Below are 72,089 nucleotides of genomic sequence, written 5' to 3'. Positions count from 1 at the left end.
ACCCACTTATTACTTATGCGATGGCCCTCACATGATGCGAGATTGCCCACAAAAAAAGGCCCTTAAAGCCATGGCTTTCAAGGAGGACAAGGCCGAGGAGAGTAACGATGCAAGGATGGGATGCATCCGTCTACTGAATGCCATCCAAACAACCCTCCCACAGCCTAAGGCTCAAGTTGAGGGATGATCATTGTTCGTTGACGTCAAGACTGGTGACAAGACAACGCGTGTGTTGGTGGACACGGGAGCAACCCACAACTTCATGACGTCGGAGGAAGCCACAAGGCTTGGCCTCCGAGTCACAAAGGAGCCCGGTAGCGTGAAGACGGTAAATTCCGCTGCCACCCCCATTGTCGGAATTGCACGCAATGTACAAGTAGACATTGGCGCATGGAAGGGAAAAATCGACTTCACCATAGTCAAGATGGACGACTATGGCGTAGTCATTGGGTTAGAGTTCATGGACAAGGTACGAGCCTTTCCCATTCCCTTCTACAATATTTTCTGTATCTTGGACGACGGAAGACAACCTTGCCTGGTGCCATTGGAGAGGCAAGCCAAGAAGTGTACCCAGCACTTGTCGGCAATTCAATTTGCCAAGTCCTGGAAGAAAGGCGAGGCCACATTTCTTGCAACCCTAATGTTGAATGAAGGGGAGGAGAAGTACGGGCCTTTGCCGAAACAAGTGGAAGCCGTCCTTATGGAGTTTGCGGACGTTATGCCTAAGGAACTGCCAAAGAAGTTGCCACCAAGGAGAGAGGTCGACCATGCGATTGAGTTGAAGCCTGGTGCTAAGCCTTTCTCCAAATCACCTTATAGGATGTCGCCACCCGAGTTGGAGGAAATGAGGAAGCAACTCAACGAGCTACTTGATGCTGGCTACATCCAACCCTCCAAGTCCCCATATGGTGCACCCGTCTTGTTCCAACGCAAGAAAGAAGGTAGCCTAAGGTTGTGCATCGACTATAGAGCATTGAACAAGATTACCATCAAGAACAAGTACCCACTTCCGTTGATCGCCGACTTATTCGATCAACTTGGTGAAGCAAGGTACTTCACAAAGTTAGATCTTCGATCGGGATACTACCAAGTGAGGATAGCCCCTGGAGACGAATCGAAGACGGCGATGGTGACCAGATATGGATCGTTCGAGTATAAAGTCATGCCATTTGGTCTAACCAATGCCCCTGCAACATTCTGCACATTGATGAACAAGGTATTCCATTCTTATCTTGACAAGTTTGTCGTGGTTTTCATTGATGATATCGTTATCTATAGCAAGACATTGGAGGAGCACGTCAAGCACTTGCACATAGTGTTCAAGACCCTTCGGGAGCATGAACTCTATGTCAAGAAGGAGAAATGCTCCTTTGCCACAAAAGAAGTAGAATTTCTTGGCCACAAGATAAAGGAGGGGAAACTTATGATGGAAAAGGGCAAGATCAAGGCCATTCAAGAGTGGGAACCGCTGACCAAGGTACCAACACTACGATCCTTTATGGGGCTAGCCAACTACTATCGGAGATTCATTAAAGGGTATTCAGCCATAGCGGCACCCTTAACAGACCTTCTTAAGAAGAACAAGGCATGGGAATAGACGGACCGGTGTCAAGAGGCCTTTGAGAGGTTGAAGAAGGCCCTAATAGAGGAGCCTGTACTAAGGTTGCCCGACCTTAGTAAGCCATTCGAGTTGCACACTGATGCTTCCGACTTTGCCATAGGAGGAGTGTTGATGCAAGAGGGACATCCGATAGCCTATGAAAGTCGCAAGCTAAACAATGCCGAGAAGAGGTACACGACCCATGAAAAGGAGATGACCGCCATCGTCCACTGCCTTAGAGTTTGGAGGCATTACTTGCTTGGTATTCCCTTCATCATCAAGACGGACAACGTTGCCACTAGCTACTTTCAAACCCAACAAAAGCTCACACCTAAGCAAGCAAGGTGGCAAGAGTTCTTAGCGGAGTTTGATTACAAGCTAGAGTACAAGCAAGGGAAGGAGAACGTGGTGGCCGATGCTCTAAGTAGACGAGTAGAGTTAATGGCTACGGTACTCAAGCCGCAAAGCCATCTCTTGGGCCGTGTCCGAGAAGGTTTATCACATGACGTCCAAGCCAAGAACATTATGGAGTTTGTCAAGGATGGGAAGACAAGAAGGTTTTGGCTTGAGGATGGCTTGCTATACACCAAGGGCAAGCGGATCTACGTCCCAAAGTGGGGAAACTTAAGGAAAGAAATCCTGAAGGAGTGCCATGACTCAATGTGGGCAGGACATCCTGGCACTCACCGCACATTGGCTTTGGTGAGCGATGCTTATTATTGGCCACAAATGCAGGATGATATAGATTCATACGTGAAGACTTGTCTTGTGTGCCAACAAGACAAAGTGGAACAAAGGCAACCGGGAGGACTGTTAGAACCACTTCCCACCCCATCAAGACCATGGGAGTGTTTAACCATGGATTTCATCGCACATTTGCCCAAGTCTGATGGATGTGGATCTATCTTCGTCGTGGTCGATAGATTCACCAAGTATGCCACTTTCATACCCGCACCTGTGGAGTGCACAGCCGAAGTAGCTGCACGCTTGTTTCTAAAGCACGTGGTGAAGTATTGGGGTGTTCCGAGGAGCATAGTCAGTGATCGAGATGCTCGCTTCACGGATAGATTTTGGAAGGAGCTCTTCAAGCTACTTGGCTCAAAATTAGACTTTTCCACCGCTTTTCATCCCCAAACTGATGGACAAACTGAGCGGGTTAATGCATTGTTAGAGACTTATTTGCAGCACTATGTTAGTGCCAATCAACGAGATTGGGCTAAGTTACTTGATGTTGCCCAATTCTCTTATAACTTGCAACGTTTGGAGTCGACGGGGAAAAGTCCGTTCGAGTTGGCTATAGGGCAACAACCCTTGACCCCGAACACGGTCGTGACTGGCTACACGGGGAATAGTCCAGCCGCTTTCAAAACCGCTAAGGAGTGGCAATTAGCCCACGAACTTGCTCGAGCTCATTTGGAGAAGGCTTCAAAGAAGATGAAGAAATGGGCGGATCGTAAGCGAAGGAATATGGAGTTCCAAACCGGCGACCAAGTCTTTGTGAAGCTTAATGCGTCTCAGCACAAGAGTACTCGTGGCTTGCACAAGAGCTTGTTGCGGAAATATGAGGGACCATTCCCTATTATCAAGAAGGTTGGCAAAACCGCTTATGTCGTGGAACTCCCACCCCGTCTCAAGTTTCACCCGGTGTTCCATGTGAGCAACTTGAAGCCTTATCATGCAGACAATGAGGAACCAAGCCGAGGTGAGTCTCATCGAGCACCCCCTTTGATGACGAAGGCATTTGACAAAGAAGTGGAGAGCATCGAAGCCAAGCGTGTCGTGGTGCGACCAAGACAACCAAAACATGTGGAGTACTTTGTCAAATGGAAAGGGCTACCATCTTCCGAAGCAACATGGGAGAAGGAGACGTCCTTATGGCACTATAAGGACCTGATTAATACATTCGACAGGCAAGAGTCAACGAGGACGTCGACGGCTTAAGTAGGGGAGGATGTCACGGGCCATATGTTACAAACAAAAGAAAACGCCCAAGACATCATATATCTAAGCCCATAAAGCCTTGTCTTCATAGAAGCTTCTGGAACCTCCCGGAAAAATCAAGAACATGGCGGAGTGTTCAAGATAATCTAGGGCATTCCAGAATAATCCACACAAGTGTACAAATTCAAGCCTCACCTAGAACAATCTAGACTAGGCAAGTTGTATCTAGAACTATACTAGATATTTTTGGATGTAAGTAGGGAATTCTAGAACCCTCCATTGAGGAGGTTACTTAGGCCTATAAATAGGAGGCAAGGCTATTTGGTCAAGGCATCCAAGAATTGTAAGCAATTGTAAAGTTCTCCTAAGTTTCAATACAAAGCTTCCTTTCTCCCATCTTCTAAGTGATTTTAGCATTCTCCAAGCTATCTTAGCTTTCTTTGTGATTCAATCCGGGGAAGCGAGGCTTCGAAGGCTTACTTAGCTTGTTCATCGAGGTATTCAAGTCTAAGTGCCGCACGGGTGGAAGGCTTAAAGAGTCATCCCGTGACACCAAGAACTTGGGAGAATTGGGGATGCCTATAATCACGGTTGCCAATGCACGGCACGACAATGGTAACCTGTCTCCAGGGTCGGCCCTAGCCTAATCTGGTCCCAGCGACCGTTTGGAGCCCAAAAAAATTGGAGGTACCAAAATTATTAGGGTGGTATATTCATATATGTTTTTATAAGTGAATAAATTTATAAAATTTTGTTAAACGACCAAGAAGTTTAACTAGAATTGATGCTTTTTGTTGTTTAAAATTAACAAGGGTGCTATGGGTTCAAAACCGTTTATTTACTTTACAATTTTTATGAATTTCTTTTTAGAATCGTATAAATTTATAAAATTTGGTAGAATGATTGAGAAGTTCAATTAGAAGGGGTGGTTTATATTGTTTAAAATTAACAAAGACGTCCTCGGTTCAAAATCCTATCTACATTTATTTACTTTACAATTTTTACGAATTTCTTTTCGTAAGTATAAATTTATAATATTTGGTAAATAGCCAAGAAGTTAATCAAAAGTGGGGTTGTATATTGTTTAAAATTAACGAGGAGGTCCTTGGTTCAAAACCCTATGTGCATTTATTTACTTTGCAATTTTTACGAATTTCTTTTCATAAGTATAAATTTATAAAATTTGGTAAATAGTCAAGAAGTTAATCAAAAGTGGTGGTTTATGAAGTTTAAAGTTGAAGAGGATGTTCCGAGTTTGAAATACTATGTGTGTTTTTTATTACTTTTCAATTAAAGAGTGGTCCTGAGTTTGCAATGTTATGTGCATTTTTATTGTTTCAAATTTTTACAACTTTATGTTTGGTTGTAAATTTATTTTTAGTTACTAATGAGTGGTCCTTAAGTAATAGATCTGACACACCCCGACCCAGAATGTCCACAAGGACTCCGAATCGAGCTGTGCTGGCTGACACTTGGAAGGTGAAGAAGCCATAAAGTATAGTGATGTGGAAAATGTGAATAAATTTTGACCTAATAATGTCTAAAGACAAGAATGCATTGTAAGCGGGAATGAACCCATTTCATATGCGACGTCAGAGCATAAGTAAAGTACAGTAGTGTGGGTAAGGATCATACCCTCAGAGGTAGCCACCTATACTGAGATTCGCCAAGAATCCTCATCGATACAAACTTTCAGCAGCTAAAACCTGGAGGGGCGCAAAAACAAAAAGCGTGAGTGGGTAAAAACAAAGCTTTTGAAAACACATTTCTCTTTCTAAACATATTAACCCCTCACCGTAAAACCCGTATAATTTTCCCAGAAAATAGCAATGCATACGTATTTAAAAATCTTGTTAAAAAACAGTGTAAATCAAAGTATATGCCATGCCAAGTATCTCAACGGTAAATATGTAAGTTAGGTGTTATAAATCAATGTAAAAATGATATGCCAGTCGGGGTCACCTAATGTGACGTGTACGGCTAAACCTATTGCTCATCAATCCAACCAGAGTCACCTAATGTGACCTGTACGGCTCTAAACCTGCACACGAGTCGGAACCACCTAATGTGGTCTGTATGACAGGCTGGGTGTAAATAAGTACGCTCAAGTGCTACAATCATGTAAAGGTTGTGCGACGAATCGCAGGTTACCTACGAGTCGAAACCACGTAATATGGTCTGTACGATAGCCTGGCATCTGTCTTGGATCCAAGGTAAGCGTGCGGTGTGGAAGGTGAACGATCACGTGAAGGTTAGGCCCTGGCCTCGGGAAGACTCATAACCAACTACATGCAACCATACCATTAATATGTACTCACCTGAACTTACCTGGGCCTTCGCAGCATCATGCAATATTATGGAAAACTATACTAATGCATATGCTAAAACATAAAGCAAATATGACTTGGCATTTTAAATGAAATTCCATTTAAAACAGTTTCTGGGAAAAGTATATATATATATATATATATATATATATATATAGAAAACCAAAAGCCCACTCACCTAGAGGTCCGCGCTACACTCCCTAGCACGAATATCGAGATGTCCCGAATGATCATCACCTAGAATAATTATCAAACTACATCTCAGAATTCTTATCGATAGAATACATAATTTACTTAAAACACATCACTTCGTAAATTGATCCGGAAAGTCTACATCACGGATTTCTGATCCTTTACTTCCAAAGGTCCACATTATACTTCTAGAACAACATCCTAAAGTTTCATTACGATCCAACGGTTGGATCTTCGCCACTTGCTAAAACCAAGTGGCGGTTAATGTTTTATTTTACAAACATACAAATCCAATTTGAGAAGATCTGCACGTCGGATTCCCGATCCGTAAGTTCTTATTGTCTCCTAATATTACGTACTATAATATGTTAAAGTTTGGTGATGAACGAACGGCATGCAATTATCATAATTGAACTCAAGGCATCTAATCCATCCTAAAAATGGCATCGAAGGCCCCCTGGCCACGTGCCGCCGCACGCGTTACCGTCGGTGGTAGTCGGTTGTCCCGACTCGTCGGAAAATTCAACTATTTCTTAAAAATCTCAAACTTCATAGAAATGAAGATCTCAGTGAGTGGAGCAACTTTCATACCTGTGATTAAGGCCAATTTTTCCAGTAAAAGCCTCAATTTCTCTAAAACCCGTCGGAACCCTAGAATTTTAGTGTTATTGATTCGTCCTCAAATCAACTTCGACGCTCCAAGCACTGATTGGGCTTTAATCCTGACCTCTTGAGGAGTGTTTTGGTGGTGGTAATTGAAGGAAAACGTTTCAAGATTACTGGATCTCAGGAAATGGCTTCCGCGACACCCACGGGTATTTCTTCGTGAATCTCAACCAATCCGTGTCGATTCTAGCTAGAAATGGATGTTGGGGGGGGGGTGTGGTGATGAGGTTTGGTGGTGGTGAATGGGTGAAAATTGCTTCAAAATTGGATGAGTATCGCGGGAAAATTCTACCGGTTCGAAACCGGGTTGTCATGGGTGTACGAGTCGAATTGGTTGGGTGCTCTGCACCTCCTTCATTTCCCCTCCTTTCTTTCTTCTCTAATTGGTCACCCTTTCATCTCTCATTTTCTGATTACTCTAGTTCCTCTCTCCTTTCTCTCCTTTATACTCTATCTCTATCGCCCATCCTTTCTGTCTTTAAATCTGGGCCACACATGTGGCTTTCCAGATTAAGCTAAAAAAATATGGAGCTTTCTAGAAATAATTAATTTACTAAAATGCCCCCGACTTTAAACGTTAATATCTCCTTCATTATAACTCCAAATTGCGTTCCGTTTGCGCCTACGCGTCCGTAGCAACGAGTACTACGAGGATACGCAAGAAAAAAAAAACCTTACATGACGTGACAAGACAGTCAACAAAGTCAACGTCTTTGCCTGGAAGGGCATTTTCGTAAATTCACATTTAAAAATTATAAAAATCATAATTTTTGGGGACGGGTCGTTACAGTTCAATCATCAACAATTATATCATATGAAAATTTGGTTTAAAAACTTGGCTTAATTTGGCGCACATTCATTGCTTTTACATTTGCCTTCAAGGAATTAATGTATATATGTCTTTACAAATACTAGGTTTAATTTGGCGCTCATTCATTGCTTTTACATATCAATTAAAGACTCGAAAATATGATTATTTTTTGAGTCATTTTGGATCCGGTCCCAAGTCAACCTAATTGTTAAAATGAAACCTTATTTGTTTAAATAATATTGGTAGAAATTATAAAAAAAAGGTAAAAGTTATAAATAGAAATATATGAAAAAAATACTAAAAAGATATATTTGGAAATGATTAATACGTTTTCATTTTTAAATAGACATATGATGACTTGTACTAATTTTAATATTCAAATAATGACATGAAGATTAGTCAAGGGATCTTGATGAAAAATGAAAAAGAAGGTTTTAATTAATGAGAAAGAAAAATGAGGGATGGGAACCTAATTTTAGTCACATATTGACAAGGTTAGTAAATAATAAAAAACATCTCCTGATTTACATAAAACACATTAAAATTTTAGATAGAAGTAAACAAAATTATCATCTATTTACTTGTAAGCCCGGGGTTTTTTGGTTCCCTTCTCTCAAGATAAAATAAATTAGTTTTACCGTGTTTATAAATTATTGAGTTTGAAGTGCTTTTATAAGTATAATTTTATTAAAGTCTTATGGGTGAAACATATAATTTTATATAAAGTTAGGGCACATTTTCCCTAACCTAAAAAATTTTAGGACCGGCCCTACCTGCCTCAAATGTCATCTGCCTGCCAAAGCAAGGGAATGTTGAGAGTTGTCAAATGGGACTTTAGAGGAGTCCAGATTCTCTTTGTGAGGATCTTGGGGATCCATGAATCGTGTCGGTTCATTGTGCATTGTGCAGTCAGAAATCATTTTAAATATTTTTATTTTAAAATATGCATAAAGAGTTCTTGACAAAAACTAACCGCACGATGTACGATGAACGGACACGATTTACAGATTCTCACCAAATGGATCCAGAGAAGATCCTGTTGAACTGTAGAGGACCTTTGGATCAGCATAGTTGAGTGCAACTCAACATTGTGGGTGTCGTAGAGTTTATATGTATCCCGCAGGAATTAGTAGTTTTGGATAAGGAAAACTTAAGAGCGTGTCTTTTTTATATTTTCTTCATTATAAGAAACTTGGTAGTTCATCTGATTTTCGGATGCCGATTGGGATGAACATAGGTGTCTGGACTTCATATGCTTATCTCGTATGTTGTGACATTGTTTCAAAGTTCGTGTGTTTGATTATCGCGACCCATATTAGTGCTCCTTCAAATGATAATAAAATGGAAGGGGAACTAAAAGTTAGATTTCATGTTTCATTCGTCAAAAATAACAATTATTTTTTAAAGTGTTTGTGCTTTTAGTGGTTAGAGTTTTGTTATACAATAGAGAATGAGAGTGAGTGTGAGAGCTTGAAGAAAAAAACAAAATTTAGGATGATTTGGGTTGTATTCAGAAAATATACATTAAAAAAAAAACCTTATGAAGTGTAAATAGTAATTTCATATTAGGGTATAAAAATAATCTAATAATATATTTTTATGTGGAGTATATTCAACAATATGTGGGGTGCTTTTAAAAAGACCTTAATTTTTTTATATATACAAAAATATATTTACATCGAGGGGTTGGAGAAATAAATTGGTTTCGAACTCTCCATCCGCGAAATATGAACCTAACACCTTTTACTTACGGTGAAAAGATCATAGTATTAAGTGGCTACTAAGTAGTTTTTTATTTTTATTTTATTTTACACATACGATATTATCTACACTATGGAGTGAGAGAGTTGGTTAAGCCTCACATTGGACTAGCCATAATAATTTGGTTCAAATTCACCTTTAGCGATAATCGAACCTAAGACCTCTCACTTACAAGTAAAGAGAAATACCACTAGACTATAATATTAAGTGGCAGCTACTAGGTAGTTAACTAAGAGAAAATGATATAATGAAAGCTTGGTAAAATATATATTTTTTTTAGTAGTGTACACTCACCATCTACTTGTATCATTTATCTAATAGAAGAAGTAGGGGCCACCAATACATGTAAATCCTATCTGTATTAAAGAGATGATACAAATAGCATTTTGTTTTGTATGGGGTTCTACGTCTAGGCTACATAAGGTAAATTTGTTTGAGGTTCAATGGTAAGCTTCTCAAGGTAAATCGATATTTGTATACATTGGGTTTAGCCACACTGATTAGGAGCAATGTTCTTTATTATTTGCACTCAAATTCAATATTTTTTCGCTTTATTTTATAAGAATTTAGTGCAATTATCATGAGTTTGTGTTGAACAAAAAAGGTAAACTCCGATATTTGTCTTTGGAAGCATTCGCTGTATGAGTACAATACGTATTTTTCTTTGATTCCTAACTTCAGTAATTTTCTTTTTTCACCCAATTATGTGTCTATAAAGTTGTTTTGGATTATGTATAAAATAAGCAGGATTAAGTACTTAAAACCTTCTAATTTTTTAGTGCCATTTTAAACTGGTCTTAATTCTTTTCTTTTTTTAACTTTTCAAACAAACACCCAATCTATTAAAACCAACACATCCATAAGTAGTTAAAAATCTGTTAAATTCACTCAGGGTTATTTTTTTTTTCCCCAAAATCAATGGAAGGTAATGGAAGCATAGTCTCCACCAACTAACGGTCACCACCACTCCCATTGTGCCATCATCTCCAAACTCAATGCAAAACCACCAACTCCATACTACAACTCAAGCCACCAACCTCAAGAAGAATGTCATGGAGGTTGATGAAATGGTATGTGTGGATGCAATTTTTTGTCTTCTTCTTCTTAGACAAAATTGCACGTACAAAACAAATAACACCTTAGGTCAAGGCCAAGAGCCTTACGCGCCCACGATGAATTTTGGGGGGGGCTTTGGCCGAAGAATCTCCGATGCCTAAGTTAGAATTTTGAGGGAAAAATGTTTGGAGAAGTTAGAGAATTTTACAAGAGAATTGGACTTGAGTTTTGGAGAAAATGAGGTGGGTTTTTAGGGGTATGGCCGGCCCATTTGGGAGGATGGGGACTGGCCACTTGGATGGTTTTTTGGGTGTGATAATTAATTGAGTAATAAATCAATTAATTAGCTAATTAATATAATTTGAAAGGAATGATTTGGGGGTTACCTTGTGGAAAAGATTTGATGAGGATGGATGAAATAGGTTTTGAATAATTACCTATTTTGAGAACTTTTGACCTTGATCGAGTCATGATTGTCCGCTGCTCACACGTAGGAGTTTCGGTATTCCTCAAGGGTAATTTTGTCCTTTTTACCCTAGAATCCACGTGTGGCCTCCATATTTTTCTCGATTATTTTTGGCTCCACAAATGCCCCCACACCTGTTGGGTTGCTCGCAGGAAAGGGCAGCAGGTGTAGAGATCTTCTTGCTTTAGGAAACGTAGGATTGTTTCCTATTTTGATGTAGATTCCCTTCTAAAGTCTATTTAAATCTACCTTAAGTAGATGATTAAATCAACTTTAGAGAGTAATTTATTCTACCCTACAAGAGAGAGAAAGCTAGATGATATTTGTTCCTCCTCCCCTAGCAATCTTCTACACTTGCTCATACAAATGACTGTTTTTCATTGCTTTCTTTGTCTTCTCCGCACAACACCGAGGCAAGAAAAATTTAATTTTCCTTGTCTTCTTCTTGGATAGTGCTGTGGCGGGGCACCGTCGGGGTGTTGTGACATGTTGGCTGGCAGGGGCCAGGAGTCGACTCGACATGGGCTGATGAGGTGTTGTGGCAGAGATCACTACTTGGGCTGCTCGACTTGGCTAGAGCAAAAGGCAACTTGTGCAGGTGGGGTATAATTATGATGGAGAAAATGCCAATTCAAATTGAATGAATTCAAAAGTATTTTCATATTGGAATTAGAAATTCTTTCGTTTTCATCCATTAAATAATATTGAAATACTTGAGAAGTCTGTTTTAAATTTGCGAGTGGCAAATATTTAGTTAACGAAATCTGATTATGAGTTATTGAATGGTAAAATGAATAAAAATTATCAATTTGAGAAGCTGTTCCGAAAGGGCCGCGGATTGAGGCACTGGGGCGTAGTGTTAGACGAGCCGCATGGCTCATGTCTTTTGGGTTCTTGGACCTGACGCGAGCCAGGCCAGCGATTGAGAGAAATGAGGAGGCTGCGAGCCTCATGGGCTGCTAGAATGTTGGGTATGCAGGCCTCCTACTTACTGGTCCGAGAGAAAAAATGAGGCAAAAATCAGTATGGGTTGAGCTCCCCTACTGAGTACCATGAATAGTGTTGGCTGTTTAGTCATCTTCACCAGGAGAAAGGTAAGTTGTTCCCGAGAGATAAGGTAAAGAGGATCAAGGCAGATGCATTGGCTTGTCTAATCGCTGTCGTGGAGCCCACTATGAATGAAGGTGGAAAGAAGAGATCTTCCCCGTTTGCTCAAGAGATACCGGTTAAGAAAAAACTGAAGACTTCCTTTGTTGCTTGTGAGGGTTCGCCTGCTGCTGAGAAGCCTGTGATTGACATGACTTATTCCAATAGGAAGAAAAATGAGGCTACTAAATCTGAGCCTGTGGCGCCTGCTATGTCGAGAATGGCTAGTACAATTGCTAATAGGATTGCTCAGTGTAGAGGTCCTGTCATGCCCCCAATGCCGAAGTTTGTACTAAGACGTCCGTTGGGAGCTAAGTTTGGTTCACCTTTGGAGAGACTTGCTATTATGAAAAGCGACAAGGTGGACTTTGTTACTAAAGTGACGTCAAGGCTCACTCCTTCTACTGCTGAGACTGATTCGCCTGCAAGGAAGGAGGAGACTGCTTGCGTGGGCAGCTATGAGAAATCCATTAAGCCTGCTTCTAGGAAGGCTACTGAGATCTGTGCACTTTGAAACCAGATCTGCTTGAAGACATGGATGTTTATGCCAAGTTTGTTGATGGCGTTAGAGAGGTTGTTTGCCCAAGTTCATTTGCGAAGTATACGACCGAGTATAGGAAGACTGCTATATTTGCCATGATGCAGAAGATGGCTATTCTGGCAGCCGAGTCTATGCTCTTTGACCAAAATGATACCAGGTTGCTAAGGAGGTGGCAAAGGTTGTAGTAGCCGAAGCTTATTCTTCTCAAATTCAAGATCTTGAGCGTGCCACTTCTAAGCTTCGTTCCGCTACTTATGCAAATGATGAAGTGTTGATTGCTGCTTATAACTAAGTGATCCACTTCAAGAAGGTCGTTGATAGGTTTGAATCCCAAGTGTTGGAACTCCAAGGTATGTTGAAGATCAACAAAAGTTTGAAGAAATAAGTGGATGAGCTACAATGCGTCCGTGTTGGTCTGCCCAAGGAGAACGAGCAGCTGAAGGGTGAAAAGGCTGGGCTCGAGGCTTCACTTGTTTAGAGTCATGCTGATTTCTACAAGCTGGGTTATGTAGATCATCTCTTTAGTAGGCCGTCTGACTTCGAGTTTGCTGGAAAGACTTTGAAACCTTCTTTATTTCTGGAAAACTTGCTTGCCTTTACTTTTGAGGCTTCCATTGGTGAAGTAGTCGAAGAAGTTGGTGCCTTGGTTGGGGCAGCTGAGGATGAAAAGCTGGATGGTGCCGCTGCTAAGGGTGACGAGGCTGCTGAAGGTGTTGCGACCGAGTAGTTGTGGAGCGTCCAAGCTGCTAAGGAGTAGTTTTCTATGCAGTTTTTAGGATTTTCTTTGTTTTCTTATTGCTTTTTCTTTTCTTGAACTCCTTCGACCTTTGCTAGTCGTTTATAAATTTTGCTAGAAAATTTAATAAACTTGATTCCTTCACTTTTCACCATCTTCGTTTTTTTTGTTCATGCCCTAACCTTTAGACTTTATAGACTAGTGGTAGATGTGTTACTTTTCTATAAGCAGACAGGCTGCATAGCCTATGCAGCTGCAGGTGTTGGTGTAGAACTTTGCAAAGGTGTTAGCCATAGGGTCGACAACCGGATGCCTTACTTACAGAAGTAGACAAGTTCATGTGACCACTAGGCTGTTAACCTTGGCTTACTCCAATTTTGTAGGTTGTGTAGCAAGTATCATAACACTTTAGCACTTGGTTCAGGTCGTTCTGCGCTTGGCAGGGGTGAAGCTTATTGACTATGTAGCATGTCGGCATTGGATAAAGCTTCGTATATGCATGCTAGCATGTTTAACCTTCACAAGAATGTGCTGTTATATAAGTCTAGTGCAGCTTTACTGCTCGAAGGGCAAGCCATAGGCAGTCTTTCGAAAATCGTAGGCTACCTTAGTGCACTCGGTAGCAGCTTTAGGGTTCCAGGGTAACCATCCAAAGGGCGTATTGCGTAATGTGCCTCCTCCTTCTTGGAGGCCCGGTTCCCCACGGATTAGGTCAAAAGACCCAAAATCCTTCAATTAGCTAAGCCTTGAAAAAGACCATTGTGGTTACTTCTAGGAATCTCGATACAAGCCATCGTGCACCTAGTTATACTACAGCAGCCTGGCTCATTCATGTCTGGATATTCGGAGTGTAAGTTTATCCTTCTGCCTTAGAAAGCAGACCCATGTGGGTGTAGAGGAATTGGTTTACCCTCTCGCACTAGAGAGCAATTAGTTTATCCTCTTGCACTGAAGAGTATACCAGATAGGTGTTGGGTAATTGGTTTACCCTCTCGCACTGAAGAGCATACCCAGATGGTTGGTCCATCGGGGGGGGGGGGGTGCAATTTTTGTGATAAGTCCCTAAGAAGGGTGCGGTCTTCATTTGAAGTGCAGGAGCGATCAGTTGTTGTAAGCATGCAGTCGAGCCAAGTTGTAGATTACATCTGAATTCCTTAATGAAAAATGAGTGAAATGAACGGAAACTTAGCTGTAAGGTAGGAACTGCATAACAACTGGATAGCCCTCGACTTGTGAAGTGGTGCCCGTGAACCTGCTTAAGTATTCGAGCTTTGATGTAGTGGGAGGTCACACATGGTACTTCCTCATATTGTAGGCGTTCCACTGCTTTTCAATCTCTTTGTTCTTTATGGTGGTGAGGGTGTAACTACTGCTGCCGCCTACTTTGCTGATCTTATACAGACCTTTCCAAATGAGATCTATATTTTTAGAGCCTTCTCTGCGGGCAGTGATGAAGGCTTTTATTAGGACTAGATCTTTGGGTTGGAGCTGCCGGGTCTTGGCCCTTTTGTTGTAGTTGGAGAGGAGCTATTGCTAGTAGGCTATGAAGCGGGTGATGGTTTGCTTACACTTTTCCTCTGCCAGATCTAAGCCTGTAGCCATTTCCTTACCGTTCTGTTCAATGCTTAGCAGTAGAGTGCTGATACTTGGCACGATGACATTTGGGAGGAATGATTGCTTTTGAACAAATGCTAAAGAGAAAGGAGTATCACCAGTGGCTCGTCATTTGGTCGTGCGATACGCCCATAGACATCCGGGGAGTTCGTCTGGCCATTTTCCTTTCTTGTCGGAAAGGGATTTCTTGAGGTATGCGAGAATCATCTTGTTGGATGTTTTGGCCTACCCATTGCCTTAAGGATATCTTGGTGTGGACATGTGCTACTTAATGCCATACTTTTGGAAGAATCTTGCCAAATCTTTTCCCACAAATTACGGGTTGTTGTCGGTGATGATGGATTGGGGATGCCAAATTGGTAAATAATGTTCGTCCATATGAAGTGTCTTATGTCTGCCTGAGTCATGGTTGTCATGGGCTCTGCTTCTACCCATTTGGTAAAGAAATCGGTTGCCACGATCATCATGTATTTGCCCCCAGTAGCGAGTGTTATTGGCCCTACTAAGTCAATTGCCCACTGCATGAACGGCCAAGGACTTATTTGTGGGTGTAGCTTGTTGGCAGCAATGCTGGTACTGGCTTGTAGACTAGTAGTAGCCTGCGTTAAGAGCCGTCTGTGCTAAAGATTGGCCTGTGGAGTGATTTCTACAAATGCCTTCGTGGATTGAGCTTAGAACCTCTAGGTCATCTGAAGGCGTTAGGCAGCAGAGATGTGGTCCAGTATAGGATCTTTAGGCGAGAATGCTGTTCCACATGTAAGTGTGCTACCTTTATTTGGAGCTTTCTAGACTCCAACCTTTCCATGGAGAGTATGTCATTGACCAAGTAGTCTATAATAGAATTTTCCCAGTTTGGAGTTATACTAACCTGTGACATTTTGGCTGCCAGCTCTGCTTCTATGCTTGGCTTCTCTAGATATTCCACCGAGATAGAGCGTTTGAGTTGGTGGTCGAGGGCGAAGCCTAAGTCGACTAATGCATCCACGTGGGCGTTGTCTACCCGTGAAACTTGAGTGAGGATGTAAGTCTGAAATGCCTCAAGTTGCTTGCGTACTTTCTCTAAGTATTACGCCATCCTTGGATGTTTTGTCGTGTACTTCCCAATAGTCTGGCTGGCTATTAGTTGGGAATCGGAATGAATTGCAAGCTTTTTCACCGCCAAGTCTTTTGCCCTTCTGAGGCCTGCTAGTAGGGCTTCGTACTTTGCTTAGGCCATTCCGAGGCCTGATTGAGCATCAAACTATCTGGGGTGACAAGAACCATGCCTATTTCCGAGCTTTTGAAGTTGAATGTGCTGTCGATGTGCAAATGCCAGAAGTCTCCATCGGGCAAAGCAGGAGTAGGTAGGGCGTGCTCGGCTGCCTCCGAATAGTCGTTGATTCACTCTGTTGCATTGCCTAGGCTAGGCCTGAAGGTGTCGTAGGGAGCCGTGGAGCTGGGGCCATGTTACACATAGCAGAAGATGTTCAACTGCTGGTATTGAGCCGCTTTAGAGCTAAATTATGGAGTAAGGGTTGGCTGGGGCCGTGTGATGCTCAGTAGGAGGTGGTGCTCAACTTGCCGGTACATGTTGCTCCTATGTAGAATCATCTGGGGCGACAAGGACAAAACTTGATTTCGAGTGTCCTTCTAGAATTCATTTGCCCTTGGTGTGCCTTTTGAGCTGAGTTGTTGCGTTTGTCAAAAAACGTTGCACTGCCAGTGTTTGCGCTTTTATCGTCGCGCGTCTAAATTAGGTGAAATAATGTATCATGAGGATGACTACTTACGTCTGAAAGTATAACTTGAGCTTCCGGGTTGCAATAACTGTCACCAAAGTTAGCTTTTGAATTTCTAGTTGCTAGTTTCTGCATCGATGAGAGCTTTTGAACTGTGGAATAAGGCAGTTGGGCCCCCCAACTCTTCTCGTATGAGGGTAGAGCTTATTGTTGCTTCAGATGTGGTTGCTTGTCCAGTCAGACCTTGAATCTCTTTCAGCGTAGTGGGGGACTTCATATTCAAGATCACTCGGATTTGCCTTGAATGTGCATCGACGAACCTCATCCCAAAGTGCATGCTTATTTGTTGGAGAGAAAGAGTCTGCCAGAGTTAGATCTTCTTTCATGATCAATTCTTGGAACAGCGGGTTGTTTGCTGGGAGTCCTTTTTAAAAGGTTGCTTTAGCCATCAAGTCGTTGCATCCGACTATCTTTGCCTTCTCTACTTTGAACATCTTCACATAGTTGCAAAATGACTCCTTTAGGTTCTTCTTGGCATTGAAAAAATGGTAAGACTTTTTCTTGATCGAGCGATATGATGAATATTCTTTGGTGAAAACCAAAGAAAATTCGTCGAACTCTGGATGAATTGTGGCGGCAATGTGTAGAACCAATCTTGCGCCTCACCTTGTAGAGTGGTGGCGAATATCTTGCACATGAGATCGTCGTTGTTTTGATAAAGGATCATTGTGCTTCGGCAGTGCTGCAAGTGTTTCTCCGGGTTTCCATCTCCTTTGAAGGATGTGAAATATGGCATGCTAAACTTGCACGGAGGCTTTACCCGTTCGATCTCGTCCGTGAAAGGTGACCTGCTTATGTTGGTCATGTTCTGTCATAATGCCTCGTCGGTGACCTCATTACGTTAGAAATCACACAATCGTTCGGTCAAGAATCTCTCTACTTCTTCCATGTGTTCGACTCGTCTATACTGCGGCTGCAGTGCATGTAGTACGTTCCTAGTGGGCGAGCGAGCTCTTCGCAGGCTGCTGGTTGAACTTGAGATTAAGTAACTGCTTCTCTTCGTTCGTCGTGCTGCCTACTCCGATGTGAGGTAAGTGATGCTTTTTGTTGGCCTAGCCACGAATGAACATTTCGCCTGGAAGGTTGCTCATGTTGATTATTGGAGTGTGACCCCAACAGTGACTGTATGCTCGTCCGTGGGCCTAACAGAGAACGCATACTCATCTGTGTGCTAAGACGAGAGTATACGCTATCTCGGGGCCCAGTCAGGAGTGTATACCGCCAGAAAGCTTATTTCGTGGCTGGTCGAGTGGCTGCTTGCCAGGACGCTGCTGGAGAGGTTCTTCGTCTGCCCTTGTCCTACTTCGGGACACCTCGTCAGGGGCTTGTTGCATCGCGGTGCGCTGCAATAGCTGATTCACCAAGGTCGTCAGTTATGTGAGGGCACTCATCAACTCTATAACTTGTTGGGACAAGTGTTGTTCTCCATTTAGGTTGGAAGAGCTTGGAAGGAATGCGTCTTCTTGAGTAATGGAAGTGTGGTAGACTTCGGGCGCGAGATTTGAGTTGGGAAATGTTAAATCCGCAAATAAATGGGATGAAAATGCCCCTGGTTCAATTGTTAGCCTAGAAATTTAGAGTTGGGACGGTTGAACTAATCTTGAATCGATTTGGGCTGCTTAGAAGGCCACGGGAGTGGACTGCTCGGCGTATGGTGCACGTAGGTGTGAGGCTAGGGCTCGGCTTGGCAACGCGTTAGGTTCACGTCGAGCTTGAATGGCTCGGGCCGTCTCACCTTGGGCTTGGGCCTGTGTGGGCTTGAATGGCATGGCTTGGGCCATGGTTGTGGCGCCATGAGTCTTGTCGAGGGTGGCTGCCATGGTGCCTCATGGGGTGGTGCCGCTCCATTCATCGTTGTGTTGAGCCTCGCAGATCGTTGCCGTCCTAATCCTTGAACGTTGGAATTTATGTTCATTGAGGTTTCCGAATCTCTTGCCATTGTACTTTTCTTTTACGTTTTAGAAGAATTTTAAAAAATAAAAATTCCATGAATAAGAATGTACGGAAAATCTACAAGCGAACAAGAAAATGAAAATCCGTGAATGTGAGAGTCTTCTACGAGTGTTTGATCAAGGCTCTCAATGAAAGCACCAATTTGTGGATGCAAATTTCTGACTTCTTCTTCTTAGACAAAATTGCACCTACAAAACAAATAACACTTTAGGTCAAGGCCAAGAGCCTCATGCGTCCACGATGAATTTGGGGGGGTGGTAGGGGTGGGGGTTGGCCAAAGAACCTCCGATGCCAAAGTTAGAATTTTGAGGGAAAAGTGTTTAGAGAATTTTGCAAGAGAATTGGACTTGAGTGTTGGAGAAAATGAAGTGGTATTTATAGGGGTATGGCTGGCCCCTTTGGGAGGATGGGGACTGGCCACTTGGATGCTTTTTTGGGTGTGATTCATAATTTGTTAGCTAATTAATAAATTAATTGAGTAATAAATCAATTAATTAGCTAATTAATATAATTTGAAAGGAATGATTTGGGGGTTACCTTGTGGAGAATATTTGATGAGGATGGATGAAATAGATTTTGAATAATTACCTATTTTGAGAATTTTTTACCTTAATTGAGTCATGATTGTCCACTGCTCGCGTGTAGGAGTTCCGGTATTCCTCGAGGGTAATTTTGTCCTTTTCACCCTAGAATCCACGTGTGGCCACCATATTTTTCTTGATTATTTTTGGCTCAACAGTATGGACTGCCATGATATGTGGCCACCACCATCTTCACCCCCACAAAGAAGAACTATAAGCTTTACATGTCGAGAATCGGCATATGAGGAAAACACATGAGCAAGAGCAAGCTTCTTGAAATGCCATCTAAATTCTTAACCCTCTCCTTTGTAGAAGATTGTCCCTTTGATGTAGTTCAATTTGTTCCATTTTTTATTCAATTCAATGCTTGTTTGATCATTCGGTTCCATAGTATATATTCTATTTTTGAAATTTAGATTTTAAGGCAACTAATATTAATGACAATTATATACCTAGTTGGTGGGTTTTGAATACAATTTATGCTTGAAAATTTAATTGAGGCTTAATATATTTGACATTTTCAATAGGTTAGGTACTTGTTTAGAATGTTTAAAAAGGTTGATACTAATTTGGAATGACACTAAAAGGTTGGAAGGCTTTAGTTACTTAATTCAAATAATTATTTTAGGGAATAATACCACAAATTAAGCTAATGTGTTGGCTTCAGCCCTTTGGTCGATAATGTTTGGATTTTTTTTTATCATACCTCCTCCATTGTACCAATTAATATTTTAAAGAAAAGACCGGCAAATTAAGAAAATAAAGAGTACTAAGTAATTAGAGATACTGCAAAATCTTTCTCTAGATCAGTTTTACTACTAGCTGTCAAGAGGTACATATTTAAGATGCAAAAACAATGTTTACATCTCATTTACGAACTTGGAAGATGTAAATGTACATATTACTACAAATTCAAGTTCGGGACCTTTTTCCGCGTCGAGCTCACCTCCTAAAGATGTAACTTTACATTATGTACATTTCCGGCTAATTTGGGTAGTTACATCCTCTTCAAATCTTTTCATTGAACTTCCGGTCAATAAAAAAATAAAATAAAATGCACATTTCAAGGTGTTTTGCATCTTGAAGATGCTAAGGAGGTTATTACTTATAAAGTTGTAGTTACAAATAGCTAGTTCATGCGTACAGTGGTATGTGAAGATATGTAAAAGGCATTTTGGAGGTTTTATTGACAATTATTACTATGTAGAGACAAATTACCTGAGACGGACCTAAGTATAACTTCAATCTTACAACGTGAGGGTTATTAACTAGACCAAGTTGAAACCAAGTTTATTTTTATTTTTATTTATAAATGTACTACAGAATCTCAATATAAAGAGATTTTAGTGTACTCAAGTCAAAGCACAACTTGCTAAACCAAAACGTTGAGTTGGCTTTAATTAAAACCCCACGTTCTAGAGGCTATCCAAAACATAGAAAAAAAACGCACACACCAATCCTATGTCAGTTAGGTTCTTGGGGTAGATAAGATTCCAACAAAAACCATGTATGTATGGGATTAAAAAAAATGGCAACCTCATCTGTATTAGGTGGATTAAGGATTTCAGTAAGAAGAACGTCTCTAACTACTAACTTATGCCTCCGAATGCTAGTAGTAGCCTCCAACAGCCTAATCCATGCATGCTCTCCTTAGTTACTGGATATAATATAAAATCAACTTGAAAACAAAACCCCAATTTAAATTGTACGATGATGTTGCATCAAACCTAGATAATTATGCGCACATGGTACTAGGCGAAGTTTGTCTTGGTGCATATGCTAGCCGTAGGTAGCTTGGGGGGTGCGGCGTTAGACTTGACAAATTAAAAAGAAAAAGACAAAAGGCCAGTGGGGTGGTGGAGTTAATTAATTGGGCGGTGGCGAAAGGATGAAGGCATGCATGCATAGCAATTTGTATGCCACTGGGGACTCGTTGGAATTGATTCCTTCCAATACGACTCTCTGTTAGGAAAGAATTACCTTATTGGATTCTCTTTCCACTTAATTAGGTTTTGATTCTGTAATTATCTTTCTGATTGAGTATTTATATTGTTTGTGTCACAAGGGAATACTACTTGTACTCTGAGTCAATCATTTGTATATAATGTATTCTATTCATATCACTAAAGTATCAAGTTGGAATTTTCTATATGGTATCAATCGTTTAGATTTATTTCCTAACCTAATATTTTTTTTGAAAGTTTTAACGAAACACTCACTGTGCTGTTTACTTTTAACACGAAAAATCACATTTTTACCTTTCCTTGGTACTATTCACTACATATCTTCATTTGTCATTTTTCATTAGAACTAAAAGTTCTTTTGAACTTTTCGTTCGTTTTCCTAATTTTTTTTTCCCGGTCCATCTTCCCTACTGCCGTCTCCCTATACAATTTCATAACCCAATCCTTCCCACTATCTTGCCGACCTTCAGTGGTATGGATTTGGACATATATTCGAATAGAGGGCAGGAATGTATGATCATGTGCGATCGACTAAAAGGAAAGACCAAGGATATACTGTATATTGCACGTGAAAAAGGGTACTCACATTCTCCATGATTTATTACTTGTATGTGTTCATGTTCATCTGCGGTTTAAGTGACGTATTGACATTATTTTGTGTGAATAACTTAAATTTTAAAAACAGCACGTTAAATATGATTAATGTAAGGTGAACGTATTCCTCTTCGTCATGATTTGATTATAAGCGTAATTTTTGCATTTGGTTGGTAACCAACATTTTTGTGCCACATTTGAATATTGCGATGTAACAAGATCCATTATGTAGTATCAAAATGTTGTGCAAAAGTATTATCTTCTCTACTGTTATAGGTAAATATTAAAGAAAATTCGTGTCACATCCCGGCCCGAACGGGACCACTTCCCGGGCTCAACTCCACCATAGCACGATATTGTCCGCTTTGGGCTTACCATTCCCTCACGGTTTTGTTTTTGGGAACTCACGAGCAACTTCCCAGTCGGTCACCCATCATGGGATTGCTCTAATCCCCTTCTCGCTTAACTTCGGAGTTCTGATAGAATCCGAAGCCAGTGAGCTCCCAAAAAGCCTCGTGCTAGGTAGGGATGGAAATATACATATAAGGATCACTCCCCTGGACGATGTGGGATCTTACAATCCACCCCGTTAGGGGCCCAACGTCCTCGTTGAGACACCACGGCCAGGGTTAGGCTCTGATACCAAATTGTCACATCCCGGCCCGGCCCCCCACCACATCCTAGGCTCAACTTCACCGTAGCACGATATTGTTCGCTTTGGGCCCCGACCACGTTCTCACGATTTTATTTTTGGGAACTCATACGAGAACTTCCCGATGGGTCACCCATTCTGAGAATGCTCTTGCGCGCTACTCGCTGAACTTCGGAGTTCCTACGGAACCTGAAGCTAGTGAGCTCCCAATAGACCTCGTGCTAGGTAAGGATCACTCCCCTGGACGATGTGGGATCTTACAACTCGGGACTAAACTTTTGAATTGATTAATTATGTCATAAAAAAAAAGTTATTATATGTTGAAGCAAGCTACTAAACAAATTTTAGAATTTATTATGGAGTGCTAGCTAAAATATTAGAGGAGCAAAATAATAATTGGCTTCGTCTGTGTTGTGCTTTTATTTTTAATGGTATTGATACTCTTTGTTTCTTCAATTAATCGATATTACTTTGCATTTATGATTCTGTAATGCGAGGTGTTCAAACATAATCGCTTTATTAACAGTGTAATAGATAGTCCACGGTGTGAAAATAAACTTGTTTTAGTAATAACAATGTCATTATGTATTATGTAATGTTATACAAAGATGTTTGTATAATAATTCTTTTAATCCTTTTTGTCTTTTTAAAGATGGATAATAAAGCATGGTTAATTTGTGTATGGTACTCTATTCTGTATCCAGTTGCTGTCAAGGCTGGTGGAGACAAAGAGGTTTTGTACGGGCTCCCACGACTCAAATTTCATACAAAGACCATCTTAATCCTGTAATCACATGCAAAGAAAAATCTAATGGTCCATTTCACATTGATCCAAAAAAAATAATTTCTTGCTTTCTGAGATGACAGGGAAAGTACTAATTAGGCCGAACTTGACAACTTATACTTGTTCAAAGTATACATAGATACCCAACAGGGCAATTAGAATCATCGAGGCCATTACATATGCCGGCAGACAATTATTCGCAGCTATATGATTCTAATGAATACTAATCGATAATGATTTTCTAGAACGTAATTGCAATCCTGGGGATACCTGGGTGGGTTTTTTGGACTTTTACCTGATATTTATATTCAGTCTAGTCAACAGTCCGTAATCTAAAGAAACATTTGTTTAGAAAATTAAGAGAAGTCTCTGAATTTTGAGTGACGATTATGGCACATAAACTATCACTTAGCACTTCAGCAGGTTCGTTACCATCTGATACCTCGATTTGACAATTATGAAAGATTTAACTTTCAATCTTTTTTCAAGGGATTTTTTCTTGCCAAATGTATGGTTAAAGGGTGGTATTATCTAGACCTGCCAATTTCGTACATGACCCGTTAACACGACACGAAAATAACAGGTTTCAGGTCAACACAATAACTAATCGGGTCATTATCGGGTCACACCATAATAACCCGTTAATAACTGGTTTACATGAGAGTGACAAGCGAGTAACCTGTTTCGACACGATAAGAAAAAAGTTATTTTGATGATTTTAATTTTTTTAAACTACTAAACAAACTTACTATAAAATACAATAGATATAATGAATATTTATATTTTTTTATTAATTATTATTTTATATAAATTTTAAAATTTAAATTTTATTTATTTATGTATTTTTATAGTATATTATAGGCAAAGACTGAGATTAAAAATCATACAACGCATTAAAAATAAAAATAACAAGTAATTTAAAAATACCAAACACATTAAAAAAATTATAATAATTAATTTACATGTGCGACAAATATGAAAAAAAAATGCAAATGCTCGTAGTCGCATCCTCTATGTTTTGAGGATGCGTATATGATCGTTTGAATTTTTAAAAGCATACAAACTCTCATGAATAATATTTTTAAGGGAGTTCAAAATAAACAAAATTCATAATCATTAATGTATAAGTCTAAAAGATGTGAAAGCATAATAAACGTTCATAATTGCATCCTCAATGCTTAGATGACGGTTGTCACATCCCGACCCTTCAACTCCGAAGATATTGTCCGCTTTGGCATTCCCCGCCCGAAAGGGGGCTACCGCACGGCTTTGCTTCTGTGGGCCGGTACTTGGGCCGTAGCCCAGCGCCTGCCACACCCCTACTGGGCGCCCACAAAAGGCCTCTTCGAAGTTAAGGAGCCAGGCATGGACATATAAGGCCAGGACACGACCCTCGTGTGGCCGATGTGGGATGTAACATCCTCCCCCCGTAGGGGTGCCCGACGTCCTCGTCGGCACATCGAACCAGCACGAGTCCGGCTCTGATACCAAATTGTCACATCCCGACCCTTCAACTCCGAAGATATTGTCCGCTTTGGCATTCCCCGCCCGAAAGGGGGCTACCGCACGGCTTTGCTTCTGTGGGCCGGTACTTGGGCCGTAGCCCAGCGCCTACCACACCCCTACTGGGCGCCCACAAAAGGCCTCTTCGAAGTTAAGGAGCCAGGCATGGACATATAAGGCCAGGACACGACCCTCGTGTCGCCGATGTGGGATGTAACAACGGTTACATAGCCATTTAGATTTTTAAAACCCTCCAAATCTCATGACCAATGTTTTTTTATTTGAGTGCAAAATTAATAAAATTAATAATAATTATTGTAGAAGTGTGAAAAATGTAATCACTCGTAATGAAAAGTTTTACAACTTTCATGAAGGGGTCAACTCTGAAATTTAGTATATATATACTAATTTAGTATTATGTTTTACATTTTTTTGGGTCAAATTATGTTTTTCATTTTCATTTTTATTGGTTTAAAATATATTTTTCTTAACGGGTAATGGGTCGGGTCATATTATCTGTGATATTAACGGGTTGATTTCGGGTCAGGTCATATTACCCGTTTACTTTAATGGGTATTACACGACATGACCCGTTAAGTTATCAGGCATGACACGAACACAAGAAATATGACACAAATGCTAGGTCTAGTATTATCTAGAGACCAAAATAAAAAAGACTCTAATACTATATGTGAGTTCCACATGATACAATGATAAAAGTTCATCTCTATTAGAGAGTGGACAAACATATCAGTATATATATATATATATTTTTTTTTTTTTTTTTTGTTAAAAGTTAGAATTTACTTCGAGACCTAAATGAAAAACAAGAAATTCGGGACTCAAAGGATAAACATGTCAATTTTGGTAGTAATGAAATTAAAGGTTCTATAGAGTGCGATGTGGCATGAGATTAGATTGGCAGTTATGTTAAGGTTGTCAGCTAGATTTAGGGTTTAGACTTCTAAAGTATATTTATATCTTCTTCTTAGGGTTTAGACTTTTGAAGTATATTTATATCTTCTTCTTCTTCTTGGTTTGGATTTACATGCTTACAGTGATCATGGACGGAGCCAATGAAGGCTCACTAGGGACAGATGTCCCCATTCAAGTTATTCATTTGTTATCGATTTTACTTTGATTATGAATAAAAAGCATCTATTTGTCTTGAATACGTATTCTTTCTTTGTTTTTCTGGTGGTGCAGGGAGTGCCCTACTTGTTCAAAAATAGAGCCAAACTTTGAAAACTTCGTACAAATGCAAGTGTAAAAATGTTTAAAGTTACACTATCAAAGGAGCCTCCTTTAGCCCAGTCTGTCTAGAACGGTTAACAGATTAGGAGACTCGAATCATAATAAGCGCGATAACGATTGGTGGGATATTGGCACGGGCATATAGTGCATTTAGCAATGCATCATGTGGCCTCCGGAAAGTTTATACAACTAGCAAGGTTATGGGTTCTGACATTCAAACCCAAGTTTTACACAATTCAAGGGAATAGTCAAAAGAGCGATCCAAAACTTATCAAAGGGTGGCTCTGAACTCTTACCCCAAGTACGACTACTTCTATCTCAAACTAGCATGCTAAATTAAGTATGTTATGTGACATCTTATGTCAACAGGTTTGAAATAGGGCATATATCGTAGGCAATCCCCAAAAGAATTTTTTTTTCCAATGGAGCACCTATACGCAGAAGTGCCTTGGTCAAACTAGCTAGGGTAGTCCGATCGGAAACACTTTAGGCCTAACAAAAGGATTCAAAAAGTGCTTCTGACCCATAAGTTGATGACCATGTTTCCAAAGAACTTTTGCTTAAGTTCACTAGAAATGAACAAGCAATCCGGACTTAGGGAAACTCTTTCTGGCACCACGTTGCAAGTATTGAAGTCATTGCCCAAGAAGTGGGGCAAAGCGCGAAGAAACCAACTTCCACTTGTACGATGTTATTAGGTACGATTTAGAACTCTTATGTCCGATGAATGTGTTTCAATAAGTGCAAGAGCTATAGTTTTCTTATGGGTTTAATGTATAATTCTTGGTACTAGAGTAAGCTAGTATTTCGGGTATTGCGATATGAATACTTTATGAATATTAAGTTTGGAAGGCAACGTTTTCCCAAACCAACATTGCCAAAAAGGACTAATGAGCTCTGTCCGGGGCCCACAAACTAACTTATATTCTGCTCTGCCACTTATTTCTTAGATAAAGTTCATTTACTTTAGAGAAATTTATCGGATTAAGATTTCCCCCGAGCAAAGAAAGAATGATAGAAAAAGCTTGGTATTATGACAAAAGTTTGCGAAAAGGGACAGGCTTCCTTCCTAGCTAGAAGTAAGTGCAAATTAGTCATCTTTTCGGAAAGGCCATCTACAGGCACTTGCAACAGAGGAGCAGAAGTTGAGTTTCAGGCAACATAAGGAGTAATAACTTCACTCAATATGGGCGGAAAACTTGATGAAGAAACCAAAGAAGGAAAGTGGGGTTCCGGCTCTAACGATTGGGGTAGTACCATAGGTAAGGGCAGAGGAGACGAAGTGGGCAGCTCATCTGTTGTGGATAATGGGGTAGGTTTACTAAAAGTTGATGGTGGTAAAACTGTAACTTGCCTCTTTCTTTGAATAGGGTTCCTCTTCTTCCCCGAGACTTTCAAATTGAGTGTTCTTAATTAATAGTTGAGGCTAAAGGGTGGCACCATATGAATAAGAATGAGAATTATCACAGTGTTTTTTCTTATTTTGAATAGACGATAGGGTTGCTACTAATTTGAAGGAATGAGTCTTTCTATGGGCATTATGTGCATTAACCCATCCCGCCTCCTTTATAGAGAATCTCAAATAGTGGAAGATGTTTATGTCTTTCCCATGGTTGCTGAAGCGCTTTAGGGAAATGAGCTACTTCCAGTTGTGGTAAACAGTCGGAATCTGCATTGCCCATCGAATTAAGTCTGGACGACATACGCCAAGGTTAGGCAAATCATCTTTCAAATCTAGGTCAGTTGGAGGACAGGACCAGATTCAGAGTTCGCTAATGTCTCATTCCCAACAACTAGTATATCGTTCTACCAATCTTTATCGTGGTAAATAATGTCCTGGATGTATGTTTCCCAAGCGAGACTAGCTATGGCCGCAAAATAGTAATGGTTATCCCAACTCGTCTGATGTTGAGCAACATTCTAAACTCAGGATATCTAACTTAGCCCCGAACCACTAATTCAGTAACTTCAAGCAAGTAAGAAGCCTAAAGGCGAAAAAGGAAAGGTTGCAAATGGTTATGTCATAGCACATCAAAATGCATTTTATAAAAGAAGAGAGAGAAAAACGAAGGCCCAGGTCTATTAAGTAAAGGTAAAATCTAGTATATGGACGACAGAGATCTGATGATGGCTGTAAATCAACGCAAATGTCATGGTTAGGTTCCTACTAGACGTTGCAATCATTCAAAATGTCACAATGCTCTTCAATGAAATATTCACTTTCTTCTTGACTATGAACTCTCGTCAAAGGAATGTTATAGGGAGAAACCCTAATCGATTTGAATTTCTTGCTCGAATGCACCATGAGAAAAGATTTAAAGGGAAGAAAGGGTTTTGAAATGGGTATGGATAAAAGCTTGGTGCCTTTTTTCGATAATGAGTGACCTAGAAATTTGTGCTAAAGTGAAGAAGTATGATCTAAGAATACGTAAATGTCATTTGATGGAATCTTCAAACTATCAAATTCAAATCGACTTACCTTGAGATCAATCGATCTGACGGCTAGGATAAACAAAGAATATTAGAGAATATTTCTCGTTTGTCATCTATAAGCATCAGACACAACACTTTATCATTATGAACTTTATGGCACGCTACACGAAGGTACACATCCGAATCCAAAATGCTTCCACCTCACATTTATGAAGACTAAACAATATGTATTCCAGCTTACTCTAAAAGGCATGGTCCTTGGATAACAATCCATCCTCAATGAGAATAGATTGCCTCTTAGACGGATAGTTAGAGGCAATTGTGGAACCATGATTTTGCAGGGTCAGAGTAAGGCTGATCCAAATGCTGTACCTTAGAAGTATGGCCATGAACTCACTAACTCTGAGTGAAGCTGTATCAGACGGAGTAGTGTGTCACCATCACTCTACTCCAGGGTATTAGGCAGAGTCCTAGCAACTCCGTTGGATGGCTATGCTTGTTATGCAAGACATCGATCTAATTCTGATATGGACAGAATCAGATCTTATAAGTCTTGGAATCCCAACAACCTAGGGATAGGCGCGCGCCACAAGTATACATAACTCCTAAAAGGATGCAATATTTGCTTACACCCTCTAGGATTTCCTAGTTTAGAACGAGGATTCTATCCTAAAAATGTCTCTCTCCACACAACATAAATACACCCATCTAGGGTTTATTTACGATACTGTAATCTATACACTTGAATTCTCTTGCCTACTGCTTGAGTCTAAAATCATTCACTAACTCAATCATTGGAAAGCCTTTGGTTGGCACACACACCCCCTACCCAGTTCTAGGCTTGCTCCCGATTGTTTACTGTTTTGCATGTTGCTTAAGTTTACTTAGATTTGTGCTCAACCACTGCTCAAGGAAGTGTGCGAATTTGGTTCTAACATAGGTATTCTACTGAAGCTGAATAAATGGCTATTTCTTCCACAGCAGTTCAAATTGATTAGATTAGGCAATTACTTGCATTTATGTACATTAATGTTCATGTTCCAACAATCATGTTTGTGACAATTTGTCTGCAATTTCCCTCACATGTAATCTTGCCATGCATCAGAAGAAAAAACACATAGAAATTGATGTTCACTTTGTCCGAGAAAGGGTTGCTAAGCAACTTATGTATATATGCAACTTGTGTCTTCCAATGAACAATTGACTGATATATTGACTAAAGAACTATCATTGCCAATGTTTCATACACACTGTTGCAATCTCAGGCTTAGATATTCCTCTCCTGAGCTTGAGGGGGGATGATAATAGTATAAATGTAATGAAATCAATTGTTCTATAGAGTGCCATGTGGCATGAGATTAGATAGGAAGTTATGTTAAGGTTGCTAGCTAGCTAGCTTAGTTGTTAAGCAATTGTAAGAGATATATATCTCATGTAATAACACTGTCTTTGTAAGTTTCCAATACAAAAAATATACACAAGAATTCTTTCTTCGTCTTCAAGCTTTCTCTCTCTCTGTCTCTCTCTCTCTCTTAGAATGTTCTTCTTCTTCCACTATCTGTAAATATATGCAACGATCTCGATCTATTGCTTTACAAATTTTACGTCTACAAATAATTTTATTGTTAGTTAAACGCCTTAAGTGGTTAAGGCCACTAACTAATTTGATACTATGTCTACATTTGAACTACTACAATACTACCAATCAACAATAATATTATCTCCAACTTGCCTAAACAACCATATACAAAGGATAACAGACATTTTATTTTTAGATATTTGCATGAGACTTTTTTCATTCTTCAACATCATCTTAACAAAAAAAAAATAATCATAGATCTTCAACTGCACATAACATGAAAGTTCCTTGTTTATAATAAGAAGAGTGGAATAACCAATTATTTCATTGCTCATCAATGGCCCAAGTGACCATTTGAAGAATAAATTAAACTCAATAATTGAAGTGACAATTACGCTTTAATCTAGTAAGCAATCAATATTATTCCACAAGTTAAACCATTTTACAAAAAGAAAAAAAAATTGCAAAAACGAAATCCAATAATATTAGACTAAATAAAAATTTAAAATAAAAAAAAAAACTGAAAAGAGAAAGCCGAGTAAAAGTATAGACATTATGTCCTTCCTTGCCCATAGCAATGGCTTCGTCTTGAAGGACATACTTCTTCCAAAACGGGTGCTTCTGCCAAATAGTATGCATTTCTTCAATTAGAGCGCCTTTAGTTTTTGGCAAAAACTTGTAGATGAAGATATTCAAGATTACAACCCAGACTGCAAAGAAGAAGAACAAGCCGAAATTAAAGTGACAAAGCATTATGGTGAAAACTTGAGCTACAACAAAGGTAAAGATCATGTTGGTAGCGACGTTGATGAATTGTGCAACTGACTTTACTTCAAGAGGGAAAAGTTCACTCGGCACCGACCATCTTAGAGGTCCCCTAGACAAAGCAAATCTAGCAACATATATACAAATGCAGGCCACCAAACCATCAGCAAATCCCTTGGACAATACACCAGGGTTGCCACTAACTCCAAATTTAAGAGCCATTACAATCCAATAATCATCTATAAATTCCAAAAAGTATAACAATAATCAGACACGAAGTATAACACAATAATAAGACACAAAGCATAATAATAATAATAGTAATAACAACAACGAGGTTAAATTGAGGTTTTTGTTTATGAAAATTAAGAAGCAACAATGAAAAACCAAAAGAAAAATTGAGAAGAAAAAGGAATTTAATTTATAGTATACACTTGAGCAAGGAACATTTGAGCACCACCCATTAAGAAAAGGGCCCTCCTTCTAACCCTATCAACAGTGAAAATCGAAACCAGGGTTGCTAGGGCATGAACAACGTTGGTGGTCATGGACAACACAAGACAAGAGCATAAAATCTGATCGCATTCATACCAGTGAGTTGTTGAAAGGCGAGAATTGCAAGTGCAAAAACAAGGAGGCCTGTATTTCTTGGACAACAAGCTTGCCTAGTGGGGTTTGACCAACTTGGATGCATCATTGGCCGCGACTAGGTCATCAAACTCTTTGTCAACATTGGCAAAACCTCTAACTCTGAGGAGTTGAGGTTTATCTTCTTCATTATTTCCGCGATCAACCAAAGTGTTTGGAGTTTCCGGTAAAATTAACGCGCCGATTATGATCATAATTATAGGGACTACAACACCACCCAAACTCAAACGCTATCCCCAGCCTCCTTTGATCTTAGCAAACAAATAGTTTATAACACCAACAACAAGTATTCCAAGAGTTATTGACAATTAGAACATCATGTTTAGAGGGCCACTGTATTTGTATAGGCCAGAGACATAAATTGGCACAGACTGCATACAAAAATTGAAAATTTTAAATAAAGCATAAGACAAAATTAACCTCAACCAAATTTAAGATTAAAAAAATTAATATTGAGTATAGACCACATTTAGGAACTATATCATATTGACGAATCTACGAAAATCCAGCAATATATTGTCGAATTATGATATTAATTTCACCTTCAATAATAATAATACTAAATGTTGATGAAAAAAATAGTAAACTTAAAATAAGTAAAGTATTTATAATTCATAATTGTGTAATGTACGGTATGTACCTAGTTGGTGACACACCCCGACCTAGAATGTCCACTAAGACCACGAATCGAGTCATGCTGGCCAACACCAGGAAAGTGACGAAACCATAAAGTGTGAAAATGTATAAAATGTGAATAAATTAAAATCTAAAAGTGCCTAAGCACACGAGTGCGCGATGAGCAGGTCTGGACCCATTTCACGCGTGATACAGAGAATAGGTATAGTACAGTAAGGTAAGATAATGATTATACTATCATAAGAAGACATCTGTACTGAAAAGTGCCACAAATCCTCGTCGATATGGAACTCTGCTACTAGAACCTGGAGGGGTGCAAAAATAGAAAGTTTGAGTGGGTGAAACAAAACTTTTCAAACCAATTTCAATTACCAAAGGCAATAACCCCCTCATCGTAACACCTGTATAATTTCCTAGAAAATAACAGGCGTGACAATAATTCAAACCATAACCAAAATAACAATCTCACAGTTATGTCGTGTCAAATACCTCAGCAAGAATAAGTAACCCAGATGAAATAAATCAATATGAAATAGTATATCAGCCGGATCCACCTATTGTGGCCTGTACGACTGAATCAATAGCTCATCAACATACTAGCCGGAGTCACCTCACGTGACCTATATGACTTATCCATATCTCATCAAACAATGCTAGCACATAAGTCGGAGTCACTTATAGTGGCCTGTACGACTTAATCAATATCTCATCACATATCTCATCAATCAATGCTAGCATATAAGTCGGAGTCACCAATAGTGACCTCTACGACTTAATCAATATCTCATCACATATCTCATCAATCAATGCTAGCATATAAGTCGGAGTCACCTATAGTGACGACCTGTATGACTTAATCAATATCTCATCACGTATCTTATCACATATCGCATCAATCAATGCTAGCATATAAGTCGAAGTTACCTATAGTGACTTGTACGACTTATCCATAGCTCATCAAACATGCTAGCATATAAGTCAGGAGTCACCTATAGTGACCTATACGACTTATTCATAGCTCATCAAACATGCTAGCATATAAGTCAGGAGTCACCTATAGTGACCTATACGACTTATTCATAGCTCATCAAACATGCTAGCATATAAGTTGGGAGTTACCTATAGTACACATGTACAACTTATCTATAGCTCGTCAAACATGCCTGCACACAAGTCAGAACCACCTCTAGTGGTCTGTACGACAAGACTGGGTGTAAATAAATACGCTTTAAGTGCTACGATCACGTGAAAACTGTGCGAATAATCACGGGTCACCTACGAGTCAGAACCGCCTATAGTGGTCTGTACGACAGGACTGTGCACCTACCTTGGATCCAAAGTGAGCGTAAGGTACGGGAGGTGAACATCACGTGAAGGACTGTGCCCTATCCACGGGCGGGAGCGCTAACACTAAGGTGCAGGTTATGAGCTTTCATCACATCTCACATAATCATCAATTCACTTAATCAATCAATAACTCACTTGGTACTTACATGAGCGTCTTACGTTCACCTTTGCACTTCAAAGCATTCACAATAATTATGTGCAGATAATATACATATGGATATGCCATGATGCAATCTAAAACACAACCATAACATAGTGTTCCCAAATATATATATATATATATATATATATATATATATATATAACATGGTGTGAAATGCATAATCTGTAACGCCCCACTTCCAAACTATTTATTTTTGGGAATAATTATCGGTGATAAGCCCAACTAGACATTAGTTTAATTAACTATCATTACTTACATTTCCTTACTTCAATTTCTTGATTCTTCACACATTGATTTATGAACAACATTTAACCACCAAATCATAAGGTTAAATCTCACATTTTCCACCAATGTCCCTCACATTGCTCAATTCCCCAAACAAAGCTATTGTCCAATTATTTAGTCTCATTTATTATATGGCTGCATCTAATGTTTCGTTAAACTGCCTACGTACCTTAAACAGGGATCAAGCCAATCATAGTTCAAAGTAATTATTTTTAGGTAACATGTATAAATCAATTTAGAAGTGTTTGTGGAACTATCAATTATATACATATGATAAAAAGGGAGAGACCCACTCACCTGGAGTCTACGGTATGATTCTATAGCACGCACATCGAAGTGTCCCGAACGATTAGCGCCTATGACCAAGGCCAATTTGGTCGGTAACAGCTTCAATTTTATATAAATTCTTCGGAAACCCTAAATGGGGTGTGCTTCGATTCGACCTCCATGCTCACTCCAACGCCTCCATGCTCACTCCAAGGCCAATTTGACCTCCATGCTTCGATTCAACCTCCATGCTCACTCCAAGGCCAATTTGGTCGATAATATGCTTCAAATCATGGCGGAATGAAACCCAACCCGTGCGCCCCCTTTTGCACAGTTTTACCCAAAATTCACCAATTTCCACCCAATTTTCACATGAAAATGGAAGAGGGATTGGTTGGCCTCGAGGTAAGGGTCATTTTGACACTAACCTTGTTGTCCTAGGAGGCTGGAGATGGGAGAATTCACCGAGTCGAGTCACAAGTTGAGGCAAACCCGATTTCCCCCTTTTTCTTTTCTCCCCCTTTCTCCTCCTTGCTCTCCTCTCTGGTTGGTCCCTCACTTCTCTTCTCTCAGCCCTTCCCTTCTCCTCCTTTCTTCTTCTCCCCCATTCCTTTTTCTTTTTCTTCTCCCTTTCCATCACATGCACACACACACACACAAACACATGTCCTCCTAATTTAGCATACATTAATATAATATAAATAGAATAGTTATTTCTTCAAAATACTTTCGGTTCGTAAGTCCAAATTCACTTCTGCTTTCGCTTACTCATTCATATCATTAGTACTTCAGGAATACGCTAAAAGAATATTTAGTACGTCTCACAACACGTGGGTCAATGAAAGTCAAAACCTTCACCTCTAGGGCATTCTCGTAAATTCACATTTTAAAATTTATAACATAATAAAATTTGGGATGGGTTGTCACAATTGGCACATCCAATGCCGAAACTGAGGAGTAGTTGACCAATAATAAGCATGCATATGTATTGAGCACCAGCATTCACAAGTACACCAATCAAAAAGAGAATACCACCCAAGAACTTTGTACACCTCCTACCAAACTTTCTAGTTACAGTTGATGGACAAAGACATGAAACCAGAGTAGCTATATACAGTGACGATGTGAAGAGCGTCAACTTTTTTTTGTCGAACTTGTAGTATTGATCATCGGAAGGTGTAACCGTAGATTCCTTATGGTATACTGTTGGAAAAAGACATTTTTAAGAAAGAATCCATCGATGTCACACTAGCTACATAATAATCAATGTTAAATGATTGAAGTTGTTAGTTTACAATAAAACAAAATCGAAATTATATGTTATAATATATGTTGCCAAATAACGATATATTTATGGGGCATTTAGACTTAAGGACCTACTTAAGATTACTTATTTATTATAACCGGGATGCTTTTATAAATCTAATTTGAGTCCCTAAATTTAAAACTGATTACCACATCATATTAAATACCCCTGTCCACATTTATTATTTCCAAATTTTCTTTCTAAAATTCTTAATTTAATCATCAGGCCTTAAAAATTTTGATTTCCACAAATCAAATTTAGCAATTTAAAATGGAAGATTTTTGAAAACATTTTGAAAGTGATCTTTACATACAATGTCTTCTCTTTGGAGAGTGACTGCTCTTGAGTCATTTGGTGGGAAAGACACGAAAACGTTTTCTCCCTAGAAATTGATTGATCTTGAGTCATTTGGTATGAAAGACACCAAAGCAAGTATGTAGGTGCTCAATAGAGACTAAGTCCACCAAAATGTGATCAACCAGAAGTTCTCATACTCATATCATTTGAGAACTCACTAGTTGGGATAATGCAAAGTAGTCCTTTGAAATGAGGTATCATAGTTTTCTTGTGGTTAGGTCCTTAATCTTTGACTATGTTAAAGGCCTTCCATTAGAGTGTGTCCATGGAATAGTTGGGGTTAAGCTACTTAATCATGTACACATGTGAATGCACAACAAAGGATCTTTAACTTTCAAACCATTAAGGAGAATACTCTATGATGTTATTAAGAATATCTGGTCAGAGTATGAATATTATTTAGGAAGTATGTTCCAAACCACTTTCAAGGTAATCATATAGACAAGAGAATCACATTGGATAGTAGACATGAATAAACTATCACCCAAACAATGTAATCAAGAGTATTTATTTAGAGAAAGAATGTAGTGCCTTGTAATCCCAAATTGAATAGGTTCTTCAACCTCCTCTACTTTGCTTGGTAGCCATGACATACTGCTAGGTGTTATTCATGGTTTGTGGAAGCCCTGATGATTAGCAATCACTATGGGAGAATTGAAAGTAAGTTTCAATTCACAATCAATAATCAAGAGTTCTAATTGCCCATTGCCTCTCTAAAAAGAACCTAATGTATTGTACACCATGTAAAGTAATGATTGAAGAATATAACGAAGTTAAGTAAGAGCAATTAAATGGTTTAATTATTTATGGCTAGGATTATATTAATATGTTAATTAATCAAACGAATAAATTTGTTTTAGACCTTGAATTAGTGTTGTGCCGTAAGGTCCACGGGATTTGAATAGTTAGGCTTATTAACTTAAGTTGTATGACAACTTAACAACAAAATTCAAGAAGCCCAAAAGACCAAAGGCTTTGGGATGGCTAGCCATCAAACGAAGGAAATGAGAATTTCATTTATGCCACTTGCATGCAAGTGGGTACATATACATTTTTTAGCCCTTTCCCTTACCAGGAGGTTTTCCAGAGGAAAGAAGAGAGCACACAACACTCTCTTCTCACTCTATAAGGCAAGCTACATGGGAGAAGAACACTAGCATTTTCTTCCTCCTATGTCACTCATCTTGTTGCTCAATCATCCTTGGTGTCAATAGTTAAGGGTCTTCTACTTTAATGGCTTTTGGAGAATCCATTCAATTAAGCATCCAAATTCAAGGAGCAAAGTGATGAAGATGAAAGCTATGGAGTTCAACTAAAGGAGAAGAATGAAAGTCATTACTTTGGGTGATTATCCTTTGCAAAGCATAGAGGATCTTCAAAGGTATAAAGATTTCTCAACTCTGTTTGTGATTTAGAATTGGGTCTTTGGTCACAACTACTAAACTTTGAATGTCTTGGTTAAGTTTTATTTTTGAATGCATACAAGCATACTTTCACCATTTAATTGTTAAATGCATGCATATATGTTGCTCCATGAACTTATTGTATTCAAAAGTTATCCTTCATCTTGTTGCGTCGTGGGCATGTTAGAAGGGTTGGGCCTCTTCTCTTTGCTTTGCTGGAGCTGACGTCTACTTACCTCGAGCCTACACAAATGGGGATTGGGTTGTAGCATCTGGGATCTCAAATTATGCTACAAAGACTACAATTGCTGCTATTTGTGCCTAAGCTTGCTGGGGTTGCAAGTTCTGGGGTGCTACAGTGGTAATTACAATGCTCCACAGTGGCGGCAAGGATCCTCCAGTCATCAAGTTTAACTGCGAGGAGCTGCAGCGTGGGCCACGTTAAGGTATCCATTGTTCAATCCATGTCCAAGTACATAAGGTGTATCGTGTTGGAAACGTGCCCTAAAGTCAATCATACGATGATACTTTACGGACATTTCACATGTTAAACTAATCTAGTTTAATAAGAAGGACAAAGATTATTGTTTAAAGCCGTCTCATATAAATGTTATATGCTTAAACGATAAATCCAAAGAATATGTAATTGGGAGAATGTGATCTAAAGAAGTTAGATTCATGAGACCATTCTCTTTCGTATACATATCCTAAACGTTCCTAATCATAGGATTGCGAATTGGGCAGTGACTGGTCTCGAGTCATTGGTGTGACTGACACCAAGACAAGCATGTAGGTGCTTAATAGAGAATGAGTCCACTGAACGCAATCAACAAGAAGTTCTCATACTCATGTCACCTGAAAACTCATGGTTGGGATAATTTAAAGTAGTCCTTCGACCTGAGGCATCATATTTATCTTATGGTTAGGTCCTTGATCTTTGACTATGTCAAAGTCACTCTGTCAAAGAGTGTCCACGGTATAGTTGGGGTTAAGCCACTTAGCCATAGAGGCAAGTGAATGCGTAACAAGGGATCTCTAACCTTTAAACCAATTGAGGGAGAATACTCTATGATATGATTAGGAATCTCTGGCCAGAGTATGAATGAGATTTAGGAATTCGTTCCAAATCACATTCAAGGTAATCATATAAGTAAGAGAATCACATTGGATAGTAGACATGAATAAATTATCAAATTAAACAATGTGGTCAAGAGTAATGTATTAGAGAAAGACAGTATTGCATTGTAATCCCAAACTGAATAGGTTCTCCACCCCTTCTGATTAGCTTGGGAGCCATGACATACTGCTAGGTGTCACTCATAGTTTATGGAAGCCCTAAAGGTGTATAATCACTAAAGGGAGAATTGAAAAGTAAGTTTCAATTCACAATCGATTTGAAGAGTTCTAATCGCCCACTGCCTCGCTAAAAGGAACCTAATGGATCGTACACCGTGTAAGGTAGAGATTAAAGAAACAACAGAGATGAGTAAGGATAATTAAATGGTTTAATTATTTATGGTTAAGATTAATTAATATGTTATGTTAATTAATCAAACAAATAAGTTCGTTTTAGACCTCGGGTTAGTTTTGGGCCTCAACGCCCAATGGGCTTTGAATGTCAAGTCCAACAACTCAAGTTGTATGACAACTTGAAAACACAAAGGGCATGAAAGCCCAATGAACCCACATGGCTTCCCATAAAGAGTGTATGGGAGAATTGGTTTTAATTTCAATTATGCCACTCAATGTTAGTGGATATAGAAAGGAAATTATAACCCATTCTCAAAAGGGTTTTCTAGAGAGAAAAGAGAAAAACACAAAAGCTCTCGCTTCTCTTAGGAGGCCAGCCACCCTAGGAAGAATGGACTAGTATCCATTTCTTCCTAGGTCACTCATCTCTTCCTCAATGCTCTCCTTGGTGTGGAAACTTAGAGGTTCCCTTTCTTGAGAACTTGGAGAATCCATTCCTTCATCCATATCCAAGAAGTCATGGAGCCAAGAAGCAAAATTCCTTCATCCACATCCATGGAGCCAAGAAGCAAGGAGACAAAGGAAAGAAGGCCCTAACATGGGTGAATATCCTTGGCTAAGTAAAGAGGTGCTGCAAAGGTATAAACTTCCTCAACTCTTTTCTTTAAGATTTAAGTTGAGTCTTAGTTCACCACAACTACTACGCCTTAAATTTCATGGGTAAAGTTTTTTTTTTTTTTTTTAGTGCATACAATCATGATTCTGCCTTTAATTGTTAATTGCATACATAGATGTTGCTTAAATGAACATATGCCCTGAAAGTCAATCTTTGGAAGAAACCTTTCAGGACAATGTCTGAATGTATGGTTAAGTCTAATACATCAAAAGGGGCAAAGTCACTTATTAGGACTATCTCAATGAACAATCGACATCCAAAATAGTGAGTCCATGGACAATGGATCGATGGAAGACATAATCTAAAGATGTTAGACTACATAGACCTTCTTCACATAACCATAATGTCCAAAATGGTTCCTGGTCATAGGATTGTTACAGATGTCTGCTTCAATTGGAAAAATGGCAAGTCTCAAGCCATTCGTGTAGAGACACTAAGACAAATATGTAGATGCTCCTTAAAGGAATGAGTCCACTAAACACAATCAAACAAGAGTACTTGCATGAAGGTCTACTCAAATGTCAAGCAACTCCACTAGTTGAAATAATGTAAGTAGTCTTTTGACTTGAGACATCACAGTTGTCCAGTGGTTAGGTCCTTGATCTTTGATGGTGTTAAAGGCATTCCATTCGAGAGTGTCCATGGAATTGTTGAGGTTAAGTTGCCTAATCATGTAGACATGTGAATATTCAACAAGGAATCTCTAATCCTTAGTACGAGATGAAGAATATGCTAAGATATGATTCGGATCTTCGGTCGAAGCATCGAGCGTAATGATGGAAGGCATTCTTATACGACTCAATTATTTCATATGACATAGTGTAATCACATTAGGGGTTTGACATAAAGTATCCATACATTAGTAATGTGATTAAGAGTATTGATTTAGAGAAGGATCGAATTACATTGTAATTCAACTGAATAGGTTCTCTGACCAAATTCTACATTAACTTGGGTAGCCATGATATATGGTTAGATGTCACTCATGGCTTGTGGGTCCTTCTTGATAATTGAATAAGTAGTCATCAAAGAAGAAGGAGAATTAAAAGTAAGTTTTAATTCACTAAGTGATTGGATAAATACAAATCAATTGGATTGGTACCAATCACCTCACTACCTCGCTAATTAGAACATAAAATGATTGTACACCCATACACACTTGTGGTGAGACAACTAAAGGATGATGGAATTAATTAATTGGATTAATTAAGTGCTATGATTAATTAGAAAGTCTAAAGAAATCATAGAAGCGATGAAAGATCGTTTCAGGCTTAAAGAAAAAGTTCGGGTTCATTCAGGCCTATTGGACCGAAACCCATTGGCCTTTTTTATTCAAGCATAGGATGACATGAAATGATAAAAACCCAAAGTCCAAACCAACACTAAGTGGCTGGCAAGGATGAGGAAAGAAGAGAAAGAAAGGGTCAATTAGTTGACTTACTTCTTTTACCTTTATAAGGGGAGTTTAATGAAAAAGTTTCATTAGGGCATTTGTGTGTTATTTTTAACAAGAGAAAAATAAGTCTTTCTCTCTCTCTCTCTACACACACGCATAGACGACCACCAAGAGGAGAAAATAGCTAATCATCTCTTCTCCTTTTAGTTATTCCAACATCCATCTCACTAAACTAGTGGGTGTGAATCTTTAGAGGTCTTCTATACTTGGAGGCTTAAGAAGAACCATGGAGCTCTAAATCTTTAAGGTGGAGGAAGCAAGGAGGAGGCTAGACTCAAGGAGTTCAAAGAGCAAAGAGCTTGGAGGTGGTCCATCATTGGTCTAAAGTCTAGATCAAGAGGTATAAAACTCAAACTTCACTTTGTTCTTCAATATTTTGTTTGATGCATTATATATGAACCTATGCTTCTTGAAGGGAATTTGCATGACTATAGATTTGATAATATGTGATAATATGCTTCCACTGCTTATGTATATAAATTTAGAATTGTATATGCATGCTAGTCACTAGAAATCCCATAGAAATCTCAAAATTTCCCTTCAAGTGGTATCAGAGCCAAAGGTTTATATTTGATGTGCCCTTTTGGATTTTATACAAATGGGTTTTTTTTGATTTTATGTTTGACATTTTATTTCTTCATTCTAGATATGGTTAACCTTTGTTTTTCAAGTGTTTGAGAAATGTATTTTCAAGAGTTGAAAAGAATTGTATGCAAAAGTGTTTTGGACGCATGGATGAAGAGTGAGTTTTGCAAAAATTTGGGGCTTTTTTACCCTAGGGGAGGGCACGGTTTTGGGGAGATTTTTGGGCTTGTGTTTGTGTTTTATTTTGAGTCACACACACATACTTTTAAGCTAGAAAGTCAAGGCCTTGTCACTTTTGTTTTTGGTTTGAAAAACCACCAAAAAGGTGCAAATCTTGAAATTGTTTTCATGGTTTTGTTCTTGATGTTCATATTTTTGTTCTTGAAGTTCATACTTTGATTTTGTATTTGGGTATTAAACTTTCTATTAAGAACCTTCCTTGTTTTTCTCCATCCTAGACTAGACTAGGAGACCATACCCAAATCATACCTTTAAGGTCAACAAGTACAAAAAGGTTACAAGGAAAAGAATGAGCTCTTATTTTCTTTTGAAATAAAGGGAAAAAGTTTTACCTTCTCCCTCTTCCCATCACCATAACCAGCCATACCTAATGATGAGCCCTGTGTGGGCTCTTTTGCAATTTTAAAAGGTTGTTTATACTTTATAGTATTTTCGATTTGACCCATAACTTTTAATATTTGCATTTTGGCCCCACCTCACTAGAGGACAAAAATATATTGATATTTATCTTTGTTTGTAGTTTAAACTCATCATAAAATTATACCCATATGTACTAAATTTAATTGATTATGTTGCATTCCAATTTAATTATTTAATGTGATTTAGAAAAATGGTTGACTATGGACTCGTGCCTTGAATGATAATTGAGCTATGAGAAAGGCCGCTAAATTCAAATGGTTTGAACCTTGGGAATGTATTTTAATTACTATTTCAATTGGACCACAACACGTTAGACGTTAATCTTTCTCTCCCTCTTAGTATATGTAATTTGTAGGAATTTGTACAAATCGGTTTGTAATTCTCATTACTTCTCTATGAGTTAATTCCCTCTAGTGCTAGACTAGAGTTTCTTTACACTACAACATATTAGCTCATTTACCACGACAATTTTATCACGGGCTTTGTAAGCCCGTTATAAAAAGTACAAATTCACCACAAGCATAATAAGCATGTGATGAATAACGACTTTTTATCACAGGCAAATTTTAGTCCATTATAAAATAATAGTAAATGACCACAGACAATGTTGCACGTTGTAAATATACCAAGTCACCATGAACAATACTCATGATCAATATTGTTAATTTCCACATCATTTTTCTTTCATCTACCACATGCAATACTCATGATCAATATTATTAATATTCACAGCTCTTTTCTTTTGTCTACCACGGACATTATGTGTGAGAATCATTTATACTTGATTGAAATTAAACATTTAGAGAAGGCAGCAAGCCAAAATTTTGAACATCTTTAAAATTGAAATTTTCACATAACTCCTGCACAGTTCCCAAAGTATAAAGGAAGTGAAACAGTTAATCTCATCAATCAAACACTCATCTCTGCAGTTCGAAGAAGAATCGAGGTCGACCAGATTGTCGTCTCCTTCCTGTCCTTCCTAGTTCAAAGAAGAACCAAGGTCGAGCTTCACGTTTCTGTGAACTCTCTCAACACTCTCTTTTTCTTTTAGATCTTACTTTTTTAAATCTTGTAGGTAAAGGTGAGCAAAAGATTAAGCGATTTCATCACTTTTGCAACAACAAAAAAAGAGAGGAAAAGGTGATGATTTCAATCCCAAATACCCTCCTTATGTCACGTTGCTACTTCAATTTATGTTTTCGTTTTCTCTGCAATTGCACGTTGCTCTCTTCATAAAATATGCAGATATGAACACATCTAGAACATGGGTTGAATGAATTGGGATTTTTCATATTTCAAAATTTCATTTTCTGGAGAAAAGGTTCAGCAATTTGGGATTTTTTTGTCATCCAAATTTGTGTTTCCTAGAGAATGATATTATGTTGTAAGTTCTTATATTTTGAGATGGGTATTTATTTGCTCTCTTGAAGAAATTTGTTTATATTTTTTGGGTGATGGGTGAGGTTTTTTCAATCGCCGTTGTCAACGAATACTTTCATTGCTAATTATGTCATTTTTAAGGAAAATACTTTCATATGTTAAGATTGTCATCCTTGATTTTTTTCAATTTTCAGGAGAAAAATCAACTAGCTTTTAATTTGATCTAATCAATTATAAATTAGAATTTTTTTTTGTGTTTTAATATATAATTTAACACATATTCTATTTATAGATAATGTTGTTTTGGTAGAACGCTATAATGAATCTTTATTTTGTTTTTCCTTTTATTTCGAATCGACTAAAATTTAGAGAAAAAAAAAATGGTCTGCTCGAAAGTAGTCCCGTGGATTTTGATATTGTTGTGGTTGACTTGCCTTTTTATGGTTCATTTGATGAGAACTTACATATCAAAATTAGATGTTTTGGTTACTCTCTTTTCATTAGTTTTTTTATTGTATTCATTGACCAATACTGTGCTTTGATTTTTGAAAATAGAAGGTTATCATTTTTGCTTCTAGGGAGATGCAAAGAAGGTTATCCTCTGCTTCCAGGAAGGATGCTCCCTTGTTTGTTGTGGGTGTGAACGAAAAGGAATACAAGCCGAACATCCACATTCTTTTGGCGTACTCCATTATGGGTGTAACGGAGAGAGGAACTCTTTTTCCAAAATAGAGATTAGTAGTAAAAGTTTTCCCAAAAGATTAGGTAAATAAATAACTCCTGCCCAAGTTTGAATCTCTTTGTTGTTGTGGGTGCTTACTCATTTTCAATGCCAACAATTGTGTAATTTTACTTTTTTTTTTTTTTTTTTTGTTTCAATTGTTCATAGGGTAACAACAACATGCTTAGAGTATTTCACTTCAAAGGATTCGTTTGGAGGTGTTCAAGAAAAAGTGAAGTCTTTCAAGTGATGATTTCCTTGTTATTAGTGGCCTATCTAGTGCTTCATGTGTAGTGTGGTATTTTGTAGTAAAAATTAGTGGTGGTGTTGTTAGCTTTGTACATCTTGTAATAAATTTGAGTATATGATTATTCATGAAATATTGTATTATAGTAAATCTGCAAATTTGTTGATCTTGTATATATTTAAATTATTATTTTTTTAAATTTTGATAAACTTTTTATAACAGGCATTCGCCATGGTCAATTAGTAAACCATAATTGTCATAACGCGTGGTGTTAGATTTTAATTTACCATGAGCTTGGTCCATGATTAGTATCTAATTACCAACGCTCTTTGCCCATGGTATAAATTAAGACTTTTCATCACGTCTTGATTCCTAACGGGCATAATGTATGTGGTGGATTGCAATCTACCACGGGTATCCACCGTGACAGATGAACTATTTTGTTCTAGTGTTAACTAGTGCTAAGGAAACATTAAAAGGGATTTTTAATGAGACTAAGAATTGTTGGGTCCAACGCCCTTATTAGCAATGAATGATTGTCTTTCGTTTCTAATGGCTCAATGAAAAATGTTTTAATTGGATTGAAAACACGTAACTAAAACAACACTACCTTCCCTAGATCTTATTAAACAATGTTGGCTCGTTGTTGAATCAACCTTATAAGTCCATAGTCATCCAAAGAGCCTAAGATAACTTAAAGTCCAAAGTCAAAAGGAATGCAAACTTCTCTTAGTAGTAGTATATACTTCCAATATTTTGAAAACTTGTTTTGATATTGATTTGTTTTGAGAAAACGAATAGTGAGAGTATCATACGCTACTAAACTAAAATGAACTTAATTAGTAGTTATATATATCTCCAATTTTTTGAAAAATTATTTTGATATTGATTTGTTTTGCGAAAACGAATAGTGGGGATGTCATATACTACTAATCTCATTTTCCTTGGACTAGTAGTTGTAATAGGACACAATTTATTTCAAAATGTTTAAATAAATAAAATGATGAGACCTTAAAATCCCTAAATCAACATCCAATATTAAGTTGAAAGCGTAGAGGTGCTTTGAATACTTCTTCGTGGCCTTCCACCATGGTAGGCTCCAATCATTTATGACTCATACACCGCCTTCACCCTATCATAGGGGAGTTCAAAGTATGTGCTTATACTCAGGAGGAGTCTATTTCAACATTTGATATGGTGAAGGTAGGCAACGAGTATGGCCAACATCATGTCATTGTGAGGTCATACTAGGACCCCTATCTGAACTGGCATGGTGGGTCAAAACTTAACTAAGAGAAATGGTGCCAACATCATATCATTGTCAGGCATTGTTCTCTAGAGGCCAACTAGATGGGTAATCACAAGAGGTTGTTGTGAATGGGTAACTCTACCCTCTCATTATTATTTTTGCTAGCCAACATATCATTGTGAGATGGGCTTGGTAATAGTGAGCCTTCCATCACCCGCTAGGAGCTTTCTTTGAAATCTCCCTGATTCCATCTTGAGGGATATGAGATTTGCCAAAAATAGGGGGTGGTGTCATTTGGTTCAAAGACCCTAATCGTTTGACTTAATCAACAATCAAACTAATTTATTTTATTGTTATGTATTTAGATATTGTTGGAAACACACTATCAAAGATACTTGACAAGCATTGCCTTGAGGGGCACAATTTCCCATCTTGGTACCGTAATGTCAAGATTCTCTTAACCTTGGAGAAAATTGTTTACGTACTAGACAAGGCTCTACCTCACATACCTCCTAGCCCTGAGGCCACTGAGGATGAGTGTGCTAAGTATGACAAGCACGTTGAGGATGATACACAAGCCAAGTGCTATCTGTTGGCTTCCATGAATGAGGAGCGGCAGAGATAACATGAGGGTATGGATAGTGCATCCTGCATCATACTCTATCTTGCAGAGTTATATGGTGAAGGGACGCGCAACAGTTGCTTCAGCACTGTCAATGAACTTGTGAAGACCAAAATGATCAAGGGAGCTCCAGTGCATCAATATGTACTGAAGATGATTGGATTCATTGAACAATTGGAGAACTTAAGTACTCCACTTGATGGAGAATTGGCCCAAGACTTCATCATCGCTTCTCTTTCTAATTCGTTCTCACAGTTCGTAATGAACTACAATATGAACAAGATGGATAACACTCTTTCTAAATTACTAAATATGTTAGTAACCGCCGAGAGGACTATGAAGAAAAAGAGCGTTGTAGGGACGGCAACTGTGGTCCACAACAAGCCATCCAGTGCCAAGGCCAAGCCGAAAGGCAAAGGCAAGGGGAAAGAGAAGAATTCATCCATGAAGGAAAAATTTTATCCTAGCTAAAAATATGTGAGAACATTTGAACACATATGCAAACTAATAACACTTTAAAGTAGGCATGCATTCAAAAACATTTCTAAAACCCATGACTTTCAAAGCCTAGTGAATAGTGAAACACAAGACTCTTTAACAACATTAAAGAGAAGAAAGGATTTTGAGATTCATTACCCTTGAAGCTCATCCTTGTTTACACAAAGGATTCACCCAAGTGGAGGGCCTTCAAGTCACCTCCTAGCTCCTTAGATCTTCCTTGTGATTTTCTTCCCTTTTGATGCTCCTTTGCTCCTTGAGGATTTGAGGAAAGGAACTCCAAAAATACCAAAAGTTTGGTACCTCTAAGTCTCTACACCAAGGATGATGGTGTGAAGATGAAATGGATTACCTAGAGGAAGTTGGATGCTAGTGAACTCCCCTAGGAAGGCCGTCCTCTATAGAGAAAAAGGAGAAAACGTTTATCTTCTTTGCCTCAAGAAAACCTTAGTGAGAGAATGGCTATAAAGATGCCTTTATACCACCTCAAATATGAGTGGTAAACTTGCAATTAACCCAAGTTTGCTACCACTCACCCTCTGGCCGGTTTTGAATTTATATTTGGGTTAATTTCCATTTTGTTTTAGTTGTCTCATAACTTAAACTCAATAGGCCTTGTGGACCAAAACCCTTTTGGGCCCCGAGACCCGAAACTAACTTAAAAGCCCAATACGAACCTTTCGTATAATTAATTAATCTTGACCATTCCCAATTAAACCATTTAATTGCTTATCCATCTCATTTATATTTCTTCACTTTCATCCTTAATCGGTGTACGATCCATTAGGTTTCAATTAACGACGCAGTGGGCGATTGTTACTCTTAACAATCGATTGTGAATTAAAACTACATTTCAATTCTCCCTTTGATGAAGATTAGTGTTTGCTAATCTTTAGGGCTTCTACAAACCATGAGTGACACCTAACAGTATGTCATGGCTACCCAAGCTAAGTAGAAGTGGTTGGAGAACCTATCCAGTTACAATTACAATGCAATATGGTCTTTCTCTAATACAATACTCTTAATCACATTGTTTGAGTGATAGTTTGTTTCATGTCTACTATCCAATGCGATACTTCTTTATATGATTCAATTGAATATGATTTGGAACAAACTTCCTAAGTTATATTCGTATGCTTTGGCCAAAAACTCCCGAATCATATCTCAGAGTATTCTCCCTTCATCATGGAAGGTTAGAGATCCCTTGTTATACATTCATATGCCTACATGACTAGATAGGTTAACCCCAACAATGTCGTGGACACTCTTAATGGAATGCCTTTGACATGATCAAAGATCAAGGACCTAACCATTAGACATCTATGATGCCTCAGGTCAAATGACTACTTTTCATATTGCAACTTATGAGTTCTTACATGACATGAATGTTTGAACTCTCCTTTGATCGTAGTTCAGTGTAGTCAATTACCTTTTGAGCACCTATATGTTTATCCCAGTGTCCAACACTAAATGACTTGAGGCTAGTCATACTCACACTTGAGTTAACATAACACATACTAACCTTAGCGGATTGTCAATGCCTAATTGGCTATCCTATGGCTATGAACTTTTTAGGAATGAACATAAGAGAAAGGTCTCGTTAATCTAACTTACTTAGATCATTTCTCTCTTAGATTAAATACATTCCTCGAATTCCTTTATTGTTTAAACACATAATACAATAAATAGTGATTAACAATAAACTTTGCCCTTCATTAAACATATAATAGTTTAACACAATAAGTATTCCAAAAGCTATTACATCAAATCAGTGGCTTTGTGGGCATACTTCCAACAATCCACTCCTAAGGCCCAAGGAAGAGTGAAGAAGAAGAAGAAGGCAAAGGAGCCCAAAGGACCCTGTTTCCACTGTGGAAATGACAGAGGCATTGGAAGAGGAATTGCAGGTCTTACCTCGCATCTTTTAAGGACAAACGACAAGGTATGAGTTTGTTCTTACGTTCAATTCTAATTGTTAGATCTTCTAATTTTATATGAGATATAAAAGGCTAATCACTTATGCAATTATATGTAGGTGAAGCGGTGAAGTAGCCAAGTAGAGGATGGACAAGCAAGGAAGAAGGATGGAGAAAAAGAGTTCGACACATTATTTTTTGCTACTACTTAGGAAGACATTAGGCATTTAAAGATAGTCTTTAACTTGTTCTTAAATTTGTTAAGAACTTATTATGTGGCTTCATGTAATGGAAGATCCATTTTGGTGCCTATGTGAAGGCATATAATCAGTCTCTAATGTTAAAGCTAATTCTTTTGTATTGAACTTTATGAATGTTTAACTTATCATATTAATGTAATATGGTGAATGCCTTCTACTATATTTGTTCCTTAAAATAATGTTATGAATTGAATATTGTCTTGTTATATTCAAGATGAAATACAAAATAATCTATCACTTACATAATGTGATAACCAAACTTTAGATCTATCAATTAAAGATAGGTCTCACATGCTGACCTTAGATGGATACAATGAATCTTTAGATTTGGTTCCAGTTGCCTTCATATGAGTTCTATATGTATTGAGAAAGTCTAGAGATTCCTTTCTAGTAGAAAAGGAAGATCACATTATAATGAAGTGAATAGGACATAAGGAAATGTTTCTTATGTGGTTATAACTTACTTGAGCACAATCACCAAGATCACTCTTGGTTCAACTAGTAGTTTTGAACAACTAATTGGACATTCTTAAATTGTCTTAAGAAATGTCAAATGTGTTAGTAGTAACCAAACCAAGAATAAGTGTCTAAAATCTATAAAAGGTTTAAGGACCTTTGTCACTTAATAACAAGGCATCAAATTAATGGAGTTAAAATGAAAAGCTTAAAAGGTTTGAAGCTTCTCCTCTATCTCCTCTACCCGTGTATTCATAATTGTACACTTTGAATGTATAATGCAATTTCTCATTAAGGTCATGAGAAACAGTGGGAGGTGAAAAAGGGATATAAACTTAAATATGATTAGTTTATAGTTGTCTATAATTAATGGTATGATACCATTAATTACACAACATAGAATCTTCAAGTGTTAAAGATTCTACGTTGTGTAACATCCTAAGGGTGACCTATGGATGTTGGTTTCACCAACCTAGCATATAATGGGTATGTTGGGAGTTGGCCATCATTCTCTTTTATGAGAACATGCTAATCTCAAAGCAAATGGACAAGTAGATGAAACAAAAGGGAATAGTTTCAAATTGAGTCATAACATAGTGTTTAACGACAAGACAACCCGGTTTTGGCACCTCATGTAGCTAATATGCTCTATGTAGTTTTGATGAAGAATTAAACTAGCCACCTAGAAGGTATGGTTGAATTCCAATATCCTTAGTAGGAGCCATGCTTCCACTAATGATTTGGATAATTCTTATATGACTACTTTAAAGGTCTTAGTATGACTAAAACTTGAAGTATGGTGTTTGACACCATATAATTTAAATGAATGGACTTAATAAAACAAGTCACACATATCTAATGGGATTACTTGAGAAGGAATTCTTTTGTGTATGTTCATTTAAATAACTTGTGTTAGCTGGAGTTGTTGATTGTCCCAAAACTGTTGAGACATCATCAACAAGCTAATGGATCTTAAAGATTGTCAATAGATCCAAGACAAGTTAGTGGGAGCTATATGCATTCGAATCAAGAAATTCTAAACGTTAATTTTTCCTTGAAGTTCTGAATGAATGCTTAGTTACAAGAAGGCCAGTGGGAGATATGTCAAATTTTTTAGAAACATAGTTTTAAAATTAAGTCTATTGGATAGACTTAGTGAAAAACGAATGTTACTCAAAATGACAAATGGTGACATGGTCAATTTGAAGTGTAGGCTTAAAATTGGACTTGACATAAATGAAGTCAATTAAGAATAGACTTATTGATACAGTTAGGCTGTCTCAAGTATGTTGTATAAGGTAAAGAAATCTCAAATGTTGAAGATTAGTGAAAGCATTTCTTCATATGACAGAAAAATACTTTCATGATCCTTATAAAGAATATGTCACAAAACCACAAAAGTACACATGTAGACTTGTGATGTGATATCCAAAGGCGAATAACCACCATGGTAAGCACTTTGGGATATTACTAAAGCCCAGGATCAGAACCATAGCAACTGATAGAGTATTATTACCTTTGAGAAAGGAATATCAGAGTGAGACTCTGGAAGCATGCATTCACTTAGGTTATAAACCAAAGTGACAATAACCCATTTTAACAAATGGAACTTCATGGTGGATGAAGTACTAATCATATGAATGTATTGTTAGTATGGTACTACAATGGTCTCAAGGTTGGAGCAAAGTTTGTATAAAGTATACAAACGAAATATATATCGATATATATATTAAAGTTTTAGAAGCTACTTCAAAATGTGTTTCGAATAGACGGGGTTCATCTTGAACCAATGATTGAATCCAAACAATAAGGTCGTTAGTAGGATATTGCGACATAATGGGGCGATAGATCAAGCCATGAAATCAAGGTCTCATCAAAGTATTTGAACACAAGAAATTGACAACGTTAAATTTTTTGGAAACATTTAATAAGTATATCCTCTTAAGTTAAAAAGGATTAATACATAACGTGGTTAACCGACAAGCTTAAGTTCAGTTGATTAGTATCTATAAGATGCACCAGCAATTGACTTTAGTGCAAGTGGGAGATTGTTGTAGATATGCCCTGAAAGTCAATCTTTGGAAGAAACCTTTCAGGACAATGTTTGAATGTATGGTTAAGTCTAATACATCAAAAGAGGTAAAGTCACTTATTAGGACTATCTCAATGAACGATACTGGTCCAAAATAGTGAGTCAATGAACAATGGATCGATGGAAAAAAATAATCTAAAGATGTGAGACTACAGAGACCTTCTTCACATAACCATAATCTCCAAAAAAGTTCCTAGTCATAGGATTGTTAGAGGGACGCTGACAATCCGGATAGACTAGTACGCACTTTGTCTGCTTCAATTGGAAGGATGGCAAGTCTTAAGCTATTCATGTAGAGACACAAAGATAAGTATGTAGGTGCTTGTTAAAGGAATGAGTCCACTGAACACAATCAAATGAAAGTACTTGCATGGAGGTCTACTCACATGTCAAGTAAGTAACTCTACTGGTTCGAATAATGTAAGTAGTTCTTTGACCTGAGACATCATAGCTGTCCAGTGGTTAGGTCCTTGATTTTTGATGGTGTCAAAGGCATTCCGTTCGAGAATGCCCACGACATTGTTGTGCTTAAGTTGCCTAATCAACATTGTTGTGCTTAAGTTGCCTAATCATGTAGACATGTGAATGTTCAACAAGGAATCTCTAATCCTCAATACGAGAGGAAGAATACTCAAGATATGATTCGAAAATCTTCGGCCGAAGTATCGAGCGTAATGATGGAATGCATTCCTATATGACTCAATTGAATCATATGACATAGTTTAATCACATTATGGGTTTGACATAAAGTATCCATACCCTAGTAATGTGATTGAGAGTATTGATTTAGAGAAGGATCGAATTACATTGTAAGTCAACTGAATAGGTTCTCTGACCAAATTCTACATTAGCTTGGGTAGCCATGATATATGGTTAGATGTCACTCATGGCTTGTGGGTTCTTCTTGTTAATTGAATAAGTAGTCATCAAAGAAGAAGGAGAATTAAAAGTAAGTATTAATTCACTAAGTGATTGGATAAATACAAATCAATTGGATTGGTACCAATCACTTCACTGCCTCGCTAATTAGAACCTAAAACAATTGTACACCGATACACACTTGTGGTGAGACAACTAAAGGATGATGGAATTAATTAATAGGATTAATTAAGTGCTATGATTAATTAGAAAGTCTAAAGAAATCATAGAAGCGATGAAAGATCATTTCGGGCGTAAAGAAAAAGTTCAGGTTCATTCGAGCCCATTGGACCCAAACCCATTGGTTTTATTCAAGCATAGGATGACATGAAATGATAAAAACCCAAAGTCCAAACCAACACTAAGTGGCCGGCCAAGGATGAGGAAAGAAGAGAGAGAAAGGGTCAATTAGTTGACTTACTTCTTTTACCTTTAGAAAGGGAGTTTAATGAAAAAGTTTCATTAGGGCTTTTGTGTGTTCTTTTCAATAGGAGAAAAATAAGTCTCTCTCTCTCTCTACACACACATAGCCGGCCATCAAGAGGAGAAAATAGCTAATCATCTCTTCTCCTTTTGGTTATTCCAACATCCATCTCACTAAACTAGTGGGTATGGATCATTAGAGGTCTTCTATACTTGGAGGCTTAAGGAGAACCAAGGTGCTCTAATTCTTTAAGGTGAAGGAAGCAAGGAGGGAGGCTAGACTCAAGGAGTTCAAAGAACAAAGAGCTTGGAGGTCGTCCATCATTGGTCTACAGTCTAGATCAAGAGGTATAAAACTCAACCTTCACTTTGTTCTTCAATATTTTGTTTAATGCATCATATATGAACCTATGCTTCTTGAAGGGGATTTGCATAACTATAGCTTTGATAATATGTGATAATATGCCTCCGTTGCTAACGTATATGAATTTAGAATTGTATATGCATGCTAGTCACTAGAAATCCCATAGAAATCTCAAAATTTTCTCTTCACTCGTGGTTTCAGAATTTTCAGTCATTCTATCCTTTCTCTAACCACGAATCAATGAATTTAAAAATTCAGAGATTTGGAGCGTTAGAGAATTCGAGGTGGGGGAAACTCCGAAAGGAATTACGAGAGCTTCTTTGAGATTTAAATCAAGCTTTCATTGGAAACACCAATTTGTGGTATCAAAAATCTACCATCTTCAATCTTGATGAATTTGTGTATACAAAATAATTAAACACCTTCGATCAATGACTAAAGCCACGTGCCTACAGAGTGTGGGCGTTTGGTCAATGGATCTCCGATTCCTAAGTTAATATGTCCTAAAAGAGAGAGTTGTGAGCTTAATTGTGTAGCAAAAGCTTACCATATATAATCTGGTGGAGAATTGGGTGTTTATAGAGCTAGGACGGCTACATGTGTAGGGTTTTCCACGCCATGTGGCCACATCCAACTAGCCAAGGTGTGTCATCTGTTGGATAGAGAAAAGAATTATTCTTAAGATATTATTAAATAAATATCATCTTGGAATTATGTCGTGAAATCCTTGATTGGATTTGATTGTGATTCCTTACTTGATTGACTTGATCTTCAATAAGGAAAGTATAAAGATAAGGATTTAGTTATTAATCCTATCTTTAATACCTTGACTTTTCTCCTTGCCATGGGCAGGAGAGCTTGGAGAAGTCTTAGTGAGCAACTCAGGCATTCTTGAAGGTTGAAATTTGCATGGAACGGATGTGGGTCTCGCCAATTTATAAGTTCTCGTCACCTGTAGGTAAAAGTCTACGTTCAGCTGCAGGATTTTTTTGTATTATTTTTTGCTTTACACATATGACGTGGTTGTTAATGTCTAGATTATTATTGAAGTATCAACGTGCTTATTTTCTATTGACGACACATCGCATAATTTACGAATTTAATCTAAAAAGTTGGTTTGCTTATCATTTCTCATCAAGTGAGTGGGAGACTAAGAGAGGGTAAGAATAGAGAACAGCTAGTTGCTAGCCTGTGCCGAATGCGTGTGCTACCAAAAGACACGGCAATTTGTCTACATAAAATTTTTCAAATTAAAATCATTAATTTTTCATGGAATGTACTCGTAAAGTTTCAAATTAAAACCCTAAAGCCTGTACAAGACCAAACTGCTCGCTGGCTGCATTGCCATGACTTTTTGAGCGAGTCCCTCCCACGAAATCCCCACGCTATAACCTTGCTAATCACAATATATATATCCTGCATTCAAATCTCTCGCTCATGACCTTCTCCAACTCTCTCTCTCACAAACATAATTAATATCTTACCTTCCTTCTATATTCCCCACATCCAAAATTTACATAAATCCCCACCTGGCTTGCGACATAAATCTGTAACTATATATAAATAGATAGATTATACATATCATGGCTGACCTAAATCCAAATCCAAACACTTCCAACAACGTGAATCAAACATTAGACCAATCCACACCCGCTTATCCGCCTCTAGTAGTATCCCCCATTGACTTTCACCCTCCTCCCCCTACATTACTCCACCCAACACACCAAACCCTTCCTCAGGCTCCTCCACCGCACGCTCCACACCAAGTCCTCCCACATTCTCTTCTCACTCCCCACCGCCACACGCACGAAATTACTGAAATACCCTCCCCCTCCGCTAGGGCAGCACTACATATTCAAACACTACCAAAACCCACCACCATGGCCTCGAGCTCTTCCGGGAAGCACCCCAGGTACCATGGCATCCGGTGTCGGGGTGGAAAATGGGTGTCGGAAATCCGAGAGCCACGGAAGACCAAGCGTATTTGGCTTGGCACTTTCCCAACTCCGGAGATGGCTGCAGCCGCCTATGATGTGGCCGCACTTTCACTCAAGGGTACCAATATTGCTCTCAACTTTCCAAGTTTCATTGGATTGTATCCAGTGCCACCGTCCACATCAGCAATTGATATTCGTACTGCCGCGGCTACTGCAGCCGCAGCTCTACGAAAGAATAGTGACCCGATGGAGAGTCCAAAAATGGGACAAATGCAGAAGCACGAGGGTGATGATATGATGAGTAGTACAAGTTTGGCGTCGTCTGTTGGAGACTTTATTGACGAGGAAGAGCTTTTCCAGATGCCGAATTTGCTGGTGGACATGGCAGAGGGAATGCTGGTGTCTCCGCCGAGAATGAACGACTCGCCGCCGTCTGATTATGATGACTCGCCCGGAAATTCAGACGGAGGAGAAGACCGTCTGTGGAGCTATTACTGATTATGCAGCTCACAACCCTGAATTAATTGCACGCTCAAAAATAAAGATAATTATAATATGAAGAAGGGAAACAGAAAAACAGAGAATTATATATGTGGAGGCAATACGTACCTCGGAGGCTGTAAATAACAACACGATCGACGGCATGGTTATGAGTTTTGATACTTATCAACCAGGCAGAGGTCAAATTTTGAAACTGAGGCAGGCAGTGAAGTGAGTTCATGAGTTTGGTGTGCTTTTGCTTAATTATGATTTATGAATTTATGAGTACATGTACAACTGTTGCGCGAGGAGTTTGACCTTTTTCTCTTCGTTCTTTTATTTTCTTTTATATATTAAGATTGTGAGGTTTCCTTCTGAATTATTGCTTAATTATATCTGAGTTTCTTTCTTCCTATCTGCTTCCTAGGATTTTCATATGCATGGGTAGCAAAAACTACTGCATATATATGCTTCATCTTCTTCTTCCTATTTATAGTGGATGTCCTTGTCTCTGTGGGTCAATCCTCTTCTAGTCGGTGTGTTTGCATGCTGACTCTTTCTTCTAAAGTTTTGAGGCACTGATTACTCTAAAGGCTTATCTTTGTAGTTTCTGTTTGCTTAATTATCCAAAAAAAAAAAAAGGAAAATTTTCATTAAAACCTATCAAATGTTGTGAAATGTGGTGCAAATGCCACATATGTGTTTGTGTAAGAAAGCTAACCAAAGGTAAACTTTGGTGAAAGTCATTGAATGCATTGGATGAAAATGTCATAGAGAAGTGAAATATTTTCTTCTTGTAGGTAAGAAGTTGTCGGATCAAACTCCTATACATAGAGGCATGTCTGTAACTTCATTACAACACACCGGATTAAGAGTGAAAGCAATAATACCAATATCCCCATCTCTCTTTATCTGCATCCTTTGTGTGATATAATTCACCCGTTCTGCTTCTATCTAGCAAAAATTATTTCTCTCACTTTTGCCTATTTATAACACGTTATCAACATGACTCTCTAACTCTAACCAGTTTTCATTTCCTTCGCCGAAAAATGCTTCCTCCAAGGATCTTATTGTTCCTCTTCTTTCTTTGCCTCACCTGCTTGGTGTTTCCTCGCCATGAGCTGCTAGCACCATGCCTTCTCCTAGTCCTCAATTTGAGAATTACTTATATTTTTTTATTTCTTGTTTGGTGTAACTTTTGATTACTAACACAGTGTTTATTTTATATTAATTTTATTGTAAATTTAGATGATGCGATACAATTCGCCCATCTTGAACTACATATTTAATTTTATTGCAATTTTAGATGGTGCAGTATAATCACCCATCCTGCACTGCATATTTAATTTTCCTGCTGCTTGAGTGGTGCGGTATAATCACCAAGCCTACACTATATTATTTCAATGAGAGTGGTGCGGTACAATAGCCTTCCTCATTAATGTCTAAATTATATAAATCTCAAGTTTGAAGTTTTGGAGTGCTTATCATTTTGGCTTGAAGTTCAAAATGAAAAATTTGTAAGAATCAGAAATTCTAATATCATCCAGAATCCATATTATTACAAGTTCTTACACATCTCATTTTCTTTCAGAAAAATGGCAAACTTGGCAAAGCTTGATTTTGTTGTCATTGATATTATTGGGAAAAACTAACTTACTTAGGTAGTAGATGTCAAGATCCATCTGGAGGCAGGAAATCTTGGAGAACCATTAAGGAGGGAACCGATGCATCCTCTCAAGATCGGGCGAATATCATGATCTTTATTCCTCGCCGCGTCGATGAATGATTAAAGAGCGAATATGTAGCAGTTGAAGATTCACTGGCTCTTTGGCATGCACTGAGAAACAAATATAATCACCAAAAAACGATGATTCTCTCAGGGGCTCCTTATGAGAGGACACACTTAAAAATCCAAAATTTTAAGATTGTTGCTGATATAACTCTGCAAAGTTCAAAATTAGCTCTCCAATCAAACTTTCTAGACACACCAGAAAACGATGATTCACTAATCTTGTAGCAGAGACTCAAGGAACGCCGGGGACTTGCACGCGTTCCAAACCAATGACTTTAGGCTTTTACCATATCTCCGCTGAATATTGATGAATTAATTCTTTTTTTCTTTTGTTGTTGGAACACATTAATTAGAAAAAGGAAAAAAAAAAAAAACAAAAAAAAAAACAGTTGATGATTCCAGTACACCCAGTGTACCTTCAAAAGTGTGTGCGTGTGCGTGTGTGTATATATATATATATATATAATAATATTAACTTGTATATATGTATATGGTTTGGACGTCGATTCTTAAAAAGTAAATGTAGTTCGGTCGTCTTACCAAATCGGTCAACATCATGGTCAAAGTTTCTCCAATACTTTTGAAATCATTCTTACCTGAGTTAGTGAGTAACTCCAACAAATCATTATTCTTCAAACTATTCAAATTAATGAGTAAGACAAGTAAACTAGATTGGGAGGAATTCAAATCAATAGAACTACCCTTAGACTTAATCATATAATCAAAGTATTGATTAGCGTTTGAGTAAACAGTGATTAGAAAAAACAAAAGCACACTAATAAAGAAAAGCATTAACATGATTGTGGCCCATATTCTGATAACTAAAGAACTGAAGATTTTATTATACCATTAATTACCAATATTGAAAGTAGCCGAACTTTTTATAAACACATGTAAAATTTGGTTCTTTACATTTTTACACACTCACGTGTGATGAATATATATGTATAATTGAATAATATGAAGAATGTGTAGTATATTTCATACATGAACCAATTTGCTCTAATATCATAAAAACATTTAAAATTTCATTATAAAACAATTGGAAATATGCTCCATGCAAAATTTCAACGTGGGACATTCTTTGGCATCCTCACCCATAATCCTTGCCCTGGGTATGATTAAGGTTTTGGGTAATACCAATGTTATATCATGATCATCCCTGACTGAAACCATGCCTCTGTAGTGTGTGGTTTAAATCATTTTACTACTAATTGACGTGTCAAGCATTGAAAGATTGAGTTTCAATTCTGCAATTACAGCCATAAGGACCTCCAGGACGATTTCATCTCTTTATCGGATTTGGATCCTCTTCTGAGCAAAGGAAAATGAGCCTTCCGACTTAAATATACAGATCGTTAGATTTTGATCCAACGGAATTATTATAATTTTTAAAAAAAAATTTCTTATTTATAACCGTTTGATCAAAATTCAACTATCTGTATATTTGCATCAGGAGGATCCGTCTCCAGTGCTCTGGAGAGGATCGAAATCCTTCTTTAAGGAGACAAACGTCTGTCGCCATGGTCAAATCAGGACCTGGTGGAGTAAGCCCATTCTCTATGTGCCCCACAAAAATGACTTAAATAAGCACAAAGCGATTTGTAGCAAAGTCAACAAGCCTGACTCTTGTAAAAATGGTCAGACTCAGACCTCACCAGCATGTGCACACAGATAGCCAAAGCCGGTTTGAGGACTACGCGCCACTTTAGATCACCACCATATTCACGACATACGAGCAAGCAACCTATTACTATAAGAAAAATTAATAAAAAAAATTTGAATATTTTGAGTTTTATTGATAATGAGAAAAATATGTTATAAATGAATAGTATCAAGAATAATTCTTTAAAATAAAAATGTTATTTTTGTTAAAAGTAAACAGTATTAAAAATGTTTCGTTGAAACTTTCATTTTCATATAGAAGAAATATGTTTGTATATATAGTACATAGTGTTATAATTTTTATTAATAACTAATAACAAGTAGGAAAAAAGAAAGACCTCTTTTGGCATAAAAGAAAAAAGGATCATCAGACTCAAATAGAGTTGGAAGAAATGTATGTTTTTTTCCTAATTAAAAGCAGTATCACTATTCTGAATTATATTAAGGAGATTGAAATTTGACGTTAAGATTCGATGAGTAGAAGAGAAATGTCCTAACACTAGAAACAATCTACTACTTACAGGAGAGAGATGTATATTATTTGAGTTTATGATTTCAATCTTTATCTTATAAGTGAGATGTTTTAGGTTCGATTCTTACCAAAAGCAACAAATTATTCTGGCAAGTTCATTATAAGGCTCGGTCCACCCTCCTATCCTTAGTGTAGATAGTATAGTATGTATTCAAAAAAGAAAAGTTTAAGCCTTCAACTTATTTATTTTATTTTACAATAACAGCAATTTTCGTAAATAAGATTTGAACTCTTCTCCACCTTCAATCATTTTAACAAAGTAAAACTAAAGTTAACTTTTATTGACTGTAATTAAGTATGATAAAGCTCGAAATTAAATATTAAACGCAACAATCATCAAATGACTTCCATCAATGTCTCCTAGAGAATGCCAAAGAATGAGTTGAAAGCCTCTTTTGATTTCAAAAGTTTTTCCTTAAGAAGTGGCCTAGATTAGTTCACCTTGAGGTCGCCGAGTGCTTTAAGATGTTATCATATTGGCTGTGGAGCAAATTTTCAGTCCAAAATAGAAATTAGATTTGACGAAAAAAATATTTTGATATTAGATCATCTCTCTTCATCTTTCCATGCATCCCCGAAGTATTAGTTTGACCAACAACTGAACATACTAGAATGAACATATTAGAATATAAAAATAAAAAAGCGTATCCCTACGCATGATATGGATTAGCATTACCCTTATGCCATTGATACAAATTAAATTATATAAATATTTGCATGTTTTACTTTTTAAGTTTAAAGGCATGTTCAAGAGTGCCTAATCCTATTGGCTATACAGGTGCGTCATACATGAATCATGTGGATTATAAATAGAAGTAATAATAAAGCGTGGTAGGACAAGTCGGCCATGCATGCATATAATCTGAAAGGGTAGGGTTTGGGTGAGGGTGGGGACTGGGGAGGGAAGAGGTGTGGGGGACAAAATTCAGTGTGGAAACGGTGTAGTTACAGTAGTCTTGTAGGTACCTTTCCTTCATTCACAAAAATCAAAAAAGGTAAAAAGTATGTTTGTGGGCTTGTTCACAGATGCAAGAAACAAGCACTATGTATAATTAAGTTGTAGTCGAAATCCTTGGAACAATTTTGAATCAGCCAATAAAAAAATAAAAAATAAAAAACAGAGAGAGAAAAGTCTACGTTCTTTGACTGTGGGAGACAAGTATGGCCGACATCGCCTCCCAAACACTTTTCTTCTTCGTCACAAATATCAGTAGGTGATACATCGTCGTCAGCGGAGCTTTCTATACAAACCATGAAGCAGACAACTACTGTTACAACATGTTTTTCTTTCTTTGGGTTCTAAAGAATTCTCAAAGTTGTTTATTGAAAAATATGAAAGATAAAACCCTAATAGCATGAAATGGATGAATTTATAGGCTACCGGAACCCTAGGATTGCTAGGGACCTAAGTAAACAAAATATACCAAAGATATGATCATCAAAATATAGTTTGAGTAGAATAGCAATGTCCTATAACCATGTTTTGGGTACACCAAAAGTTTGTACGCTGCTTTGAGTTCATAAACATTAAAATTAAGCCAAAAATGTCAACTCTAACTTGTGACGCCAATTCTCTTGGAAATAATGGGTAATCTTCTAAGTCCTAACTATAAACCAATACAAACCAGAATGGAGATACGCAGAAAAGGAAGATGGAAGAAGGAAGAAGAAGATAGATCGAACACTGCTTGCTTCTTAGAAGCCCATGAAACAGGATTATCCCTCAGAAAAACAATCAAGACACTGTTTGCTGCATCAATTTTGGTATACTTGATGCCCAAAGTAATAGTCCCCTTTAAGTTCCTTAGTATCCTCTTCATAGCAAGAAAGTGAAAAGCCATATGTGATTGAATGAATTGGTAAACTTGATGTACTAAAGAGGCAATGTCAATCCTTGTGAATACCAAATATTGCAAAGCTTCTACCATGCTTCTGTATAATCCTGGATTGTTGAAAGACTGACTATCATCTTTAAGCAACCTAATGCCAGGTAAGCAAAGAGTAACACTATTTTGAGTCCAGCATCTCGGTTTTCAACAACAAGTCGTTTATATTTTTCTCCTGAGATAGAAATAATCCTTCAGAGGTTCTTGTAATCTGAACTCTCAAAAAGTAATGAAGATAACCAAGGTCCTTGATATCAAACTCCTTCGTCAAATCTTCAATGACTTGTTGGATTGAATATGTAGCACTGCCAGTGATTATAATATCAACCAAAAACAGCAACACAATAATGGATGTTCCAACAGTCCTGACAATTAAAGAGGAATCAACATATGAGTTGTGAAAGCCCAATTTTAGGTAGAAAACTTGTAAACTTATCATTCCAAGCTCTAGGAGCTTGGTTAAGCCCATATAAAGACTTATGTAGTTTACACACCATAAGGAGATGTTTGGAATCCTCAAAACCAGGAGGTTGAGCCATATAGACGTCATCTTGCAAAATGCCATGTTAGAGGCATTCTTGACATCCAATTGATGTAATGGCCAATCATAATGAGCTGCCAATGCCAATACAATCCTTATTGTTGTTGGCTTCACAACTAGACTGAGTATCTTGCTATTATCATATCTAAGTTCTTGTTTACCTTAAATACCTACTTACAGCCTATAAGGTTCTTATGTGGAGGAAGATCAACTATACTTTAAGTACCTTGAGAATATAATGTTGCAATCACCTCGTGGCAGTATGCGAAACTGGAACTTTTAATGCAGGCTTATAAGTAGCAAGTTGTGTCTTTCTTAAATCAACCCTTCCTGAGTCACAAACTGACAGATAAAGTGCTTTCTTTTATATAATTCGACTTTTAGATCTTGTCTGCATTGGATGAATGTTCATTGGTGGAATATAAAGAAACCACTTGTAGAGATTTAGGACTAAATTCAAGACCATAAGAATGTGAGGAAGACGCAGAATCTGGTGGTGACTGTGGTAATGGAGTCGAAGGGATTAGATGGGAACAAGAACCAGAATCAAGTCATTGACTTTGTATTAGAGAAACAAGAACATTTTGTAGATTGGAAATTGGTATTGGAACAATTCCTGATGCAGTTTCCTTATGATGACCTTAGGTGAAGTATGAACAGCTAACTTAGCATAAAGGAAATTCAAGCTCATCAAATATGACATGTTTGGAATTATACATCATTTTATTTCTCCTCTCATAGCAAATATACCTTTTATAACTTGAGGCATGTCCTGAAAACAAGCACTTAGAAGGCTTAGGTTAAAGTTTGGAAATGTTCTAATGTCAGAGAACTGGTTAACAAGAGCAACCGAAAACTCTAAGGTGCTTATTATTTGGTATTCAATTTATTAAGTATATAGTTGTTTGGCAAGCATAGGTCCACAATATAGCAGGCAAATGCACTGTTTATAACAAGGCATGGCAATCTTAACTATGTGCCTATGCTTTCTTTCAGCCAACCCATTATGTTCAGGTGTGCCTTTTTCTGTGAGAAAATTTTGTAAATTCTTGCCTATGTACCCCCTTAACTTTGCAAGGTTTTGATCTTAGTAGTAAACTGAGTATAAACAAAGTGATAAAAAGAGACAACAGTTGAAGAAAGCTTTGATTTATTTATTAATGGAATTATCCAACAAAATCGAGTACATTCATCTATGAATACAACATTATACTTGTATCCATCTATAGACTGACATGGTGCAGGATCACACAAATCAGTATGAACAACTTGTAAAGGAACAACAGACTTGTCTTCTAAGCAACTTTGACACAGTATAAGGTTAGTATCATTTGTAACAACAATCTTAAATTTTTTAAGCATACTTGAAACAGTAGAGTTTGAAGGGTGACTTAGTCTGCTATGCCACAAGTTGGTGTTGATACGATGACCAATACAACCTATGCTTTAAGGTTGTGAAGAAGATGTTAATGATACGATAGGGTATTGGGTAGAGTCTATTATTGCATGCTTTTTGGAACATAATTCTCCCTATGGCATTGTCCTGAATCTAAAAAGAGAAAGCATCAAAAATCAACCAATAATTAATGTCCAAACACAATTATGCATTGATAAAAGATTATGAGATAATCTTGGTACATAAAGAACTAAATTCAATTCGAAAGGATGAATTGAAGTTCTTAAAACAAAATTGCCTATATGAGACACTTGCAAACCTTCATCATTTGGAGTCTGTAAAATATCATTCATTGGATATGGAGTAGCCAAGGACAAATTTCTCATATAAGTGATCATATGATTGGTAGCCCAACAATAAGTTAACCACTCTTGAGGAGAATATTGTGAAGATGTAGGCTCAGACATTGAAGTGTTCATAGTAAGAGAGATCACATTGGACAATGTATTAGGCATATGAAAGTTCACCATAGGATTCATTGAAGTGGATGGCATGATTCTAGAATAAGTAGCATTCATGGCAGCCAATTGTAGTACAAAATTAGGAGCCTTATTTCTAAAGAAACAAGTCTTGGCAGTGTGATTAGTTTTATCACAAATTTGGCAAGGCTTACAAGTTTAGTATTCTTATATGTACAAGTAGTAGCAGAATGACCTAGTTTGGAGCATAATTGACAGATAATAGTGGAGGATGATGCACCATTATTGTATGTGATGAACTGCCTAAAAGACTAGTCATGCACAATAGGTTTAGAATTACAATACTTTTGATGTTAATTATTATTAGACTTGCCTTTGCCTTTGAATTTTGACTTGTTTCCAGTAAAGCAGGATGATTGTTCATTGTTTCCAAAAGACAAAGAAAATCCATTATTACCATGAAATTCGTTGTTGTCATGAGAAACACATTGTTGCCAGTATTAAGGAAATTTCCTTGATTTTGAAACCCAAATGACTAAGAAACCCCATTTGAAGATGATCCTTGATCTTGATTTTTGGCTACTGGTGACCTAAAAAAAAAAAAAAAAAACAAAGAAAAGAAAAAAAAATGAAAAAAGAATGGATGAGTTGTTTTCAACAATTGCTTCTTTTGCAAGTAACTGGGAATCACACATAGAAAGGTATTGTATTTTGCATAGACACCATTTGATGCCAAAATTACAATATCTTCATCAACAAACATCACTCTAGCAATGTTAAGATAGTCTCTTGCTTCTTTGAGCCTTTACAGATACATAGACACAGAAAATGTACCCTTCTTGATATTTTGAAAATCAAATTTTATCTTAATTCATCTGAAAGGTTGATGTGCGACTAACAGTGGAAAGCAGTTCTTAAAGACAAGTCCACAGGTCTCTGGCACTAATGCTACCAATAACACAAGCAATTGCATAAGAGCCCTATCATGCATCTTCCATACTTTGTATTCATCCATTTCAATCCTCGAACATGGGGAATCATAAGTGATTACAGTTTCAGTGGATCCTATAGAAGCAAATTGTAAAGGACATGGATTCGCTCCACAACAAACCTCATGATGCCACAGCCTTCCAACATCAGTTGCATCTAAATTTGCCATTGGAGATAGTTAGAATCATCCAAGTTTACCGTGACCGAAGTAGGCACTAATGTGATCAAACTAGTGATCAATGATTGCTCCATCTGTAGATTTGCAGTAACCATCTTGATAAATGTGACTGAGACAAAGAAACAAACACCTAGCGTGCAAGAAATCACCAAGTAAAGAAGATATAATTGGGCAGTGAATCTAGCTCTAATTTCAAGAAAGAAGAAGATCCAAATAACAGAGAATGTAGCGGAAGTAGATAGAGGATCGAGAAAGCTAGAAGATAGCTTTCAAGATGATGATACCATGTTAACCAATATAAACCAGAATGAAGCTATGCAAAAAAGGAAGATGGAAGAAAAAGATAGAGAGACTTAGAGGGAAAGTAATGTGTTTGAAACTGTATTCTTCATTATTAAGAAACTACAAGGATTCACCTATATAAAGGTGATACTGTATAGCTCATCTCATCAATCGTGTCCTATTAACCTTATCTTATTACAATTTTGTCTCTTAACAGATTCTAACAAGCCTAACTAACTCGCTTATCAAATGTCATGTGGGGGCATTGTTTGAGAGTAAAACTTTGAGATTTTTCTTCTAAAACTAAAATTTCGAACTTATTGTTGCGCTTCTTATACTTTAGATGTAAATTAATTAAGTTGTACATAAGTCACTTCTCCATATATTAAAAACATAAAGCTAATGCTACTTTAACTTTTTTATCATCAAAGAACAAGTTCCAGTATATAAGTCCCAACAATACGCCAAAAATGTTTACAAGACTGTAAAAATACCAACCATAATAGAGGGACGAGAAGATGATTGAGTTGGGAGGAAACGAACCCACAAGAGAAAAATTGAATTTTTAAATAAAATGATACATTTCAAGGGGACCAGAAGATGATTGAGTTGAGGAGTTAAAAAGACGTGTGACCAAATCACCACAAAAGACTTATTATTCAATAACCCAAATAAGATATTATTCGCAACATTGTTTTATTTTATTATATTTTCCAAATTCATTTTATAATCCTCAAACTCACTCACTCAACATTTAGGTAATTTCCGTTGACTCCATTTATTTTTCGTCTAACATAATCAATTACTAGCCCCAACAATGGTTTGTGATCTAGTCAACTAGCCCAATACAACTTGTTGACTAGATCAGCAACAACCCTACATTTCTTATATCGGGCTGGATCATATTGGCACCCTGGATTCCTTAGTTGGAGTGTGTGAAAGGGAAGGGAAGAAAGTGGAATAGAAGTTCATAGAAATATAATTTGGCCCAAAAATATTCAATTCTTAAAAAATTGTTAATGTAAATAGTATTGTACACACTTTCTGAATGACATTATAGAGAATTTCGCGATTTCTAAGGTGCAAACAGAGGTTTACAGACGGTGCAAGCGGTTGGGATGTGGACCATAGGATTAAATTTGAACGACTAAAAACGATTCCATTAGAAAGACCTTAGCGTGAAACTGGGTTCAAAAAGACCCGTGAGTTCATCAAAATGGCACCCACGAGAATTAAAAAAAATAGGGAATTAAACTTTTTCCTTCCCCCCCCCCCCCCCCCCACAACAACAACAATTAAAACCAGAAAAGTTTCTTCTCCTTCCAAAATCTCCTTCTCACCCTGACATTGTGCTCATTCAAAACTTTGGTAGTGTTCGAAAAGTTCATTACCATTCGAAACCCAGTCGGAGTATTATTGTGGTTAATTGTTGTCTCCGGGCTTAGTGCATGTCGACATTCATGCATCTTTGTTTTGAGGGTTAGTAGTTACTTACACGAAAAAAATATGGTGGTTCCTTGATTGGAGTGGGTTTAGAGTCGTAGCTTCTGCAAAAGTCGTTGGCAAACTTAATTCCGAAAACTAAATGAGAAATTTGGTGAGTTAGGAAATTTGGAACCCTAGAAAATAATTTTGTTATGTATGTAAAATTGTCTACATTTTTTAGTGTTTATGGTTAATTATGCAAGTGGGTTGATGAAATTAGTTGATGTGGAAGTATTTGGAAATTTTGGTGAGATGTAGGTTTATGAACTGTGGTTGACAGGTTGTGTACAAGATATATGTGCTTCAGTTTGTTTTGTTGAATTTATATTGTTGAGTTGGCAATGATTTTTGTCAATGAGTCTTTGTTAAATTTATGAATTAATCTGGTATTTCTGAACTCATGAAAGTATGTTCATATTAGATGTATAGTTATGAGAACTTGTTGACAGGTTGTGTCAATGATAAACATTGTTGTAATTGGTTGTTATCAAGGTATATGTTGTTCAATTTGGTTGTGATGAATGCTTGTACTGTTATGTGTGGAAGAATCTTATAGAGGAAATGGAAAATCAGGGGGTTGAACTCAACCCCCAACAAAAGAGGAAGAATCTTATAGGGGAAGGGTTAACAACCTTTCTCAAGCTAGTCATGTCCTAAGAGTCTTGCATCACAATTTTAATGATGCACATCTTGCTGATTTTAGGGCCTCATGCTTTGGACACTTAGACAGATTAGCCTTTAGTGGGCAGTTGGGCATGAATTGTCGATCCTTAAAGTGGCAAATCAAGAGGTGAAGGTCACTCGGTTCATGAAGAAGGACTTTTGCCTCATTGCAAGGCTTCACTGTGATGAACTTTATGATCTAGAGGTTGAGCCTTCCAACATTTGGCTGTTGCCTAAGTATTTTCCTCATAAATTTGGTTTTGTTGGAGAGAGTATAAAGGGTAAGAGTGTGAAGGGCAAAGGTAAAGTGAAGACCGCCCCCCAAAAAATCAACCAAAAAGGTTTCAATGATATGTGCCGAGCTTGAAAGGGCGTTTAAAGAATGCAAGGATGAGGATGATGCATTGAAGATGGGGCTGGTTTACTTCCCCAAGGGTGTGTTGATAGAGGCGAAGAGTAATGTGGGTGTAAACCTAGAGTACTTGGACCTTGTAGAGGATAAGGATAAGGATAGGTTTAACACTTATTCATAGGGTGTGATATCATTTGGAAAACTACAGGACAACCTCTGTTTTGCTGCTGCTAGAAGAGGGAGAGGAAGAAGGGATGGTGATGTGGAAGAAGATAAAGATAATGACGAGGAACAACCAAGGGGAAGTAAAAAAAGGCAAAGATCCAGATGGGGCTACAAAGGGTTTAGTTATGCCTTTTAAGTACAATTTGTTGGTTTGATTAAGTACTCATAAGGGTCAAATTGTTATGATTGTGATGAGCACTAATTCAGTGTACGTGCAAGCTTAGGCATATGAAAAAATTGCCCAACTAGAGAAGCCACTACAATATTGTAAGATGACTGATCCGGGAACCATCCCAAGAATTCTTCGGTGGTCGACAAAAAATAAGCAGCTGATCCATGAACAGGCCTAGATGTACATAACTAAGAACCGAGAAGTATGACCTTATTTCTAAAATTATGAACTTTATGATGGATTGTGAAAATATTTGAATATCTGTGAGAATTTTCGTGAATATTTTTTAATGTTTATGAATGCTTGTTTTGAGAAATGTAATTGTGATGACTGGAGATAAATGGCATGCGGTGGGGATTCGGGAGATAGTGCCCACTGAAGCAGAGAGGAGCTCAAGCTACTGGACATGGGGTTATGATGCTATCTCATGATCCCAGAAACCCTAACTCCAGATACAAATGATGTCGGAGAGCTTAAAGTAAAAATTAAGGAGTTTAAGGTGGTTGTGGGGTGTTCGGCCCATGAGAAGGATACTTTTTCAGAGAAATCTATTGAAAAGAGTTGACGGAGGAGGTGAAGGCATTGATGAGGGAAGTTAAGGAAGAAGAAGAGGGGAAAGAAGTTGGTAAAGAATAGGAAAAACAAGAAGAAGATGGTGGTGAAAGTTGCGGCAGTGTACGAAATGGTGTCCAAGAAACCAAAGAAGAATAAGAAGGTGGTTAACATAGGGGTGAAGAAGGAAAAGGGGGGGAAGCGGAGGGATTAAGATGGAAGAAGATTATGGGAGGTGTGGAGGAAGTGGGTTTCCAGGAGCTTTAAGGGAATATTGGTTTGGAAAGTCTTACAAATGTGTGCGATAAGGTGTTTACACTAGTTGGAGAAAGGATAGCACATGAGCATGGCGAAGTCCAAAGTTCTTTTGATAATGATGTTGTTATTTACACACATAAGGGTGAGCACGTTGGAACAAAAAGGAAAAATCCACTACACTAAAGTGCTGGAAAAAACTTGGGGCACCAAAGAGGGAGCAAAGAAGAAGATGAAAGTGGTGCATCACATCGCATTGACACTTGATCTGACAAAGTCTGAAAAACTCCAAGATGGTGAGCAAAGGAGCATGTTCTGCAAAGGGAGCAGCGTTTAAAGCAATCAACTCAGGCTATGTAGTTGAGGAATGTTGGGAACAAGTAAGTGATCATTGTGTTTTGCTTTTGGTGCTTTGGAATTTATATTCAGTAAACAACTTGAATGATGACGATTAATATTTTTTAATTACAATGTTAGTTCGGTTATCTACTTGGAGAATATAATGGTTGGAGACACAGACTTTTGGAGACGGCTCATTGACAAGGAAAGATGGTTGTCAACCGATGTAAGTCCGTAAACCCTATTCTTAATGAAGTGTTTCCTTACTGTTGGGATTGCATTGGTGTAAAAGTTTAATTAAAAATTGTGTATTGCAGCACATTCATTTGTAAATGTATCCAAAAGCATGGCGATTGGAGGGTAGGGATGATGTTGAGTACTGACATAAACTATTTGTTTCTAGTGAACGATCCAAGATAATTATGTGCTAATTATGTAAATATGTGCAATTTTGATGTTGGGTGTGATTTTGGGCAGTAAAAGTGATGTACATGTCTTTTACTTTATACTTTAATTGTCTATAGACGTACTATCAGCACGACCACACTGTGAAGATAGCTCACAGAGCAACTAGAGACTGAAAACCCGAATCGTCCACTTCATTCTTACTTGTCCTTTTGAAAACAGTGAAGGGAAATGGGGAGCCACTTTCTACATCTTGGTTGGTCGATGTTGAGAGCATATGCATGCCCCTCAACCTCGATAACCATTGGGTTGCTGTCGAGATGAACTTGAAAGCTCAAGAATCACTGTGTATAACTCCTTGAGATTAACAACGTATTCCTGGAAAACGACAACGAAATTGGCTCTAATCTTTTATATGTTGTCGGATGTTCTCTGAAGCATGTCGAGGGAGGTGAAGGAGAGACCTTGATCCATCGTGTAAGTCAAAGGGTTCCACAGCAAAACAACTTGTCAATTAAAAATTTTGAATTGTTAATTAAGTTAAATGATTGAATTGTGTGTGAATTGTTTTTAAAACTTGTTGGTGGCACGAGGGGACTACGGGATTTTCACTTTAAAAGTGATAGAGTTCTTCTCTATTGGCCTTCATCTCAATCTAATTAAGTCGCAAAACGTCTCTGCATTCTGAATGAGGATGGTAGTCGACATGTTGCATGGGGTGCACTATGTCTGGGAAGCGTTTGGATGATTACAATGGTTATCGATGTAATATTGTAGTCGATAAAATAAGTATTATATTGTGAACATGTGGTGGTGTCTATATTTTTATTTTGTTAAGACATGTTCCATTGCTTGGGATGAATATAATTTGATGTCCACGTGTTTCATTGTGGATGATGTTACATTATTTGTCCATTTATTTACTTCTTCCAGTTGAATTTAATGGGTTGGCGGATGCTTTGATTATCCCATTCCAGAGTATTTGTTGTTATGGATCACTTAAGTGGAATGAATTTAAAAGACACTTTTTCAAACTGCCTCTTACATGTTGTGAAAATTTGTGACAGTTTATCAACTTTCACTATGTGATATGAATAATTGTGAACTATAATGTGTACCTAGAGCAAGTTCGAGTACTATGAAAGGGTCTTCCACAAATAAGTTAGACAATGAAACCAAATCAGACAAAGTAAATTGGAAAATAAACTTAAATTATTTGTCCAATTTTGTACTTGGTATGGATAAATGTAATAGGTTTGGGGATGCTTTCATTATCTTCTTCCAGATAATTTGTTATTATGGATGTGAATGAAATTGAAAGACAATTTTTGAAACCATCGTTTATGTGTTATGAAACTAGTTGTCAGTCTACGAAGCTATCCTTATCTGTTATGAACATTTGTGATGGAGTAGTAGGAAATGGTCACGCATAACTAATACGAGATAGTGAAACTGAAACTGACAAAATAAATTGTAAAGTACTTAGTGATGGAAACATCCCACATAACACACTAAAACTAACCTGCTTAAACATAAACATTACAAACTTAAAACCACTGTGCTTAAACATAAACATAAATTAAAACATGCTAAAATGAAATCTAATCGTCCATTAGCACCACTTGAGCACTGGAGCACTTGATCACTACATTAAAACATGCTAAAATTAAAGGGAGTTTTAATGAAAAGCCCGCGATATTATTCACTTTAACAAAAAATCACATTTTTACACTAAAAAGTCAAATCTGGTACTATTCACTTTACCCTTTATTTTGTCCTTATCGTTAAAACTCAAAGTTTTCAAGCCCTTTTCATTAGTTTTCCTAAAATAAAAACATGCTTAAAAATAAATCATTTGCACCTAGGCCATCAGCACCATTTGCACCCTCACGTTCACCACCACTTTCATCTTCACTGTCACCTTTATTCTCTCTTCTTTGTTTTCTCGGAGCCCAACTGACAGCGATTTCTGAGTCATCCAGACCCACCCTAGAGTGTGCACTATCTGTGACAGCCCTTGGTGGTTAAGGGAAGCAAACAATGAGATCATTGTCAAAGTTGCCTAAAGTTAGGTTTAGATCATGAAACCCTCCGGCAGCAAGTTTGGTTCGTCGCCGAACACCTTGTTGACCAAAAACCAACTAGCATCTAACGCATTGACATCACAATTGCATTTAAGTGTTGTTCTTTTTCCACAGTAGAAGCTAACCTTAAATAGATCCTTATAACTTAGGAAGGTTGGCAAGTCTTTATCCACGTTCACCACCAAGACCCGCTTGAAAGGGATACAAACATTTGCTTCCATTAACACCTTTATGGCCATTCCATTCAGGGAATTAATACAAGGGTCATTAAGCCTAACAAGGTCAGCGATGGGTTTA

The 72,089-nt window shown here is 37.7% G+C and overlaps 2 protein-coding genes, 1 long non-coding RNA gene and 1 pseudogene across 4 annotated transcripts; 3 read left to right on the top strand and 1 right to left on the bottom strand.

Annotated features, from left to right (window-relative positions):
* Positions 1 to 28,595: 28,595 nt before the first annotated feature.
* Positions 28,596 to 37,563, bottom strand: LOC108865910 (annotated as a pseudogene).
* Positions 37,564 to 40,223: 2,660 nt separating this feature from the next.
* Positions 40,224 to 44,566, top strand: LOC103931843. 2 transcript variants are annotated; one of them, XR_007260329.1, is made up of 4 exons: positions 40,224 to 41,051; positions 42,825 to 42,956; positions 43,032 to 43,096; positions 43,895 to 44,566. It is a non-coding gene; the product is annotated as an uncharacterized LOC103931843 (long non-coding RNA). The 2 variants fall into 2 exon arrangements; XR_007260330.1 differs by having other exon boundaries at positions 43,892 to 44,566.
* Positions 44,567 to 46,187: 1,621 nt separating this feature from the next.
* On the top strand, positions 46,188 to 46,646 carry LOC103931848. Its single transcript, XM_009341382.2, has one exon. The coding sequence runs from the start codon at positions 46,188 to 46,190 to the stop codon at positions 46,644 to 46,646; it is 459 nt and encodes a 152-aa protein (XP_009339657.2).
* Positions 46,647 to 54,376: 7,730 nt separating this feature from the next.
* LOC103931844 (ethylene-responsive transcription factor ERF027) lies at positions 54,377 to 55,932 on the top strand. The gene has a single exon (XM_009341378.3). It carries the CDS (start codon positions 54,686 to 54,688, stop codon positions 55,535 to 55,537), a length of 852 nt encoding a protein of 283 aa, XP_009339653.2. The 5' UTR covers positions 54,377 to 54,685; the 3' UTR covers positions 55,538 to 55,932.
* The last annotated feature ends 16,157 nt before the right edge of the window (positions 55,933 to 72,089 follow it).

Source organism: the organism of the source record quoted next, unplaced genomic scaffold, assembly GCF_019419815.1.
Source record: "Pyrus x bretschneideri cultivar Hongxiangsu unplaced genomic scaffold, Pyrus_bretschneideri_v1 Contig3, whole genome shotgun sequence".
NCBI classification, from domain to species: domain Eukaryota; kingdom Viridiplantae; phylum Streptophyta; class Magnoliopsida; order Rosales; family Rosaceae; genus Pyrus; species Pyrus x bretschneideri.
Note: the sequence above shows the minus strand (reverse complement) of the source record. Positions and strands in the feature narration are given on the sequence as shown.

What these genes read in the sequence shown, in the direction of transcription:
- LOC103931848 (XM_009341382.2), top strand. Translation starts at nt 46,188, where the DNA reads ATGGATAGTGCATCCTGCATCATACTCTATCTTGCAGAGTTATATGGT.
- LOC103931844 (XM_009341378.3), top strand. Translation starts at nt 54,686, where the DNA reads ATGGCTGACCTAAATCCAAATCCAAACACTTCCAACAACGTGAATCAA.